Source organism: Nicotiana tabacum, chromosome 2 (genome assembly GCF_000715075.1).
Source record: "Nicotiana tabacum cultivar K326 chromosome 2, ASM71507v2, whole genome shotgun sequence".
Taxonomy (NCBI): domain Eukaryota; kingdom Viridiplantae; phylum Streptophyta; class Magnoliopsida; order Solanales; family Solanaceae; genus Nicotiana; species Nicotiana tabacum.
The window spans coordinates 70316954-70389042 of NC_134081.1; the positions used below are offsets into that span (position 1 = coordinate 70316954).

A 72089-nucleotide genomic window follows, 5' to 3' on the forward strand; every position below is an offset into this window, starting at 1 on the left:
CTGGGTAGCCTTAGATTTATAAAAGCTCTGTTTATGTACTATTCAAACAGACTATGTATTTATTTCATTCCATTTTGTAAAGTCTATTCTTAGAAGCTCATGATTTGTACTACTAGTTCTTGGGGAAAAGTATTGGTTTTATATATTTTCCTTTAATTAATTGCCTCGTTAATTTCATTGAAATCAGATAGTTGGTAATTGGCTTACCTAACGGGTTGGGTTAGGTGCCATCACGACTAGTTGGATTTTGGGTCGTGATATCAGCGGCCCTGAAATTTCGGGCATTTTTTAGATGGAATTTTAATGGCCATTGGATCATGAGATTTGAATGGTGGAGATAAAATCTCTGAGTGTTTTGAAAATTAAAGGGGAAAGTAGAGTAAAATCATGGGCCATTGATAAAAAATGAACGACCTAGATGTCTTAGTGTTTCTTTTGTGAGTGATAGAGATGGATGATGTGGCGTGCTCTGATTGGTTCTCATGGAGTGTCAAGGATTACCACAGTGGAAAGAGGGGAGTGTTTAGGCTAGATGTATTTCAGACTAGGTTGTGTATTTGGGCTAAAATAATTTCAGAAATGACCATCTTGTGTTTAATTAAGAAATTGCAATTGCAGCCTTTTAGTTTTTAACCCTTTTAAAATTAATTTAAATAAACTTAATAATTTCAATAAAATATGGTAAAATTATAATTACTATATATGCTACTAATTATTTTGATTAATTATGTAATAACAATTTCAATAACTATATATGGTAAAACTATTTCAGTAACTATATATGGTAAAACTATATAACAATTTCAATAAAATATGGTAAAACTATATATGCTACTAAATATGCTAATAATAATTTTAATAACGCATATTTCGAGTTATAGAACTAATTTTAAAATATTAGCATAGTAACCTAATTCACTAGGAATTAAGGAGTAAATTTGTCAAATTAATTATAAAACCTATGTAATGTATATACAAAAATTATTATAATAAGATTAAGATTGTAAATACATTTATAATTACATAATATTAATACTACCTGATTAATTTTAAGACTAGTACTTAATTAATTTGTAAAAAATAGATATTCATTAATAGAAAATACTTTTAAAGTACTTATTGTAAATTATTAAGTATGAATAAATTAGTTTTAAAAGGGAGGGTCAAAATTAGTCATCAACATCCATTGAATTTCCCACCTAGATTATGTATTTTTAAGGTGAAAGTTGGGAAAGTTTGGACTAGGGATTGGAGAGTAAGATTTGGGGATTTGGGTGACGATTTGATGTCGGAATTGGATAATTTTGATATGGTTGGACTTGTTATTAAATGGGTGTTCGTATTTTATTAATTTTGTTGGATTCCGAGACATGAGCCCAGAGTTGACTTTTGGGATTAACTTTTTGACTTTTGTTGAAGAACCTAGCTTTATCATATGGAATTGATTCCTATAGCTTGTGTTGATTGTATTAAGTTGCTTGTGGCTAGATTTGAGTCGTTTGGAGGCCGATTCACGAGGCAAGGTCTTGTTGGAGTAGGGATTTGCGTGGTGTAAGGTAAGTAACACTTCTAAAATTGATTCTGAGGGTATGAATCCCCGAAATATGTGTTATGTAATTGGTGTTGAGGTGATGCATATGCTAGGTGATGGGCGTGTGGGCGTGCATCGTGATAATTATGACTCGGTTAATTCCGTAGTACTGTGTGGTTATCAAACCTGGTTGCTATTCATGAAACTCCTACTTGTTAGAGTAATTGGGCTACAATCCATGTTAGAAATCATTCTTAGTCTATTTGCTTGTTCTATTGGGACCCACAAAGGTCACCTCTACTGTTGAATTATTTGCTTAAATTACAATTATGTATTCAGCCACAACTATCATTTGCATATCATACCTTAGTCTATGTTTCTATTTATTGTTACATCATATTATCATTGTTTGGGTTGATTTTTATGAGATTTCTGAACCCGAGAGATTGGAGAGATTGATGACTGAGTGAGGCCGAGGTCCTGATTATGAGTGTTGTTTATGGGATCGGGATACACGCCGCAACATACTTTATTGATTCATGCTATGATTGGATTATATTAATGCCTGGGCAGTATCCGCCCCTCTGGAGTCTAACATACCAGTAGTGAGCGCATGTACCTAATAAGTGCGAGTGCCGAGTGATTAAGAGTGTTGAGTGATTAGGAGAACTGAGTGAATGAGAGTACTGAGTGAATGTGAGTACTGAGTGACTGGAAGTACTGAGTGACTGAAAGTACTGAGTAATTGAGCGTGCTGAGTGAGACTGAATACTTCGAGAGCATGCGTATGACTTTTTCATTGTGTTGTATTATAGTTGGCATGCATAATTGACATGTTGATATAGAGATGTAACATTCCTCATATCAGTCACACTTGACATATTTTATCTGTGTTGAACTTAAATTGTTGAACGTGAAAGCATGTCTACATTTATGTACTGTTAAAATCTACATCATGACCGTTCATGTATGAGCTCGTCACTACTTTCAGCCCAAGGTTAGTCTTGTTACTTATTGAGTACATTGGGTCGGTTGTACTCATACTACACTCTTCACGTCGTGTGCAGATACAGGTACTTCTGGGCACGACGATTGTTAGATTTGGAGCTTTATCCTTTTGGCGACTATTGAGGTAGCTGCGTTGGTGTTCGCAGGCCTCGACTCTCCTTCTTTTATGTTTATTAGCATTGTTTTATCTTTCTAGACAATTTTTTTAGTAGTTATACTATATTGTCATTTAGATGCTCATGTACTCATTGACACCTGAATTTTGGGAATATTATATTTGAGTTGCAGTGTTTCTTATCGACTATTTATGAAAATTACTGTTAAACTTGTTTCATCTTATTTTTCAATATACAAATATTGTAGTTATTTGTGGATGTCGACTTGTCTCGTACCATGATAGGCGCCATCACGGCATGTTGAGTTTTGGGTTGTGACAAGTTGGTATAAGAGCCTGGGTTACATAGGTCTCACGAGTCATGAGTCGGTTTAGTAGAGTCTTGCAGAACGGTACAGAGACGTCTGCACTTATCTTCGAGAGGCTGCCAAACCCTTAGGAAAACTTCACTTTATTGTATTCTTATCATGCAAATTTGTTGATTCCGAAAACTAAACTTCTGCTATTCTATTCTCTCACAGATGATGAGGACACGTGCTACCGGATCAGGCGGATGGCTACCAATACCACCAGCTAAGGTCACTAGAGGTCGGGGTCACGGTAGATACCGAGATGAAGCTCGTACAATAGATAGAGCAGCACATGTAGACCCACTTATTGCTCCAGCTCATAAGCAGTCCAGATGTGATTGAGCCGGTGGGCCCTAACTCCAGAGCAGGTGGTGCAGGGACTTCAGACACCAGGGGTACTACCAGCCCAGCAAGTTGCAGCTGCTCAAGCCCAGATGGGTCCCCCGATGAGTGACGCGGGGTAGTAGAGGCTAGAGCACTTTGGGAGGCTCAAGCCTCCATCATTTAATGGGTCTGAGTTAGAGGATTCTCGGGACTTCTTGGATATGTGCCAACGGATTATTCGCACGGCGGTATTCTAGATACTAGTGAAGTCTCATTTTCTACTTTTTAGGTATCGGGGCAGTCTACAGATGGTGGGAGGCTTATGCGTTGAGCAGGCTAATCGGCGCTGCACCATTTACGTGGCACGAGTTCTCCGTTCTCTTCTTGGAGAAATTTGTCCCACTGACCACCAGGGAGGAGTTGCATAGGCAATTTGAGCAGCTATGCTAGGAGGGTATGTCCGTGACCCAGTATGAGATGATATTTTCAGAGTTAGCTCGTCACGAGATATGGTTGGTTCCCATAGAGAGGGAGAGGATTAGAAGGTTCATTGATGGCCTCAACTATGGACTGTGCTTTGTTATGACTCAAGAGATTGCATCAGGTTCTAGGTTCGATGAGGTGGTCGATATTGCGAGATGGCTAGTAGGTCCGTAGTTAGGAGAATGAGGAGAGTATGGCCAAGAGGCCTCATGGTATATGTGGTTCCAGCGGTGTTTATTCTAGAGAGCAGTTCCACTATGGTAGGGGTCATCCTTAGAGGCCTGCTTAGATGACTCCTTTGGTTCATCGTGGTGCATCAGCTAGCCATGGTTCATACAGTGCTTGTCCGGGTCAGTCATCTCTCTGTGCCCTCCCAGCTCAGAGTTCATCTCAAGTTCCATCTGTTCAGGGTTCATATGTGTCAGGATTTTCTAGTAGTTATTCCGATTCTCGGGGTCCGATTCAGTCCCCATAACCATCAGGGAGTTGCTTTGAGTGTGGGGAGTTTGGACATGTGTGGAGGCAGTGTCCCCGTCGCTTTGGAGGTCCAATTCAGCAGAGGGGTCAGGTTATGACTTCCGCACCAGTTACTTCCCTATCCGCCCAGCCAACTTGGGGTGGGGCTCAGGCAGCTAGAGGTCAACCTAGAGAGGGAGGTCGATCATGTGGCAGTCAGGCTCGGTGCTATGCTTTGCCTTCCAGGCCAGAGGCCGTTGCTTCAGACACAGTGATCACATGTATTGTCTTAGTATGCCACAAGGATGCTTCTATATTATTTGAACCTATTTCCACTTATTCGTATGTATTATCATATTTTGCTCGTTATCTGGATATGCCTCGTGAGTCCTTAGTTTCACGTGTTCATGTATCTACGCCGATGGGCAATTCTATTATTGTGGACCATGTGTATCGGTCGTGTGTGGTGACTATTAGGGGATTTGAGACTAGAGTTGATCTCTTATTGCTTAGTATGGTTGATTTCTACGTGATTCTGGGAATGGATTGGTTCTCCCCATATCATGCTATTTTGGATTATCACGCTAAGATTGTGACGTTAGTTATGCCGGGGTTACCTAGGATCGAGTGGAGAGGTTCTTTGGACTATGTCCCTAGTAAGGTGATTTCATATCTGAAAGCCCAACAGATGGTTGGGAAGGGGTGTTTGTCATATTTGGCTTTTGTAAGGGATGTTGGTGCTGATACTCATACTATTGATTCTGTTCTGGTAGGGCAAGACTTTCTGGATGTGTTTCCTGCAGACCTGCCGGTATGCCACCCAACATGGATATTGATTTTGGTATTGAGTTGGTGTCAGGCACACGACCCATTTCTATTCCTCCGTACGTATGGCACCAGCAGAGTTGAAGGAATTGAAAGAACAACTTCAGGAGCTTCTTGATAAGGGGTTCATTAGACCTAGTGTGTCACTTTGGGGTGCACCGGTTCTATTTGTGAAGAAGAAGGATGGAACTATGCGGATGTGCATCGACTATAGGCATTTGAACAAAGTTACAATTAAGAATAAGTATCTTTTGTCACGCATTGATGACTTATTTGACCAGCTTCAAGGATCTAGGGTGTTTTCTAAGATTGATTTGAGGTCGGGGTATCACCAGTTGAAGATTCGGGACTCGGATATTCTGAAGACGACATTCAGGACCCGCTATGGTCACTATGAGTACCTTGTGATGTATTTTGGGATGACCAATGCCTCATAAATATTCATACATCTGATGAACAATATGTTCCAGACATATCTTGATTTGTTTGTCATAGTATTTATTGATGATATCCTGGTGTACTCACGTAGCCAGGAGGAACATGCACAATATCTGAGGATTGAACTATAGCGGTTGAGGGAGGAGAAGCTTTATGACAAGTTCTCTAACTGTTAGTTTTGGCTCAGTTTGGTGGCGTTCTTGGGGAACGTGGTGTCCAGTGTGGAGATTAAGGTGGATCCAAAGTAGATAGCGGTAGTTCAGAGTTGTCCCATACCGTCATCAGCTACTGAGATCCAGAGTTTTCTCGGCTTGGCAGGATTTTATCGTCACTTCGTGGAGGATTTCTCGTCCATTGCAGCGCCTTTGACCAGGTTGACCCAGAAGGGTGCTTCATTCAGATGGCTGGATGAGTGTGAGGAGAGCTTTAAGAAGCTCAAGACTATCTTGACCACAGCTCATGTTCTAGTTTTGCCTTTAGCATCGAGTTCTTATACAGTATATTATGGTGCTTCTTGGGTTAGTATTGGGTGTCTATTGATGCAGGAGGGTAGAGTGTTTGCTTATGCTTCAAGCCAATTGAAGCCCCATGAGAAGAACTACCCCGTTCATCATTTAGAGTTGGTAGTCATCATTCATGCATTGAACATTTGGAGGCATTATCTCTACGGCGTGTCTTGTGAGGTATTTATGGATCATCGAAGTCTTCGGCACTTGTGCAAACAAAAGGACCTAAATTTGAGGCAGCAGAGATGGTTGGAGCTGCTAAAGGACTATGATATTATCATTTTGTATCATCCCCGGGAAGGCCAATGTGGTGGCCGATGCCTTGAGTAGAAATGTGATGAGTATGGGTAGCCTTGCATTTATTCTTATTGGTAAGAGACCGCTTGCATCAAATGTTCAGGCCTAGGCCAATCAGTTCGTGAGGTTAGATATTTCGAAGCCTAGTCGGGTTCTAGCTCGTGTGGTTTCTCAATCTTTCTTATATGATCGCATTAGAGACCGTCAGTATGACGACCCCCTTTGCTTGTCCTTAAGGACACGATCAGTACGGTGATGCCAAAGAGGTTTCTATTGGATATGATGGGGTGTTGTGGATGCATGGACGAATTTGTGTGCCCAATATGGATGAGATGCGTGGGTTGATTATTTATTCCATTCATCCGGATGCCGCAAAGATATACCAGGACTTGAGGCAGCACTATTGGTGGAGGAGAATGAAGAAAGACATAGTGGAGTTTGTAGCTCGGTACTGGAATTGTCAGCAGGTGAAGTACGAGCATCAGAGACCGGGCGGTTTGCTTCAAAGGCTTGAGATTCCTAAATTGAAATGGGAGGGTATCACCATGGACTTCGTAGTTGTGCTCCCATGGACTTTGAAGAAATTTGATGCTATTTAGGTGATTGTGGACCGGCTGACTAAGTTCGCGCATTTAATTCTAGTTGGGACTACCTATTCTTCAGAACGGTTGGCTGAGATCTATATTCGCTAGATTGTTCGCCTTCACGGAGTGCCGGTGTCCATCATCTCAGATCGGGACACACAATTTATATCACAGTTTTGGAGAGCAATACAACACGAGTTAGGGACACAATGAGTTTACTATGAGAGTTGGGCACACGGGTTAAGTTGAGTACAACATTCCACCCTCAGACGGAAGGACAGTCTTAGCACACCATTTAGATATTGGAGGATATGTTATGCACTTGTGTCATGGATTTCGGGGGTTCTTAGGATCAGTTCCTGCCGCTTGCAGTGTTTGCCTACAATAACAACTACCAATCGAGTATTCAGATGGATCCGTATAAGGCCTTGTATGGGAGGAGGTGTCGGTCTCCGGTTGGTTTGTTTGAGACGGGTGAGGCTAGGCTATTGGGTACTGAATTGGTTCAGGATGCACTACTAAAAAATGGTTCTATTGGAACGGTTATTTTGTAACGGTTAGAGAACGGTTAGAATAGATTATGTATTGGAACGGTTTTAAGCGTCTCGAGAACGGTTAGAATAGATTATGTATTGGAACGGTTTTAAGCGTCTCGATAGAGTCAAAAGGCTTTTAAGACACTTCTTAAGTAAAACCATTCCAATATTATAGTAACCGTCACCATAATAAATCTATGAAAACGATTTATAAAGGCGATACAATAGGGTTATTTATGGGAACGATTTGGTAAAATAAAATATATATTGGGACAATTTATTTTTCCCTCCCTACTTTCCCTTCTACATATTTATTAAAAAAATAAAAAATAATAGATGACCCCACCAAATTTTAATATTAACTCTTTAATTTAGTTTGTAAACTTAGAAAACGCATTTCATCTCTCTCGTCTCATCATCAGAATCCCTTTCGTCTCTCTCTCTGCTCATCAGTCTTAAACCTAGAAAAACTCGCCATCGATGAACTGTGGGGGCCGCTCTGACGAAGGAAGATCCATTCTGGCGAAGGACAACCATTTCGGCTAATATAAGGGGATCTCAGATGTAGGTTATCGGTATTTTCCCATGTTCGATATTGTTGTTTGATGTTCGCTATCGTTTCGCCGGAAACTTATTTCACTGCTTCTTCTTTTTTCTTTCTCTGGTAAAATTTCTGATAAACCCGTTAATTTACTTTGCCTTTTGTTTGTAGTATATGTTAAATTTTGTGGTTTCTAGTTTGTAAAATTGGGGCTTTAGTTGGTGAATTTTGATAGATGAAAGGGCTGTTGAAAATAGATCAATTTAATGTTTAAATCTTTTTAAAGATAATGATTCGGGAAATTAAACCATTGTTAAGACAACTAGTTCATACAGATAAGTTGATTCGGGTTTAGTTGGAGGTTTAGAGGGTGTTTGGCTAAGCTTATAAGCTGGTCAAACTAGCTTATAAGCACTTTTCGGCTTATCTACGCATTTGGTAAAGTTAAAAGTGCTTATAAGTCATGTGCTTATAAGTCAAAAATAAGCCAAAAGCCATAAGTTGGTCACCCCCAACTTATGAATTTTTAGCTTATAAGCACTTTAAGTTTGACCAAGATTTTTTACTATTTTATCCTTAAAATATTCTTCTTTAGAAAAAAAAATACTTGCATCGATACTCACTGCCTCAAGTATTGTTTCAACCTAAACCCCGCCTCTTAAAGTATTGAATTCTCATTGACTATTTAAGATAAGCAAATTCTCTATTCCTTTGCATATTTGTATCTTTGTGATTGTGTATTAATCTTTGAATTGTATGTAATAAATGAGGACATATTAAAATTTTTGGTGTATTGCATTCTAAGTGTTGTGGTGATGAAGACAATGTTTGTTACTCTTCAAATATTTTGTCCTATTTAGATTTATTTTTTACTGAGAAACTTTTGTCAATGTATTTAACTATTATAACTTATAATTATATGCTTATCATAAAATAAATTATATTTATCATAAAAATTATCTTATCTAAGCATATTTGTATTTAAAATAAAATGACAAATAGAATATCTAAGCATATTTGTAAGTCATTTTAACAGAAAAAGATCTTATCAGCATTTTTTTTATCAAATACTACAATAACTTATTATTAATTTCAGCACTTGTATCCAAACACGTAACTGCTTATTTATTAAATCAGTTTCAGCACTTAAAAAGTGCTTTTCAGCACCTAATGCTTATCAGCTGCTTCAAATCAGCTAATCCAAACAGGCTCTTAGTATGGACTTTTATAAGTGGCTTTTATTCTATCTGTCTTATTATCTGATTTTTTTTATTAAGAGTATATAAACCAATTTATACTGGTTGTTTTGTTGTTGCTGCATATATTCTGCTTGCTGCTATTGTTATTTTATCTTCTTTCACTGCTTTTTCTTTGTCGTCACTGCTACTTTTGTTTTAAATTTTCTGTTCTTGCATATGACCTTGCCAGGTGAATAAGAAAAGAGAAAACTCATAGGAAGAGGCTTATTGTGGAGGTAATAGTCTGGTCCTTTGTTTTCACTTTTTCCTTTGGCTTTTCCTTGTCTTGCAATCTGAAACCATTACTTGGAAACCATCATATATGCATCCTTTCCAACTTACCATGTGAGGTCATAGTTTATTCTGAAACTATCATATGCAGCGCATTGCCATAGTTTACTCTGAAACTATCATATGCATATCCTTAACTTATCATATGAAGCTGCACTTTATTTGTCATTCTATTGTTATCATTTATATAATACCTATTAAAGCTATTTTTATTTGTATTCTTCATTTATCTTGGCCATTGCTGTTGTCTTTCCCATCTTTCTCTGCTTCATTGCTGCTGTCTTTTTTTTTCTTTTCGTTTTTCACTTTGTTGCTACTGCATGTATACTCTGCTCGATGTTGCTGCCATTTTTAAAGACTAGCCAAAGGTCTTGCAATCTGAAATTTCCTAAAACTACTAAACAAAATACAATCATACTTGGACAAGGTGTACAACATCAAAAGATAATTAAGCTATAAGCAGAAACGATTAAATTGTAGAATGCAAAAATCGAAGATGTCTTGGCTTCATCAGAAGTGTCAAATTGCTAGTCACTGAGTACTATTGTGGAGATATTATTGCAGTTGCTCCACACTCATGATTGAAGCAAGAAAACGACTAGTTTGGACCAAATGCCATAGCGCATAGGGTTTAACTTTATTGTTGCTTCTAATTTGTGAATTACTCATCCAATATAGCTATATTATCTAATTTAATAGGCTTAAGGGTGCTTTACTGTTTTCCTTTTCTGATTTCTTCCTATTGTATGTGAATTTCCTACTTGTCTTAGAAGAAAAGTAGATTATCGTCTACTGTAAAGAATATCAGTTGTTTTTAACAGTAATCTAATTTTCTAAATATGCATTGAATACATTATGAGTTGAACCAAAGTATTTTTGCCAGGGCTTAATGCTTCTTAGGTGCTTCATGTAGCCTTGTATTTATAGGAAGTTATGACCACATCTTTATTTTCCTTTTCAAAGTTTAGCTGAGAAAACTTGTCCAGTTGTTGTTTGATGTTTCTTTCTGTTGGCAGAAAGTTATTACCAAATCTTCTTTTTCCTTTTCGAAGTTTAGCTGAAAAAACTCGTCCAGTTATTGTTTGATGTTTCTTTCTGTTGGGATAGTCGTATTTACAAAGGAAACTCTACCGAAAATTTTAAAAATTTAGATGTTTCTTTCTGTTGGTCATTCAGTTACTTTGTGATTCAATTATCTTAAATTTTTCTTTGTTTAATTCTGATTGAATTTCGTAGGTGTAGCTATTGCGGATGAAAGCAGTGATGAAGACCTTACTTGAGTGTTGTTGATCGTTGTTAAACTTTCTATCATCATGTTCAAGGATTGTTGGACTCATCGATCAATTTTGACTTTTGAATTGTTGATTAAACAATGTATTTATAATTTGTTTTTGTATATGGATAATGCGAGTTGGTAATTTAATTTTATTTCGTGGTTTATATAAGTTATGGTGTATAAAATTTCATTGCATAGGAAAATATTCGTCATTTTGGTTCCATAAATATTAGAAATTACAATAGTGAATTGTTGCAATAGACAATATAACTGTTCCAATAGACCTAGCAAACAACAATAGCAACCCTTTAATAACCGTTGCAATATCCGTTGTAATAGGCTACAGATAATTGTTCCATTATATAACAAAACTATTGCAATATATCATGAAAACCATCGCAATAGACTTAATAAATCGTTAGTATAATTATAACACAACGGTTTATAACCGTCCCAACAAAATAGAAAATTGTCCCCATAGATTGATCAATGGTAGCAGTTTCATATCCAAAAACGTAATCTGTCGTGATGTCGCCTATCGTGGAACTAGACAAACCGACTCATTTCCAAACAAATCGATATTTTTCATTTCAAAGATAATTTCAATATTATTTAACATAAAACCTTCATTTAAGGAGTTCAAATCAAAGAAAACAAAAGTGCAGAAAAGAAAAGCCCGACATCGGAGTGTCACTAGTCATGAGCATCTACTACAAACTGTCTAACAATATCAAGGCTAACTCAGCCTAGAAAGTAACTAAATACAACTAGAGGAAGATAAGAGGTAGAAGAGCAGGGGCTGCGATCGGCAAACAGCTACCTTGCTATCTCCAAGAAAATCTGCAACAAGAACACTCAATAACCGCTACCATGTCCAGCTACACCTAAATCTGCACATAAGGTGCAGGGAGTAACGTGAGCACACCAACTCAGTAGGTAACAACAATAAATAAAGATTGAGCAGTAGTGACGAGCAATAAAGCATATAACGTCCATATCGTGAAATCTCAGTAAAGTACAACATGCTTTAAAAATCAGTGTTTGAATAAAATCATCTCGTTTAAACCCGGTTCCAGTTAAAAAATCATTTAAAGATATTTTTCGAATAATTTTTCAAACAAAGGCTCAATGCAAAGGTGAGCAAAAATGATGAAATCATAAACAGCCCCTCGGGCAAAACATCACTTATATACAGCCCCTCGGGCAAATCTCACAGTCACTCGTGCCACTCGGGCATACTTCACAATCACTCTTGCCACTCGGGCATACCACACAATCACTCATGCCTCCCAGTCACTCGGCACTCGCACTCAGTAGGTACCTGCGCTCACTGGGGGTGTGTACAGACTCCGGAGGGGGTCCTTCAACCCAAGCGCTATAATCTGCACGGAAAACTCACGTGCCATAATAATAAAGTATGTTGCAGGCGGACAGCCCCGATCCACACTCATCCTCATAATTCAGGCCCTCGGCTTCACTCAGTCATAAACCTCTCGAGCCACTCGGGCATTTCAGTAAAACAGGGCATTCGGATTTACAATCATTACTTACCTCAAACCGGTCAAATCTCTAACCCGCAATGCTCTTGCCTCTAGAATCGGCCTCCAGATGCTCCGAATCTATTCACAATCAGTACAATACCATCACTACGCGCTAATAGAATGAATTCCACAAGAAAAACTATAAAATTAGACCAAAACCCGAAATTGGCTCAAACCTGGCCCCCGGGCCCACATCTCGAAATCCGACAAAATTTATAAAACTAGAAAGTTCATTCACTCACGAGTCTAACCATACCAAATTCATCAAAATTTGACATCGTTTGGTCATTCAAATCCTTAAATTACTCTCTAAAAACTCCAAGCTCTAACCCCTCATTTTCACTAATTACCATATGATTAAACAATGAAAAATCATAATATATACAAGAATTAGGGCTCAAGTAACTTACCTCAACGAAATCCCCTTGATTCCTTCTTCAATTCTCTCCCAAAAGCTCCAAAAACCGAATAGAAATGGTGGAAATGAACCAAATTCGTGAAGGATTCTATTTATGGTTTTTGCCTAAGTTTTTCGCTCCTGCGGCCATTTTCCTTGCACCTGCGGACTCGCATTTGCTGTCCCAGGTGCGCATCTGCGAAACAAGCCCAAACTCCACATCTCCGCATCTGCGCTCAAGGCCTCGCACCTGCGGGCTCGCAGATGCGGCCAATTCTTCACACCTGCGTTCCCAGCCTTGGCCCAGCGTCGCTCGAACCTGCGCACTCCCACGCGCACCTGCGACCCTTTCTTCCGCAAGTGCGGAAATAGTAGAAGCAGCAGCTCCAGCTGCAAAGTCCAACTTCGACAAATCCGTTAACCACCCGGAATCACCCCTAGGCCCTCGGAAACTCAACCAAAAATACCAACAAGTCATATATCAACATACAAACTTAGTCGAACCTTCGAAACACTCAAAAAAATATCCAAACACCAAATTACCCTCGGATTCAAGCCTAAAAACTTCTAAATTTCCAAATTCGACAACCGATGCCGAAACTAACCAAACCACGTCCGAATAACCTCACATTTTGCACACACGTCATAAATGACACTACGAACCTACTCCAACTTCCGGAATTCCATTCCAATCCCGATATCAAATTTTTCCACTGCCGACCAAAATCGCCAAATTTTCAATTTCACCAATTCAAGCCTAATTATACCACGGACCTCTAAATCATATTTCGGATGCACTTCTAAGTCCAAAATCACCTAACGGAGCTAACGGACCCATCAGAATTTAAATCCGAGATCATTTATACATAGGTTAATATCCGGTTGACTTTTTTAACTTAAGTTTCTACTTAAGAGACTAAGTGTCTCAATTCACTCTGAAACCACTCCGGTCCCGAACCAACTGACCTGATATAACATAATATAGCTGAATAATACAAAAAAAAGTAGAAATAGGGAAAATGGGGTTATAACTCTCGAAATGACTGGTCAGGTCGTTACAGGTAGGAGTTTCATAACCGTTACAGTATCCATATATGGAGACAGTTTTGAAACCGTTACAATTAACAGTTCCAGTTAACCTATTGTAATGCTGGATCTTAGAACACATCCCAAATCGTCCCATTAGCCCTACAGGGATTGTTACACCAATCAGAAGGTTCGTGATGTTACTTACATGGTGGGAGAGAAGGTATTGCTCAGAGTTTCACCCATGAAGGGTGTTATGAGGTTTGGAAAGAGGGGCAAGTTGATCCCCCGGTTCATTGGGCCTTTTGAGGTGCTTCAGAGGATAGGAGATGTGGCTTATAAGCTTGCCTTGCCACCTAGCTTGTCGAGTGTGCATCCAGTGTTTCATGTTTCCATGCTCCGGAAGTATATTGGAGATCCGTCCCATGTTTTGGATTTCAGCACGGTTCAGTTGGAGGGTGATATGACTTATGATGTGGAGCCGGTGGCTATTTTGGATTGGCAGGTTCGAAAGTTGAGGTCAAAGGATATATCTTTAGTGAAGGTGCAATGGAGAGGTCAGTCTGTGGAGGAGGCCACCTGGGAGACTAAGCAGGAGATGCGGAGCAGATATTCACGCCTATTTGAGACTCTATGTATGATTCTAGACCCGTTCGAGGACGAACATTTATTTAGGAGGGCGAGAATGTAACGACCCGACTAGTCATTTTGAGTATTATAGCCCTATTCTCCCATTTATTGCTTATTCTATGATCAATTTTTGTTATGTGACTTTTCAGGGTGTTTGGTTTGGTTCCGGGGATGTTTCGGAATGAGTCAGGACACTTAGTCCCAAGGTTGAAAGCCTAAGTTGAAAGAGTTGACTGAATGTTGACTAATGTGTTAATGACTCCAAAACAGAGTTTTGATGATTCTGATAGCTCCATATGGTGATTTTGGACTTAGGAGTGTGTCTGAATATTGATTGAGAGGTCCATAGGTGATTTGGCTTGAATTGGCGAAAGAGAGAAAAGTTGAAGTTTGGAGAGTTGAGAAGTTTGACTGAGAGTCGACTTTGTGGTTACCGGGCTTGGATTTTTGTTCCAGAAGTTGGAATAGGTCCGTTGTGTCATGTGTGGAAACTTTGAGGTCAATCGAAGTTGGTTTCATAGGTTTCGGCATCGATTGTAGAAGTTGGAAATTCATTAGTTTCATTAAGCTTGAATTGGGGTGTGATTCATATTTTGATGTTGTTTGATGTGATGTAAAGCCTCGACTAAGTTCTTATGATATTTTAGGACTTGTTGGTATGTTTGGTTGAGGTTCCGAGGGCCTCGAATGGATTTCGGATAGTTAACAGATTGAAATTGGACTTAAAAAAAAAATTCTGATGCAGCTGATGACTGGTGCTATCGCACGTGTGGAGGATTGGTCGCAGATGTGCGACTGCAGAAGCGAACATGTGTCGCAGGTGCGGTTTTGTGGGAGTTGGGAAGTAGTCGCAGGTGCGAGGGATGTTTCTGCATCTGCGAGCCCGCAGATGTGACAAGTCTCCGCAGATGTTGATTTTGGTTGAGGTGGCTGGCGATCGCATAAGCGGAGAGGAATGCGCAGAAGCAGACGCGCTGAAGCGAATAGAAGACCGCAGAAGCGGTTTCGCATAAGCTAGGGTTGGGCCGCAGGTGCTACTGGTCGAGTCCTTAAGTGGATTTCGCAGAAGCGGCCCTTTTTCTGCAAAAGCGGAGCCGCAGGTGCGGTTGGGGAGTCCGCAGGTGTGAAAATGCCTAGGCAGATTATAAAATCGAGGGCTTGAGTTATTTTCTCATTTTTGGACTTTGCAAGCTCGGTTGGAGGCGATGTTTGAGAGGGGTTTCACGAGATTTCAAGAGGTAAGCCACTTTTGGTCATTTTTATCTATTAATATTGAATGCCCATTGAATTTTCCACGTAGACTATGTGTTTTAGGGTGAAATTTAGGGAATTTTGGACTAGAGATTAGAGAGTAAGATTTGGGGATTTGGGTGACGATTTGATATCGAAATTGGGTAATTTTGGTATGATTGTCTCATTATTGAATCAGTGTTCGGATTTTGTTAATTTTATCGAATTTTGAGACGTGGGCCCAGAGTTGACTTTTTGATTTTTGCTAAAGAACCTAGCTTTATCATATGGAATTGATTCCTATAGCTTGTGTTGATTGTATTAAGGGTCAGTTTGGAAAGCCACCATGTAATTAGAATTGGTGTAATTACTAGGGTAGTAATTACACAATTGTGTAATTACGGCGACCTGTTTGTTTGTCACATTGTCATTACAGTTTAATTACAAGTTTACTATTTGGTTGCACAAGTGTAATTACACAGTTAGATTAAATTTTAAATAAAGTAATTATCAAAACTTAAAAGTTAATATAATAAATATATGCCTATAAATTTTTATAAGTATAAGTGATATTATATTTGGTATTTAAGATGTATATTTTTTTGTGAATATACATTAATTAGTAATCATATATTTATAACTAATATCGTAAAAATAAATTATATATATATTTCAAATTATTAAAATTTAGTTTAGATACTTACAAAAACTAAAAATATATATTTTGTAAGAACATCATGGAATTCATGTTTGATAAAATAAATTAATATTTATAAATATAATGTTATAACATTATTCAAATGTTTGACAAAACTAATCTATCAATTCTAACTAAATTATGAACAACGTGCAATGTGAGCTAACGCTACTAAAATAAGTAAATTGGAACCATGAATATAACATAATTTCAAAATTAAAAAAATAAAATAATTTAACATATGTCAAATTCCAACATAATAATAGTAAGTTCGACTACAACTTAAGATTAGGAAACATAATAAGTTTATAACCACATTCAACAACGAAATTTCACTTTAATTGCATCACTCATTATATGCCAATTTTGTTAATGACTCATTATTTCTAATATTAGGAGGTGTAGTTTTAAAAAATAGAATAATAAAATATAAGAAATTACATGAAATCACAATAAGTAAAGGTATAGAAATAAAAGATAAATAATGTACAAAGAAAAATATATTTTAAAATTTCAAAAGAAATTAAAAGGTAAAAATAAAATTAAAATAATAGAAAAAAAAGTTATAAAAAAATAAATTAAAATAAAAACAAAAATGAAAGAAACTAAAAAGCAACCTTGTAATTACACAATGTAATTACCACCAATTCTCACCTCCCTCTTGAGAATTGGAGAGTGTAATTACACCCAATTTTATGCTGACCAAGTAATTACATGGCCAAACAAACATGCCAAGCTGTGTAATTACACCCAATTACACCAAAATCCATTTCCAAGGTGGTTTTCCAAACAGGCTCAAAGTTGTTTGTGGCTAGATTCGAGTCATTCGGAGGCCGATTCGCGAGGCAAGGGCCTGTTGGAGTAAGGATTTGCGCGGTGTGAGGTAAGTGACATTTCTAAACTTGATTTTGAGGGTATGAATCCCCGAAATATGTGTTATGTGGTTGGTGTTGAGGTGACACACATGCTAGGTGACGGGCGTGTGGGCATGCACCATGATAATTGTGACTCGGTCGATTTTGTGGTACTGTGTGGTTATCAAACCTGGTTGTTATTCATGAAGCTGCTACTTGTTAGAGTAATTGTGATACAATCCATGTTAGAAATCATGCCTAGACTACACGTTTATTCTGTTGGGACCCACTAATGTCACCTCTACTATTGAATTATTTGCTTAAATTGTAATTATGTACTCAGGCACAACTATCATTTGCATATCATATCTCAGTCTCTGCTGCCATTTATTGGTACATCATATTATCATTGTTTGGGCTAATTTTCATTAGACTTGTGAGCCCGAGAGACTGGAGAGATTGATGACTGAGTGAGGCTGAGGGCCTGATTGTGAATGTTGTTTATGGGATCGGGCTGCATGTCGCAGCAACTTTATTGATTCATGCCATGATTGGTTTATATTAGTGCTTGGGCAGGATCCGCCCCTCTAGAGTCTGACATACCAGCAGTGAGCGCAGGTACCAATTGAGTGCGAGTGCCAAGTGATTGAGAGTGCTGAGTGACTGGAGTACTGAATGAATAGGATTACTGAGTGAATGGGAGTACAGAATGACTAGGGTACAGAGTGATTGAGCGTGCTGGGTGAGATTGAATACTCCGAGAGCATGTGTATGACTTTATCACTGTGTTGCATTACAGTTGGCATGCATAATTGATATGTAGATATAGAGATGTAACATTACACATATCAGTCACACTTGTCATATTTTATCCGTATTGAGCTTAAACTATTAAACGTGAAAGCATGTCTACATTTCTGTACTGTTAAAATCTACACTTGGATTGTACCTGTCTGAGCTCGTCACTACTTTCAGTCCAAGGTTAGTCTTGTTAGTGTAACGACCCGACCGGTCGTTTTTAGTATTATAACCCCGTTTTCCCATTTACTGCTCAGTTTATGCTTTATAGTTGTTTTATGACTTGCCGGGTTAATTAGTTCGGGTTTGGTGAAGTTTTGGAATGAGTTGGAACACTTAGTTTCAAGGTTTAACGCTTAAGTTAAAATAGTGACCGAATGTCGACTTATGTGTAAATGACCCCAAAATGGAGTTTTGATGATTCCAATAGCTACGTATGGTGATTTTGGACTTAGTAGCGTGTCCGAAAAATTATTTGAAAGTCCGTAGTGAAATTTGGCTTGAAATGACAAAAATTAAATTTTTCGAGAAGTTTGACCGGGGAGTTGAATTTTTGATATCGGGGTCGGAATCCAGTTCTGAAAATTTCATAGCTCTGTTATGTCATTTATGACTTTTTTGAAAAATTTGAAGTCATTCTGGATTGAATTGATGTGTTTCGGCACAAGATATAGAATTTGAAAGCTCAAAGTTCATAGATTTTGATTTGAGGTGCGATTCGACGTTTTGATATTTTTTGATGTGATTTAAGGCCTCGAGTAGGTCCGTGTTATGTTATGAAACTTGTTGGTATATTTGAACGGGATCCCGAGTGGCTCGGTGAGTTTCGGGGTGAGTTTTGAGCGATGTCCGGGCATTTCGGCACTCAAATGTTGTTCTCGAACTTCTGAAAAAGTGCGGACCGCACAATTTTGAGTGTGGCCGCACTTCAGAGGAAAAGTGCTGACCATAGAGGACAAGTGTGGTCGCACTCCAGAGGAAGAGTGCAGACCGCACAATTTTGTGTGCGGCCGCACAATTTTGTGTGCGGCCGCACTTTAAGGGTTCTGCAGGTTCGATGGTCCGACTTCGGAGGCTTATATCCTTTAATCCACTATGAATTTGGAGATGATTCAACAACAAAAGTTGTAGCCTTTTAAATCTAGTTTCCAGAAAGGTATAGCACGAATCATTTGGACATTTGTACAGAAGGTTATGGGCATTTTACTAAAGCCTAGTAAGTTGTCACATTGAAATGCGGCCGCACTCAAAATTGTGCGGCCGCAGAACTTGAAAATGTGCGGTAGCACTTAAAAATGTACGGACCGCACATTGGGAGATCAGACGTGGTACTATATAATCGAGGGTTGGGGTATTATTTCACATTTGGACTCTGGGAGCTCGGTTTGTGGCGATATTTTGTGAGATTTTCAAGAAATTCATCGGGATAAGTGATTCTAACCCGGATTTGGATAACATACATGAATATATCATTGTTTTCATCATTTAATCATTATTTTGAGATGAAAATTTGGGGGAAATTGTAGAAATTCATAAAACAAATTTTTGGTATTTGAATACCGATTCAGAGTCGGATTTAAGTAAAATTTGTATGGTTGAACTTGTAATTGGATGGGTTGTCGGATTTTTTGAGTTTCGTCGGATTCCGAGATGTGGCCCTCATAGGCAATTTTTGAGTGTAATTTCGGATTTTGTGGAAAAATATTAGTATTTTGATATAGAATTAATTCCTATAATTTGTATGGACTGAATCAAATTAATTATGACTAGATTTGAGCCGTTCAGAAGTTGATACGCAAAGAATGGAATTTCTGGAGCATTGTTTAGTTTGCTCGACATTGGATTCGTCTTGTTCGAGGTAAGTAACTCTTCTTATCTTGGAGTTGAGGGTAAGAACCCCGATTATATGTGTTATGTATCTGGTGTTGAGGTGACGTACATGCTAGGTGACGGGCGTGTGGACGTGCACCGCGTGAACTGTGACTCCGTTATTTTTGTGTTACTGTGTAGTTACCTGAACTTATCTGTAATTATGAAATATCTACGTACTAGAGTTATCGAATTGTGATTCGTATTAGAAACCATGTCTAGGTTACATGCTTATTTTGTTGGGATCCGCTGAGGTCATTACTGCTGTTGAATTATTTGCTTACATTGCAATTTCATACTTAGTCATGTTCATTCATTGCATATCATATCTCAGTCTCTGTTGTTATTTAATGATACATCATATCTTCATTTTGGGCTAGTTTCATGACATTGTAAGCTCGAGAGACTGGAGAGATTGATGACTGAGTGAGGCCGAGGGCCTGATTGTGAGGATGATTATGGGATCGGGCTGCACGCCGTAGTAGGCCATATTGGCTTTATATATATTATTATTTATGGGATCGGGCTGCACAGCACAGCATGGTTGACTGTTTATGCCATGAATAACTTGTTATAGTGCTTGGGCTGAAGGAGCTCATTCGGAGTTTGTACACACCCCCACTGAGCGCAGGTACCTACCGAGTGCGAGTGCCGAGCGATTGGGAGGACTGAGTGACTGGGAGGACCGAATGAAATGATATTTTAAGAGTATGCATATGGTTTTATCACTAAGTGCATCGCATTGACATGCACACTTGACATACATGCATAGAGATGCATTTTTCTCATGTTGTACAGTACCACGTCATTCATGATTTCTCACACATATTGGCATAAGGTCATATTGATGCATTTTACACTGGCTATCTGGAAAGAAAATGAAACATCTTATTTATTATGGAAAGGATGTTTGGGAAAATTACTATTTTCAATCTTACTCATATTTGTTCTTTTGCAACTTCGGTAAAAGACTTGAGTTTTCACTGATACACTTGAGAGGCAGAACTATTTTCAGAAATCATGATTAAGCTGAGCATTTTATCTCAGGGTTATTTTTTTTATTACTTGTTTTATGTTGTTATGAATTGTTGTTGCTTATGGGAGTTGGACTCTAACCTTGGTACAAGCTCATCACTACTTTCAATCTAAGGTTAGGTTTGTTACTTATTGAGTACATGGGGTCGGTTGTACTCATACTACACTTCTGCACCTTGCGTGAAGATATTGGATGTTGATGTTGCTGTGCTAGATGAGAGACGGAATTGAAGACGTACCTCTGTTCCGGTGGTAGCTGCCTCTTGTTCATGGTAGCCTTAGCTTCATAAAACTCTGTTTATGTACTTTTCAAACATATGATGTATTTACTTCATACCAGCTTTGTAAACTCTGTTCTTAGAAGCTCATGATTTGTACTATAAGTCCTTGGGAAAGTTTGTATAAAAGCGGTGTATTATCATTTCTTATCTTAATAAATCTCATTAAGTTGGATAGTGGTTAATTGGCTTCCCTGATGGGTTGGGTTAGGTGCCATCACGACTAGGTGGATTTTGGGTCGTGACAAGTTGGTATCAGAGTTCTAGGTTCATAGGTTCTACAAGTCATGAGCAAGTGTCTAGTAGAGTCTTGCGAATCGGTTTGATGGCGTCCATATTTATTTTTGAGAGGCTACAGGGCATTTAGGATTATTTCCCATCTTTCTTTCTTTATCGTGCGTAATTGATTCAGCTTGAAATATAACTCTTTGAATTCCTTCCACGTGTGCGCATGTGAGCGCTCGGTATCAGCTATGTATCGCCGGCTTGTGATTTTAGAGATGGCGTGCAGGATGTGTATTCCGTGTATTAGTGATGGGCCAGTTTGGAGGACTTGAGGCCATGTTTGGACTGTAGCTTAGGCTCGGTAGCTTCAGTTGTAACTTGTACATTTGGACTCATATGTCTGGTAGTATCCCTATGAGTGGAAAATTTGTAGCTTGATGAACGGTCTAATGGCTATATGATAAGGATGATGCGATTGCGGGATGTGTTAAAATGGATTGAATGTGACGAGAAGTGTTTCCTTGGAATGTAAAGAGGGCCATTGAGTGCTTGATTTTCATTTTGATGTAATGTACAGTCTCGAGTATGAATGTTTTGAATGATTAAATTTAGGGACAGATTAAATTCTCATGTCTGGTTAATAAGTTTGGATTCGGATAGACTAAGTGATTGCATAATAATTGTGACGGCGAAAGGGTATAACAAGATTACAATTTGAGGCTAAGCAAGTGGATTATCCCCTGCGGAGTAATCTACGTAGGTGTGTTCCTTATAATGTGAGTGGAGAGTTTTTTTTCTGCCAGCGGGGCATATGTGTGAAGATTTGAATTTGAAGCTGGTTGAGAAAGTTGACTTGACTGTCAAAAGAATAAAAGTGAGTTTAGAGGATGATTGAGGTATTTTATGGTTGGCATTGTATGATCTTGAGAAGAATTTTCGTTGAACTGACTGTAGTATTATGGCAGTAATAAAGTATGGGTATTGTGAGTTATGGAGTGTTTTAATCTATGGCTATGAGCCAAGTGGGGGAGCCTGCTATTGACAATTCAATTGATGGCTAAATGTAAAATGTTAGTTTGGTCTGAGGCATACTTGTGGATTAGTTATGGCTTGCAGAGGTTGAGATCGAGGATGACTCGAGTACTGAAATTTCTAAATACGGAATATATTGCGCTTTATGGGTATATGAAAATTATGGGGTGAGTAAGTTGTTATTTGTGAATAGTGTAGTGCGCACAGAGTTTGAAATTGATCAGTGGTGTTAAGGCAGGATTACCTATTTGAGTGTTGCTGTGCTAATGGGGCATGCGTCTTTCATTCCATTTGAGCGGTGCAATTTAGATTTGAGCAAAGTGGGTGACTCTCGAGAAGGTGCTATTGGATTCAAAAATGTATAAGTGGCAATTGAAAAGTTTTCGGATTGGTATATCGCTAGAATCAGATAGTTGCATTGGATGGTGTCGGGACTTGCAGTAATTCTATATGACTATGGTATCTACATTTTAGTATAAGAAAAGGGAAGAGGAACAATTTAAATTCACATAAGGTATTTTCATAGTGGGTGTTTCGATTGTGGTATTTATAGGGGTAATTATGATGTGGTGAGACTCTACAGATGTTTTGGTGGTAATATTCTTGGGTTTTGGTGACTTATGTGATTTGGTCGAGTAAGAGGAATTTAGTTCTAATAGCTTGGTTATGTGCAGATGGATTTCAAAGTGTTCTTAATAGTTTCTACCATGGTTTGAACCGGATATTTTCTACTGGTGTGGGAAACGTATTGTGTATTGTGATTTCCTCCTGGAAGGAAGCAAGAGGAAAGTTTCTAATTAACTGGGTATGTATTTTGCTTGTGACTCAGAGTGTTAATGAGGTTCTCATGTTTTCATTAGATGGCCTAATAGAGGATGTGTGTAGAGTGAGATTGGGATTTGCGTGTGCAAGTATACAATTCAGTTTCAAAAGGAAGGTCATGAGTTTATAGAGCACAGTCGGTTTCAGATATTGACACTAGTGGTATTACCTGAGAAGAGTGTACATTCAGAAGGGGACACTGTGTTTTGACTTACAGATGTTTCGTTGGTATTGCAGTATTCGTCTGGTTGATTGACTGCTGGTATTCAGATTTTTTCTATGTGGCACGAGAGATATAGAAGTATTCCTCGTGGGATGATCGTGCACGAAATATGTGTTAGTCATTCTAGTGATGGAGTTGGGATCAGTTACGGTGATTCATGTGCTCGATGAATTTGGAGACTGGGAGTTCTCTGAAGCATATTATTTCGGGTTGCGGCCTGCTTGAGGTGAGTATTTTATTTAAACTCATTGGAGGCACTAGTTGCGTTAATTACTTATGATAGCTACGCGCTATAAGTGTGCATATATGTGAGGTTTGAGCCAATATGCGGGCATCGGGGCAAGTATTTATACTCGAAAGAATGCTTAGGCTATGATATTCCTAGAGTTGATTGTTAAGCGTAAAGTTATAGCATTTCTCGTGTTCTTTCCTTTGTTGAGAAATATTTGGGCTACATTTGAGGTTACAAAGAGGCTAATTCCCTGAATAAACGGGGTAATTACTATTTCTGTGTTAAATTGCCGATTTGAAGTGTGATAGCAGACTTTGCACATGCTTACACTATGGCGTATTATTTATACCAGTCCAGGAGCATGAGAATCTTATTTCATTATCATATACAAGTGTACTTGTTTAATTTCTCCTGTATGATATGCTAGGACTGGAGGCCTATGATCATTCCATGCGATTCATATTATTGGTATGTGAGTTGTCCGTGTCGTGTGTGGGAATTTTATTTTTATGATAATTTATCTGATTCATTAATTTCCTTCCTCTACAATTTTGCAGATGCGCCTACGGTTATCTTCTTCATGAAATTTGAGGAGTTCGTTGTAATATTGTGGTTGTGGCGGTGCTTGTTAAACTTGCAATACGGTTCTCTTCCTTGAGACATCTCCCATATTTAGGTATACTAATTGCGCAATTGTGACTGGAGTTATATTGATGTGGCATGTCTGTGGGATTGTTGTATTTAATAATATAAGGTCATTGAACCTAGAATGGGTACTATCATATTTTATTACAGTATATTCAGAAGGATAATATTGAAAGTCGGCTTAGCAAGTGATTATGGTTCTGGTTGGGGCGAAAGAGCTCCATGATTTGTTGATCTAATAAGAGGTCATGAGATTCCGCGTGTTTCTTTCATTATTAGCAATGTACGAAAGTTTTGGAACAAGGTTTTGTTTGTTACGGGGTTTTATACTAGTACTTGATTGGTTTTTGAGTAGTTACTGTGATCGGGACTGGTGCTGCGAGTATGCAAGTTGTGTGGTATGTTATGTGATTATATATGGGGTTATGGTTATGGCTTGATACAACATGTTCAAACTTATACAGTGTGTAGATGTGAGACTCGGGTCTTGTAAGAAATTTTGGATGTTGGAAATTGGGCTCTAAGTTTTACGGAATAAGGTTAAAGTAATGATCTTCAATGTTATCAGGCCTATATGGAATAGGGTGGCATGGGATCACTCTGGGTATGTGCGTGTTAAGATGTAATAGTGATGTGATGGCTTGCAAACAACTCTTGGCACGTTAGAGGGCGAACGTATGTTTACGCGGGGGAGAATTTAATGACCCGACCGGTTGTTTTCAGTATTACAACCCCGTTTCCCCATTTACTGCTCAACTTATCCTTTACAGTTGTTTTATGACTTACCGAGTCAATTGGTTCGGGTCCGGTGAGGTTTTGGAATGAATTGGAACACTTAGTTCCAAGGTTAAAAGCTTAAGTTAAAATAGTGACCGGATATCGACTTATGTGTAAACGACCCCGAAATGGAGTTTTGATGATTCCAATAGCTACGTATAGTGATTTTGAACTTAGGAGCATGTCCGAAAAATTATTTGGAAGTCCGTAGTGGAATTTGGCTTGAAATGGCGAAAATTAAATTTTTCGGAAAGTTTGACCGGGGAGTTGACTTTTTGGTATCGGGGTCGAAATCCAGTTTTGAAACTTTTCATAGCTCTGTTATGTCATTTATGACTTGTGTGCAAAATTTGAAGTCATTCCGGATTGATTTGATGTGTTTCAGCACAAGATATAAAATTTGAAAGTTCAAAGTTCATAGATTATGATTTGAGATGCGATTCGACGTTTTGATATTGTTTGATGTGATTTGAGGCCTCGAGTAGGTCCATGTTATGTTATGGAACTTGTTGGTATATTTGAACGGGATCCCGAGTGGCTCGGTGAGTTTCGAGGTGAGTTTTGAGCGATATCCGGGCATTTCGGCACTCAAATATTGTTCTCGAAATTTTGAAAAAGTGTGGACCGCACAATTTTCAGTGCGGCTGCACTTCAGAGAAAAAGTGCGGACTGTAGAGGACAAGTGCGGACTGCATAGGACAAGTGCGGACCGCACAATTTTGTGTACGGCCGCACTCTAGAGGAAAAGTGCGGACAACACAGTTTTGTGTGCGGCCGCACTTCAGGGGTTCTGCAGGTTCGATGGTCCAATTTCGGAGGCTTATATCTTTTAATCCACAACGAATTTGGAGATGATTAAAAAATAAAAGTTGTAATTCTTTGAATTTAGTTTTCAGAAAGGTATAGAACGAATCATTTGAATATTTGTAATAAAAGTTATGGGCATTTTATTGAAGCCTGGTAAGCTGTCACAGTGATGTGCGGCAACACTTATAAATGTGCGGACCATAGATTGGGAGGTCAGACGTGGTACTATAAAACCAAGTGTTAGGGTATTATTTTACATTTGGACTTTCGAAGCTCGGTTTGTGGCGATTGTTCGTGGGATTTACAAGAAATTCATCGGGGTAAGTGATTCTAACCCGAGTTTGGTTAACATACATGAATATACCATTGCTTTCATCATTTAATCAGTATTTTGAGATGGAAATTTGGGAAAAATTGTAGAAATTCATAAAACATTTTTTTGGTATTTGAATACCGATTCGGAGTCGGATTTGAGTGAAATTAGTAGGTTGAACTTGTAATTGGATGGGTTGTCGGATTTTATAAGTTTCGTCGGGTTCCGAGACGTGGGCCCCATGAGTGATTTCTGAGTGTAATTTCGGATTATGTGGGAAAATATTAGTATTTTGATATAGAATTAATTTTTATAATTTGTGTGGACTTAATCAAATTAATTGTGACTAGATTCGAGCCGTTCAGAAGTTGATACGCACAGAATGGAATTTCATGAGTATTGTTTAGCTTGCTCGATATTGAATTTGTCTTGTTCGAGATAAGTAACTCTTCTAATCTTGGAGTTGAGGGTATGAACCCTGAGTTTACGTGTTATGTATCTGGTATTGAGGTGACACACATGCTAGGTGACGGGCGTGCACCGCGTGAACTGTGACTCCGTTATTTTTGTGTTACTGTGTAGTTACATGAACTTATCTGTAATCATGAAATCTCTATGTACTAGAGTTATCGATATATTTACTTCATACCAGCTTTGTAAACTCTGTTCTTAGAAGCTCATGATTTGTAATACCAGTTCTTGGAAATATTTTGTATAAAAGCGGTATGTTATCATTTCTTATCTTAATAAATCTCATTAAGTTGGATAGTGGTTAATTGGCTTACCTGACGGGTTGGGTTAGGTGTCATCACGACTAGGTGGATTTTGGGTCGTGATATTTACTTATTGAGTACATTAGGTCGGGTGTACTCATACTATACTTTGCACTTCGTGTGCAGATTCAAGTACTTCTGGGGATGGCGGTTGCTAGATTTGGAGCTTCATCCTTTTGGATACTATTGAGGTAGTTGCATTGGCGTCCGAAGGCGTCGACTCTCCTTCTTTTCAGTTTATTAGCATTGTTCTATCTTTCTAGACAGTTGTTTTAGCAGTTAGACTGTATTGTCATTTAGATGCTCATGTACTCAGTGATATCCGAATTTTGGGGATGTTGTATTTGAGTCGCAGTGTTTCTTATCGACTATTCATGAAAGTTATTATTGTTAAACATGTTTCATCTTGTTTATCAATATAAAAATGTGTAGTTATTTATGGATGTCGGCTTGCCTAGTACCATGATAGGCGCCAACACGACATGTTCAGTTTTGGGTCGTGACAATAAGTGAAGTTGAGGAATATATCCTTAACTTCTAATTTTGTTTTAAAAGGAAAAAAACCAAGTATATTTGGTGTAATGATCAACAAATACCACATACAAATGAAAATTATCAAAGAAAGAGATAGGGAAAGGAAAACATTAGAGTAAACAAACAACAACTGGTTTAAAACTAGAAATAGTGTTTGCACCAATAGGTAAATAATGACTTTTATTACATAGACATGAATTAAAAAAAGTAAATGATTCATTATTCGCTACTAGGATTAAAGGATGACACACAAACTCTGCTGATACGAGATTGAGGATGACCAAGTCGAGTATGCCAAAGATGAATGGATGGTGATATTTGTGTAGTGAAATGGACTCTTGGAGAACAACGTGATAAACTGCTTGTTGTGGATGGCCATCTGTTGAGATTGCCATTTCTCTGACATTACAGAAGACATGTTTCATATGTTCAAATCTTTCGCAAGGAAAGAATAAAGAGAAGCACGATGCACAAGGCATCCCGTATTCTCCCAGGGTCCGGGGTAAGGCTGCACCCTAAGGGTTGTGATGTAGAATAAGAAAACATTTCAATAGAGATTAGATTTTGGCGATAAAATTAAGTAACATAAATTAATATTTTCTTAATCTGATGAGATCACAAAACATTGTGTAGTTTAAAAGAATTTGAAGGTGAGGAGGGAGTAGTATGGCCTATGTGAGTGATAGGAATGGTTTTATCATCTTCTAACTATGATTTTATCCGTGCCTAGAAATTCAGTTGAGACTTGTAAAGATTGAGAACTACTGAAAATTTGATATGATGCTCTAGAGTCGACAACTCAGTTATTGGTAGGACTGAAGAATAAGACATACGATTGGCAAAGTTGCCTTGAGCTTCAAGCGCATTGTGAGATCCAGAATGATAGAATTTGGCTATGTGACAAAATTTATCACATAATTGATATTAGACATGTTAATGTATACTGTGATCGGTGGAAGAGGAGTTGAAGGAGGTAGTGTTTGAAATATTGTTGCTACGATAGTAGTTGAGGTTGGCTTGTGATGGATTCCTGCGATTGAATATAGTTGGGTTTTTGTTCTTGGAATTAGGATTATGAGATTTTTTATGGAATTGGGCAGTAGCGATTGCAATGTCAATCTATGGTTCTGAATGTCTGTTAAATATTTTATGTTCTAGTAGTTTGTTGTAAAGTTCTTCAAGGTAATGCTCTCTGGCTCTAAGAGAAACTCAGAGTTCTTTGCAATTAGAACCTAGTCCACTTATAACTTTGATGACAAGTTCTTCATTTAAAAACATAGAGCCACTGGATGCTAGATTATTAGAGATTGATTTGATTTCTTTCATGTAGTCACCAATTGAACATGAATATTTCTTGAAGTAAGAAAAGGTGTTTCTGAGACTGAAAATGCGAGAGGGGGATCTGTTGGCATATGTGATTTCAAGTATGTCCCAAGCATGTTTGGTAGTAGATGCATGGGTTATTAGCGGTTCTATTGTGACATCAATCGACGCCATGATGGCATTGCAAACTAGGATGTCTTGCCTTAGCCAAAGAAAACAATCGTTGTGATCAAGTTCTTGTTGGACTCATCTTGAATAGAGTGAGCAGAGAAGAGCATGAACATCATTTTAGCCAAGAAGATTATAGCCTAAGATTAGAGTAGTGACTTGGGATTTCCAAGTGGAGTAGTTCGAATTTCCTAACAACTGCAAGGAGATTTGAGAGGCAGGATTGAAGGAAATGAGTTAAGAGGGTAGGAAAATGTTGCTTTGAGTGGCTAAAACAATGGGTAAGGAGGATGATATTGAGGAATATTGTGGAGTTTTGTCACCCATTCTGGAAAACAAAAGGCAACTCCTGTTAGTTTATTTAGAGGCTCCTGATACCATATAACAGTTCAAGAGAATGGTGATCGATTGATGTATATTGAATGTACGATAGACATTTATATACAACTACAATAGGGAGAAGGGATAAGGTTAACTATACACAGGACAGTTGTAGAGATAGGGAAAATCTGATATGAATCTAATATGATACAATTAACCAGGAATCATGGATAGAGTTAGGGTCTTTATCCTTATCACACAAGCAATATGTTGACTATGACACACTGTATAATCTCTGAGAAGCACCAGGGACTTCGATATGCCCAAGAAAGTACAGTTAAATGAGGTTCACTATTTCTTGGAACTAGTATAATAGTAGAACTAGAAGAGGAGGATTAATATAGCTCGTGTCCAAGAGACCAAATGGGTAGGGATGAAGGCATGAGATGTAAACGGGTTTAAGTTGTGGTACTCAGGAGGTTTGAGAAATAGGAATGGTGTAAGTATTTTAGTTGATAGGAAACTCAGAGTGCAGGTGGTATAGGTTAGGAGGGTGAACGACATGATGATGGTAATTAAGCTAGTCGGGGGGATTTACTTTGAACATATTAATACCTACGCATCTCAAGCGAACTTGGAAGAGGAGGTTAAGAAGAATTTTTGGGAGGACTTGGATGAGGTTGTGAGAGGTATACCATTCACCGAGAAGCTATTAACATGAGGAGATTTCAACGGCCACATCAGGACTACTTCATGGGGATACGACAATGTGCATGGAGGGTTTGGTTATGGGGATAGAAACGAAGGAGAAGTTTTGCTTTAGGATTTTGCAAAGACTTTTGAGTTGGTGATAGCTAATTCGAGTTTTCCTAAGAAGGAAGAGCAGCCCGTGACCTTCTATAGTATAGTGGCAAAGAATCAGATAGATTACTTGCTCCTTAGGAAGGGTGATATAATTCTTTGTAAAGACTGTAGAGTTATCCCCAGTGAAAATCTTACTACCCAACATAAGCTCTTCGTGATAGATTTGGAAATTAAGAAGGAGAGAAAGAATAGGTCATTTTGCGACGAGCCAAAGATCAAATGGGGTGGCCTCACTATAGACAGAGCTCAAGAGTTGGGGCAGAAGTCATTGGCAATAGGGGCTTGGAGGAGTAGTAAGGATGCAAGCAGCATGTGGGATAGGACAGCTAGTTATATTAGGGAAGCAGCTCGAGAGGTACTGCGGGTCTCAAGGGGTTACGTTCGTGGGCGTTGAGGGGATTGATAGTGGAACAGGGAGGTCCAACAGAATGTGAAAGCCAAAGAGGTTGCTTATGAAAAGTTAATGGAGAGCATAGATGGGGAGGATAAGAGAACGCTTAGAGAGAGGTATAAGGCGGCGAAGAAGGAGGCGAAATTAGCGGTTAGGGCGGCCAAGACAACAGTGCTTGAACGCTTATATAACGAACTTGAATTCAAAGGTGGGGATTGTTGATACCCAATTTTGCCCTCATATTTTCTCAAAAATATATATACTTTCAAAACATCAATTTTTACATCATCATTTAGTTTACAAATCTATACAATCATTTTTAGAGCTTTAAAATTAATTATTCTGTAATTAAATTGCTTGAATATTTATTAATTACTCCTTCAAATTATTTTATGATGACTTAATTACTTAAAGTTATTATTTGTGCACCTATAATACATGTTTCAAATATTTTACTTCATTTTATGTAATTACATTAATATTTTTAAGTTATTTGAGCAATTTTGCAGTAATAGCCTATATTTATACAGAAATGCTCTTTATTTATATTATTTGTGTCAAAATGGTATTTTATATTTTTATAATACAAAGTTTTTTTTTAAGCATTTCAGTGTATAAATAATATTTTTATTTATTTGTCAAGTATTTTTATAAATTATTTTCATGTATTTAAATAATAGCCTAGCTTTAAACTAATTTTTGAACCAAATTGGCCCAATAGACCCCAAGCCCAAACCAGGCGACCCTTGTATAATACTCGATCGGTACTCATTTTTATGACCCGCCCCGTTCGTTTTTGAATCCCACCCGTTGATCTCTCAAGATTAACGGCCTTCGTTCGCTCTCCTTCTTTAATTAACCAAACCCGCCCAAACCCTATTATTTTCTCTTAACCCGCCGCTCCTAAATCCTCTCTACTCTCTCTTCTACTCTGAGAAACCCTAGCCGCTGTATCACTCAACTTCTCCAAATCCGGCTCTAAAATGGAATCAATCACTGATTCACTTACCTTATTGGTCTCCTCTCACTACCGGTTGTCCGTTTGTGGTGTTACCTAAGTGCTTGCCTAAATATGGCAAGCAATAATCTCTGAAATCGAATAAAAAGGGGTTCAAATCTTTCATTTTGAGCATTGTTTTGTCTACATATGTTCAACACTGTATTATGTGAGTCCGATTTCGTTTGAATTTCTGTGATTTACACTTTCCCTAAAAAAACTAGGATTTACCTGATTTCTCTCCTAAATTGATTTTGAACTGATTTTGCATGCCTTCTTTCCTTATTCTATGATTGATTTATTTTGTTTCCTTGTTTGTTCGTTTGATTTTTACTGATATATAAACCCCTCCCCATTCCCCTTTTAGGACAGACTTGAATCGACATATTTTCACTAAATAATTGAGGCTTTATTATGCTTTTCTCTCATTCTGTATTCTGTTTTTTGCCGGCTGAAAGCCAAGGCCACTAAAACTCTGTTATTCAACCTTCTCTTGGTGCGAACATTCCCGGAGTTCTTTCGAAGCTCCTGGGAACTTTGACGTATTGAGATTCTGGGTTCTTGTGGAATTTTTGCTCTTTACTTTTATTCGTTTCGCTTGTAAGTTATTGGACTTTTGCAATTTCATTCTTATGTATCTGTGATTCACATACATTCTCACTTCTGAAATTCATAGGTTAATATGTTTTCGGACTGCCCTTGTGTGCAATTCTGCTAGCTTTACCTCAGTTTTAGGTCTCTTTAACATTTAATTTCACATAATGTGGCTATGCCTAATTTGAGCAATTTAGATTCCCTTAAATTCGATTAGCCAATATGTTCTGAACTACTGTTGTATGTGACCTTTGCACTTGTTAGCATCTCTTTAGTGTTTAGTTCTGCTTAAAATGTCAATTCTGTTATTTGAATATGCTTCATCTGCATAATTTGTACTTTCTTTAGTTAATTAGTCTATTGTGTCCAAAACCTGAATGTTTACATTTACTATCTGACAAGAGCTTGTTTTCCCATTCTGTTCTGAATCTCTGTAATGGTAATCTTGCTATGTAGTATGTTTTAAGTTTGTGTTAAGATCCTTCTCTACCAACCATGACTAGTTCCTTGTTAATATATCCCTCAGCATATTTTTGGCTCACTTGATCCACCAGTAATTGTCATAGTCTGTGTTGCCCCATCACGTCTAATGCAGTTCTGCTGTCTGATGTGAAATTAACATGGCTATTTTATGATACTAGGATATATACTTAGCATAATGTGTACCTTTAGGTTTTCACCTGTTTGGTATTGGGCATCTGTGCATGACAATTTTTGTCAATCCTGCAAACTTGTTCTTTCCTTAACTCTGCCAATATGTGACTGCCTATGTGCTAAGTGTCGAACCTGCTTCTAAATCTTTACTAAACTTGCTTTTAAATCCTGTGACCTGTTCGATTATCTGCTCTATATGCTCAACTTGGCCATGTCTATTTTAAGTTATAATTGTATCCCTCAATTCCTATCTCTCAACCTTGGTTTACTCTCCTTCACTTGTTACCTATGCTCTCTTAAATTTCTCATTCTTAGTCTGCTGAAAGCCAAGGCTACCTAGGCTTTACTGCTGACCTCCCTAGTGTGAGCACTGCTCAGGGTCCATTTGAGGCCCTTGTGAACTCTGACACACTAGAATTTGGGTCCTTAGTCATTCCCTGAAACTTAAACTACCCCCATTCAACCCTTTTTTTTCCTATTATCTGTTGTACATCTAATCGGTTGGTTTAAATGATGCAATGCTTGGCAATATAGTTATATGAATTGACTTTGGGCTCCTCTATGGATTCTAGGGTTGTGTTGATGAATACGGCTCCTTGTTAGAAATCTGGGTATGCTGTGTGAGAATTGCTGAAGGCCGAGACAGTGCTAGGTATTTCATTTGGGCTGACTGTGGGCCTATTGTTATTATTTGTATAACATTTGTATCTTACTCATTAATGGGCCTGTAATAACTTTGTATAAATGATTGGGGTGTTAGTAAAGTGGGCAAATGGTAGATTTCTAATATTTGCATACCAAATAGGTAGATAATATGCCTATAGGACTCAGTGATTTAATTGTTATATATATTCTATTTCATCATTATGTGCACTATAGAAATCATGCCATTGGGGGAAACACACACACACAGTCTGCTAGCAAACATGAATTCAAAGTGCTGCAAATTATGCTTACTACTACGTGCTACTAGAAAACCTGCCTATAAGAATAAATGTCATTGATTTCAATTCGCATTAGCATTCACTAGAAATCATGCCTACAGTATTCTGACTATTCCGTTTGCCACTGTCACCTAGAAAATATGCCTATAGGATTAAGGTATGACGATAAAATCAGCTCTAAGTGCTGAACGTTAGAGATCCTGCCTATAGGATATAATTACTCGCCATAATTTGTTAAATCGCTCAAACACTGTTTCACGTATGCTATTGTTAGAAAGCATGAAAAAATCTGGGCTTTCCTCCAATAGATTTCATTGTCACTTAGTGATTCACACCTAGACACAGCATCTATAGGTTAAATAACTGGAAATCTGCAATCTCAAATCAGCATGCAACAATCGTATAATTATTTGGAGATAAGCAGCGTCTAGCCGTTGAAACCTCTTGTATATTTTAATGCATAGTCACATAGAAATCATGTCTATAGGGCTTAAGGTTCTTAATTCTGAAACGGCCTAACATGAAAACCCGTTTGTATGCATTTATTGCTTAAGTGTGGAGGCTAACTTGAGCCCTTAACTGCCATATTTGAAGTCCAATATGTATTTTGTTTATCGCCTAGTTTTGCATTTTTGAGCAGCCTAGATGAGGTCTAGAACCATCCAAATAGAGATCCAAAACCTCCTTGACCATAGGTATGGGACGGCTAGTGTACGCGTAGGGTACGACTTAGAATTGAATTAGAGTGCTCTTAGGTAAACAACTTTAACATAGTAATTGGATAGCAAGAGATGATAGTATGTACCCGCTGGATAATATGAGTAACACCCTACCTCAAGGGTGTTACGAAATATTATTTATGTTGCATGGGGTGATCCTTTAGGCTAAAAAACTTAGGACCCTCCCCCCTCCCCTTTTTTTTCTTTCTTTTATATTAGAATGAAAAAATAGTTGCACCTCCCTATTCAAGATCTCTTTGTGATAAAATTCTTAAATTTTGTACTCTCTTTGCTTACTTGATCACATAGACTAATCCATATAATTTAAGTTCGGTCGAGACCCACAGTTGTGGACCTTGAGGAGTGCCTAACACCTTTTCTTTGAGGTAACTTGAGCCCTTACCCGATCTTTGGTGGTGTTGACCAGTTAAACCGGAGTCATTTGCAAATAGGTGCCCTAACGCACCTTAAAAATTATTAGGTGGCAACTCTCCTCTTTTAATACCTCCTTAAAAGAGTTGTCACATGTCGAGGCCTGCTTTCACGAGAAAAAGGGGTGCGACAGCATGGCGACTCTGCTATTTTAATACCTCCTTTAAAAGAGTTGTCACACGTCGAGGCCCGCTTTCGCGAGAAAAAAGGGGCGCGACAGGGATAAGAAATTGTACATGATAGCTAAAACGAGAGAAATGAAGGCCCGGGACCTAGATCAAGTGAAGTGCATTAAAGACGAAGATGGTAGAATTGGTGAAAGAGGAACATATTATACGTAGATAGCAGTCATACTTCCATAGACTCTTAAATGAAGAAAGAGATACGAACATTGTGCTGGGTGATTTAGAGCACTCAGAAAGTCATCGTGATTATAGGTATTGTTAGCGTATAGAATTGCAGGATGTTGAGGGCTATGCGTAAGATGAGTATGGGTAGAGCGACTGGGCTAGACAAGATCCCAATGGAATTTTGGAAGAGTGCGGGGATGGAAGGTCCGGAGTGGCTTATGAAGTTGTTTAATTTCATTTTTAGGACGGCAAGAATGCCCGAGGAGTGGAGGTAGAGTACAATGATCCCACTATACAAAAAAGGATAATATTCAAAATTGCAGCAACTATAGGGGCATCAAGATACTAAGTCATACTATAAAAGTATAAGAGAGAGTGGTGGAGATGGGGGTAAGGAAGGGTGTGTTTATTTCAGAGAACCATTTCGTGTTCATATCGGGACGTTCGACGACAGAAATTATTTATCTTGTTAGGAGGTTGGTAGAACAATATAGGGAGAGGAAGAAGGACTTATATATGGTGTTCATCGATCTAGAAAAGGGATATGACAAAGTCCCTAGGGAAGTTCTATAGAGATGCTTGGAGTCTAGAGGTATACATATCGCATACACTAGGACGATTGAGTACATGCATAATAAAGCCAAGACCCGGGTGAGAACGGTGGAAGGGGACTCGGACACCTTCCAGTAGAGGTGGTGTTGCATCAGGGATCAGCGCTTACCCCGTTCCTATTTGCCTTGGTGATGGATGAGTTGACACGACCCATTCAAGGGGAGGTACCTTGGTGTATGTTATGTGAAGATGACATAGTACTGATTTACGAGACACAAGGCAGTGTTAATGCTAGGCCGGAGGTTTGGAAGTAGACCCTGGAGTCTAAAGGTTCCAAGTTGAGAAGCACTAAGACAGAATACTTGGAGTGCAAGTTTACTGACGTGAATCAGGAGGCTGATATTGAAATGAGGCTGGATACATAGGTCATACCCAAGAGAGAGATTTTTCAGTATCTTAGGTCCATAATCTACGAAAATGTGGAGATTGACGAGGATGTCGCACATCGTTTTGGAGCGGGATGGATGAAGTGGAGGTTCACATTCCGGCGTCTTGTGCGACAAGAATATGCCACCAGGACTTAAAGGGAAGTTTTACAGAGTAGTGGTTAGACCGACCATGTTGTATGGGGCAAAATCTTGGCCAGTCAAGACTTCTCATGTTCAGAAGTTAAAGTTGTAGATGAACGATGCTGAGATGGATATGTGGTCATAATAGACGAGATAGGATTAGGGATGAAGATATTCGAGATAAGGTGAGAGTGGCCTGTGTGGTGGATAAGATGTGAGAAGCTAGGCTGAGATGGTTAGGGCACATAAAGAGGAGAAGTACAAATGCCTCAGTGAGGAAGTGTGAGGTTGGCTATGGCAGGTCCAAGGAGAGGGAGAGGTAGGCTGAAGAAATACTAGAGAGAGGTGATCAGACAGGACATGACATATCTTCAGCTTACCGAGGACATGACCTTTGATAGGAGGGTGTGGAGGTTGAAAATTAGGGTTGTAGGTTAACAAGTAGTCGAGTGTATTTCTTTTCCAAACCGATACTTCCTTCCCTAGTTATAGTACTAGTGTTATCCTCGTGTTCCCTATTTCTAGATCGATATGATTTATCTGATGTTTCCTTTGCTTGATTTTTCTTAAACTGTTGTTACTATTTCGTTTTTCGTAGTTCTTCGTCATAACTGCTGTGATTTTGCTTTATTGAGCCGAGGGTCTTCCGGAAACAATATTTGTACTTTCACAATGTAGGGATAAAGACTGCGTACACACTATTTTTTCCAGAATCCACTTGTGAAAATACACTAAATATGTTGTTGTTATTATTCTATAATAGTGGAATGAACTACTACTACTTTTGCTCTTTGTTTCTTGTTCCGCTGTTTTATTGTTTGCAAAAAATGAAGGAAAACAAAGAAAACCCGGTGGCTGCCCGGGACTAGTACAATAAATAACTTAACCATTAAAGCTGATCTCTGCACATCACTTCAGCTGTTCAGCATTTGAATGCTTTCTCCATTTATTATACGTGATGTTGCACAATGCTCCAGTCCTTCGGTCAATTCTCGATGCCATTTTCCCAACAAAATGAAAAGAATCTGAACAAAAATAGAAGATAAATGAATGCTACTTATAATGTAAGAGTAGTAGTATCAAACTGTTTTAAAATTTATTCCTATTATTTGCACAAATAAATGAATACAAAATATTGGTCTTGCATATAAACTTTTAGTACTTAATCTGTATGTATATTTACTTTAATTTATGACTTTTATGATTTAATTATTGAAAAGATGGAATCGAAAATAATGATCCATCTATATTATTGTTACTCCTTCAGTTTTCAAGTAATGTAATGCACTTTTCTTATTAGTGCATTTCAAAAATAATGACATATTTATATATTTATAAATGATTTAATTTTAAATTTTTTATTTTATCGTTAATGAGAAGCTTTTATAGTCACAAAAATTGAAAGCCCTAAAAAAACTTTTACTCCTTAAGGTTTAAGACCACAAGTTCTAAAATTTTACTTTTTTTTTCTTAAATGGCATGCCGAATCAAACTACATCACATAAATTGAAACGAGAGATTACTAGTATGTTTTATCATTTAAGTCCCCCTCCCCCAATTATTATTATTATTATTATTATTATTATTATTATCCTCACTTCTTGTTTTTCACCTCGCTGAATTTGAGTGAGCTTAAATGATTGTAAGTATGCCTGTCAGAGGGGGTAAAGAGTTATTGATGTCACCATGGTGTTAAAATTGCTGGAATGAGTAGGGAATAGACTGAATATAGCCTAGGTCTTTTCCTTTTTCCAAAAAAAAAAACTTGTCGTAAAATTCTAAACTGATCAAATACAGAACTTGTAGTTTCCCCTTCATTTTTTACTTTAAGAAATATGGCCCCTACTTAAACACCATACTACCTCTTACCAAAATGGATAATCTGTTCAATCTCCTTTATTTCTTTCTCTCTGTGTTTCTGACAATTTAATGAAAGAAAGAGCCAGAAAGATTAATGAAAAAGAATGGCACATAAAAAGAAACAAAAATAGACCAACAAGATGATCTATGCTTTTCTCCATTTATAGCTTGATGATGACCTTAAAAAGATACAACCATTAAATCATCTTATGGATTTAACTTATAAGCAAACTTTTAGTCACCCGATTAGTTTTAGCAGTTAACCTCCTTATTATATAAAATTTAAAATTCTTATCCTATTTAGCCACCTACACTTTAGGTGTGTGTATATATTAGTGTGGCGACCTTTCTCAAAACCCACCGCCATAACACCACTGCAATAAATTTATATTTTATGATGATCAATGGAATATGGCATGAATACCTTAATAGGGTTACCCGATCGACTAAGAGGTGGTTGAGCAACTCAAGCGAACCGCCCCACTTTATTTCAACATAAAGACGTAGAGTAGAAGGATATGATCATGTGAAGGTGGGCTCGTTATCCATATTTTGAATTGGATTTTTTCTTTCCTATACACTATATGAAACCTTATTATCAAAATTGTCCCAGTTTTGAAAATTATCCCTGAATAAGGTTTGCTTACAATTTATATACAATCCATTATAAATGTCTTAAATTAGGGATTAAGTTACACCATTTTTCTTTTTTTCTCTCCTCTTCTCTTTTAATAAGATTCCTTCTAATTGTGGATTACTTATTTTAAGATACACACACACTCGTCCAAATATATATATGAAACTTGCTCCAGTCACAACTTCTTAGCTGTGTATGTTCTTCTTTATCTATTTAGCACACCGTTTTCTTGGTTCACTGTAGCACAGCAATTCTGTTGCGATTTGGAAACCAAAAAAAAACTTTCAAATTCAAGTATGTACTATACCTTTTTCATTATATAAATCGATTAGCAATTGATTTCCATCGTTCAACTTCTGTGTTCTAGTCAGATATGCTATTCGATAGTTTATTAATCAATTGATTGTCAGAAAAAAATTATGTATGGTACAACATACAAATTAAAAATAAATTTCGTACAAATTTGATATAAATTTGATACATCTATTGTAAACTAAAAATAAATTTCATACAACTAATTATATATTATACACTTATTTACAACTTATCTACCGCTTTCATACATTATTTTTACCTGTTAAAATATATCTACAACATCATGCAACTTAAATACAAATTTTATATAATATGTCTTTTATATATTTTGTATCTGACACTACATGAAAAAAGACCATTAACGAAGAGAAATATGGTCCTTAAAAGTATGTTTCTGGTCTCTAAATGTCAATAGAGACCGGAGAAATCTGGTCGTGACCCGTCGTGTGCTTCTTCCTCTCTAAAATTCTAATCTAAACTTTCTCTCTTAATACAATTTTGATAAATATCAACAACTTTATGTAAAAAGATAGTATTGATAACTTAAATACAAATTTTATACAACAATTCATACATTATACAACTATTTTTTAACTTTCATACAACATTCAAATAAAAAAATATATATGATTATAACATAATACAATTATAATATAATTTTACTACAATTTCATAAGTATATTGTATGTCATGTTCTTCTTCTTCTTCTTCTTCTTCTTCTTCTTCTTCTTCTTCTTCTTCTTCTTCTTCTTCTTCGAGTTTCAATTTGAAATTCAGCCAAAATCAAGTCTGATCTTCACCAAACACCCTCAAAATTGAGATATAAACTCCAAACAATATTCTCAATTGTTTGTAACAACATCTAATCCAAACAAATAATGATTTTTGAAAATCCAAATTCGAATTCAAAGCTTCAAAGCTTTTTAATGGCTGTCAACGGTAGAGAGTCAAACACCTTCAAAATTTATTAATTGACAATTTCAATTTGAACACCAATTATGCAACATGAAAGAAAATTGCTAAGTTACAACTCTATAGTAAAACGATTGAAATTTATTGATGAATTCCATTAAAAATATATAAAACATGAATGGATAAAAGTAGAGAACATCAGAGGAAGTAAAATTGGGAAAAGAATAGAGAATGATAGATAGATAGATAGATAGATAGATAGAGAGAGAGAGAGAGAGAGAGAGAGAGAGAGAGAGAGAGAATATGGATGAGAAATAACTGATTCCTTATTTAATTTTTAATATAAAGGGATACTCATTTAAAACTAATTTGTATATAATTGGTAAATTGTATATGGCCAGTAATTAAATTAAAATTTGATTAGGGAAGATAATAAAGTTTCAAATGTAATATAGCAAAGTAAAAATCAATTTCGAATTTCTATGATCCTTGGAAAGAAACCCTAGCTAGGACACAGAAGATACTTTCAGGGCACCTAAAAAATAAAAAAATTATGAAATTTCATACAAAGTAATGAAAAACATACAAAGCTTTGAAATATTATTTTCAAAGCACGTGAGAGAAATCCATTCGTGATAACTAGAAGCTTATAATAATATAGGATTAACTTGTCATTACGTGGGAGTGGAGCTCGTATTAGTTGGCTGGTAATTTAGGATCTGTAAAAAATTGTCATTCTTGAAATTTATTCCTCATATAAGTAAGCTTGCGTTTACACAAAGTTGGATACACACAATGGGTGGTAATTAAGGGCAGAATATGGTTTGAGAGGAATGAAGCCTGGTCCGATGCCTTCACCCTTCCCAGTTATAATTAGAATGGGTGGTTGCGTCGAGCCAGCCAACATTCCCCTCAAACTCACCATATCTATCTTTTTCTTCACCATGTGTTACTCTTCTGGCTAACTGTAAAACCTAAACCTATTCTCCTCCCTCCTCCCAATCTCACCTAGAGAGAGAGAGAGAGAGAGGGGTTTTAGCAGCCATAAAAGGCTTAGAGGAAGGTGATATATCATTGGCTGCCGATCTATATAAAGGGAGAGACAGCAACTTTGAGGTTGACACCTAATGCTAATAATTGGTTGCTCGTGTGGGAAACGCTTAACAAATAATTCCATATAGTGTCTCTTAAAAACTATGGCAAGCAGAGGCGGACCGACGTTGCGTGTTGAGGGGTCACGGGACCGGTTAGACTCGACAAATACTCTGTATATATATGTCATATATATATACATATATAGATGGAACCCTTAAATAATTTGCTCGTGCCCCCAAACACAAAAGGCCTGACTGACGAAGTGGTTTGCTTGGGCTCTAGCCTTTCCTCCTCCTTCCTATCTTAGTTCTTGCTTTTTCTTCTCCTTTCTATCTTATACTTAATAGCAAATTGCTTTATTTTTATATTTATTTATTTTTTAATTCAATTATAGTTTAACACATAATAGGCAACTTCATTAATTTTTCTTTTTCAAACCCCTCCCTTAAAATTAAAAGCCTCAAATTGCAACTTATCGCTCCACAAATAGAAAAATGTGAATTCTTTTGCCACAACTTTCTATAACAATTACTTTGACTCCAACTCCACAATGACAATTAAGAGTTTGAGACTCTTCTTCAGCTCTTTGACTATTAACATACCCTTAATCTTAATTTTTTAAGTAAGTTTTTGATAATTTAAAGTCTGAACGCTCTTTTGATCACTGACCCCCTTTTTTTAATTAATAAACTAGAAATTTTAAAGTGTGAAAGATACTTAATCAAAACCTTCTATTCCCATAACATTGATTTTGCGAAGAAATCTCTCTCTGTTCGGTGCTTTCTTTTTCTTTAAATCTTCTTTTTGTTTATATATACTTAGATGATAAGTCATCATAATCATTAAGTTTTCAAAAAATTACACGCCGAATTTTATCGCTTGTGATTAGTATACAATGGTTCCCCCGTCGTACTCAGATCCTGGGTCCACCTCTGATGACAAGTGGGTTGCTCCCTCCACTTCCAACTAAGAGATTGTGAGTTCGAGTCATCCCAAGAGCAAGGTGGGGAGTTCTTGGAGGGAGGGAGTCGAGGGATCTATCGGAAATAGTTTCTCTACCCCAGGGTAGGGGTAAGATCTGCGTACACACTATCCTCCTCATACCCCACTAGTGGGATTATACTGGGCTATTAATATCTAATTTGATAGAATTTTATTCTGGCATGGCAAAAAATGAAAAGGCCATCACATAAAGTAGACCAGACAACAGATTTATATTACAGATGATACACATCGTGACGGAAATAATAGCTTCTCACAAGCATATAAATGAAGCAAACTTGACGGGCAATTTAGTAATAGTATTAATATTTTTCTTTTCTTTTTTTCTCTCATAAAGGAGAACTATTTTGAATCGATCTTCTCGTAAGTAATCCAGGCAACAAATATAGACCTACTGTTGCATATATATTTTACATAACTATCGGAGTCGAATTATAAGATAATTCAATGACTCCATGTAAGCCATAATTGAAGATATATCAGTCTCATGTACTTAATTAGATCATATATTTTTTTAATTCTTAGGGAGGAGAAGTGGACGATTTTACATAACTGTCAAAATAAGATAATTTTATAACTCCACATAAGCCATATTTGGAGATATACCAGTCTTATGTACTCCACTTAATTAGATTTGAAAACTTTATTCTTAGGGAGGAGAAGTGGAAGAAGGAGAGGGACTATTTGTTTTATAGTGAGATTTGATCCGTCGCCAATTATTCCTGAATTTACTTTGTTATATGCATTATGCTTGTGCCATTATATCTAATGAATTAACTAGCTAATTTCATTTCATTAATGAAAAAAGGTGCAATCATTTGTTTCAAAAGCCATGACTCTCCATTTATACATTGGAGACTCAATTCCTCCTCAAGTTATTTATCATTAAAAAGCTCGAATAATAATAAAATCTTGATGTCGTTTCATAAAAAACTAAAGATTCAAAAACTTGAGAGGAATTTTTTAAACTAATTTAAAAAGCCACAATTATTCGTTTACCTTTCAATCTTGAATTTACTAATTTGTATGCATTATATTTTTACCATTATTTCTGATAAATTAACTAGCTAAGTTCATTGCATTAAAGAAGGATTAGGTGTAAATATTTCTTTCGAAAGGCACAACTTTCCATCTAAAAATTCAAGACTCAATCTTCCTCAAGTTATTTGTGATTAAAAAGTTTGAATAATAATAAAATCTTGATGACTATTCATAAATAAGTTTGAGCCAGCCGTAATTTGCTTGAGAGTAGAAGTCTAAATAGATCTTTTCTCGTTGAATAATGTACTCGTTTTGGACTTTCTTAATGTATTGATGATCAACATAATGCATTTAACACTTGACAAATGTTTTTTCAATTAGTTGTGCGTTCTTGTTGGATACAAGTTTGTTTCGTGTTTTGCTAAGCTTTTATTGTCATAAACAAACCGTTGAATTTCTGAAAACTTATACTAGTGTATAGTGTGGATATGACGAAGTAAAACTCATGACTGAAGTCAGAACAATAGCATTTCCTACCAATCTTGAATATGAGTGACGAAATGATGATTCTACAGTAAAAATTTAAAACTCCTCCCCGTTATCTTAGGACTCGTATTAGAAGGCCAAGCTTCTAAAACTTATTTTAAAAAGTAATTTTTTGAGGAGTGCTTTCCAAAAAAGTACTTTTGATAAGTGATAGTAGTTTATATTTTGCTAATTAACTTGAAAAGCACTTTTGAGCAATAATCAATATTTGACCAAACTTTTAAAAAGTGCTTATAACTCAAATGTACTTTCAAAAAAGTACTTTAAGAAGAAGCTATTTTTTTTTTTGGCTTCTCAAAAACTGCTTCTGCTTCTTCTCAAAAAATACTTTTTTCGTTTTAAAGGCTTATTAGTCAAACACCTTAACTTTGAAAAAGCACTTTTAGCCAAAAAGAGCTTGGCCAAACAAGCGATTATAAGGACCCGTCTTCTCGGTCATCTGATAGTGTATCATGTAGTTCATTATAAAAATGACAATTTTGTATCAAATTTATTTATGTTTAGGACTATGGTTTGCGATAATATAAAAAATATTATTGATAATGGTATTGTTGGGTATTTGTGAAGTTTTTAGAACTTGTGGGTATATGTCATATTTCATGTTTTTCCAAACTAAACTTCACCCAAAACAGATGTCCAAACACATTTTCATCTTTAAACCAAACCATTTGGAACAGCTGACCTCTCTCATTTCTTTCCTCATCGTCGCCTTATAGTGCTTTTTGCGAGTTTTCACTAACAAGACTCTCTCATTTTAATTTCTCTGCTTACCATCGTCTTACGGTGCCCGTGAGGGTTTTCACCAATAAGACCCTCTCATTTTATTTCTCTTATTTGATTGCACCAGATCCAAGTAGTTGTATCCTCCTATTTTGAACCTCTTTGCCCATTGATCGGAAGGACTTGAACAGGATTTGGGGTAAAAAGAATTTGGATTGAATTACAACTTTGGAACCTTTCACACGAAACCATCGCCGAACCATTATAACATCTACCCCAATTTCACTTTGGGGGAAATTTGAATTTTTATTTTGGTGTGACTAAACCCAGAGACAGGCTGCCTACGTATTCTTTCGGAATCAAGTCGAACGTAGTTCAAGGCATGAACTTGTTTGGATTTTTGTTTTGTTTTCTTTTCCTTCTTTCTCTTTTTCCCCTTTTTTGTTTATTTTTTCTTTTTTCTTTCTTGTTTCTTCTTTTTTTTTTAAATAACATTTTCAGGTTCCAAAGAGGGTGATCAAAGAAAGGTAACCGGCTCAAAAGGGTTAGCAAAGGGTTGATGGTGTTTGGATAGCGAGAATGAAAGCCTTTGTCATCCCAATCAGAGAACATTAATGCTACATAGAGGGTCAAACAAAGTATTTTTTGACTACATCCGCGTTGACAGTTGTTTCAGGGACATTTTCTTCAATGCTTCCCAGGTACAACGCTCTCTTTTGTAGTACTCTCATTACAATGTATGGACCTTTCTAATTTGGAGTCAATTTTTCCTTAGCTTCTTCATGAGGTGGGAGGATACGCCTCAGAATGAGTTGTCCTATTCCAAATTTCCTAGGCCGCACTTTCTTGTTGTAGATACGAGCCATTCTTTATTGGTACAACTACCCCTGGCAAAACTGCGGCCATCCGTTTTTCATTAATCATAGTCAATTATTCCAACCGGGTCTTGAGCGATTCATTATCCTCGATCTCGGCTTCAACAATGATCCGAAGAGAGAGAATCTCAACTTTGTTCCAATTTTCTATTTATTTTCTTACAAGCCTTGTCTTCAAAATATTCTACTTCTTGATTCATTATTTAGAGGTCTAACAGCGTTTTAGGATATGGGCATGAAATCCGCAAGCATGTCATGTTATTAAAATCTGCATTAACAGAGCTGAAAAAAGAATAAGAAAGGTGACAAGATTAAGAAAAGAGACATTCCTAGACAATGAAATATTAATTTTATTTGATTTTTTTAAAAAAAAATTAAAGATAGAAGGGTTTACATGAGAAAGTAAGACAATAATGTAAAACATCCGGATTATATCCTGAAATAATCCGGAAGTAGAAAAGACAGCAAGACCGGCTACCGAGACTCCCGTCTAACAAAGAACTTTTTAGGTTTTGCGAACTTTTTTTTTGGGTCTCGGCAATGGTTACCATGGCCTTCAGTGCCAGATCAAATTCCTCATCATCACAGATCATTACAACGACTAACCCAGTGTTGTGAGTAGGCAACGGATTGTTCGTCACATCAAAAGCCTCTTCGTCCCGAAGAACGATTCTTTCGTCTTCAATCAAGTCTTCAACTACCCTCTTGAGGGTCCAAACAGTCCTCTGTATCGTGTCCCACTGCTCCAGAGTGGTATTCACATCTAGCATCAGCTTGGTGCGAGAGGGACTCGGGGTTTGACCGATTCGGTGCCACTGGCTGCAGCAGACCTAGTCCGATTACCTTTTGAAACAAACTTGAATATGATTCATTTTGAGGGACTCTCTTGGGCGAGAATTGTATTGGAGAACATTTGGTTGGGGATTATATGGAGCTTGGTAGGGACGGGCATTTCTGGGATGTGGAGCTTGATTTTGTGTATAATGCTCTAATCGCGTGTAAGGTTGCGCGTTCATCACCGCATAGGGAGGCGGTGCCACGACATAGTGTTGTGGGACCTTAGAAAGCATATATGATTGGTTGAATGACCTGTGGGCCCCCCTCGAGCTCGAAGCCATCATGGCTCCCTCTTCCCTCCTTCTGTTTATCAAACCCCCCGAACCATTCTGAATCGTCTGTGATGTGGCCTTGAAGGCAGTATGACTCAAGATTCGGCCCGTTTTTAAACTATTTTCGATCATCTCCCCAATTTTGATAGCCTCCAGCGAACGGCTTACTCATAGCGGACATCATGTTCTAGAAGTAGTCCATCTCTTGGGCCTGTAGAACGACTAAAATCATTTCTGCTTCGTTTAATGGAGGCTTTACCCTACCGGCTTGCTCGTGCCATTTGACAGCATACCCACAGAAGTTTTCCGTGGTTTTCTTTTTCAAATTGGACGAAGAGTTCTCTTTTTTGATTTTTCACTTTTGTTTTTTTTTCTTCTTTTTCACTCTTTGTTTTTCTTTGTTATTTTTTTCTCACTCCTTTTTTTTCTTTTCCTTTTCTCTCTTTTTTTCTACTCAGTTTATTAATGGTTATGATCGGATCCGATGGGGATTGCCTACATATCATGATGCCACATGAATCAGATCATTGCGTAGTTCAGGAAAGATTAGGAATAAAGTAAATAAAGTAACTTTTTTTTTAGGTTTTGAATATTTTTTTATTTCCATAAGAAAGACTTATTATAAAGAAGTAAGAAAATATTTTTGGTTTTCGATTTTTTTTTTTCTTTTGAGGATTTTTGAAAAGAGAATTGTTTTTTTATATTATTTATTTTGCATTTCGATTTTTGTTTCGAAGAAAGACTTTAAAAAATATATATTTTGGCTTTTAATTTGATTTTCTTTTCGAATGAAAGACTTATAAAAAGAAAAAAAAATTTTGGGAGATTTTATAAGGTAAGACTTCTAAAGAAGGAAATAAGGACAATATTTTTTTGGATTTTTGAAAATTAGGGTCGGAACCGTTGAGAGTTGCCTACGTATCTCATATCCGGTGAGAATCAGACCCGCGTACTTCGATAAAATCAGAAATAAAATAAATAAACTAACTCTTTTTTTTACTTATATACAAATAATCCCATAAAAACTCCTAACAATGAAAACATTTTGGATTTTTTTTTTGAAATTTTTTTTTGTTGAAAGAAAACTTCTAAAGAAAGAATTTTTTTTTTTTTTTTTGGAATCTTCGAAAGAAAGACTTTTAAAAAAGAAAGAAAATATTTGAATTTTGATTTTTTTATTTTTGTGGTAAATTTAAAATGATAGAAAATATTTGTTTGGATTTTGATTTTTTTATTTTTATTTTTATTTTGGGAAAAAGACTTTTTTTTTTTAAAATGAAAGAAATATTTTTTGGATTTGACATTGCAAAGAAAGACTCTTAAAGAAGGAATTAATGGAAAATATTATTTTTTGGATTTTTGAAAATTGGGGGCCAGAACCGATGAGGTTTGTCTACGTGTCTCACATCCGGTGAGAATCAGACCCGCATAGTTCGGTGGGTGTTGACATAACAGAAAAACATGATTTTTGTTTTGTGTTTTTGTTTTGTTTTTGTTTTTGAAAATATTTGGCTTATTTTTTAAATGACTCTTCTTCTTCTTTTTCACAATTTCGGCAGAGTTTTAGGATTTTTCAAATACCTTAATTTTTCAGAACCGGGTAAGTTTCTCTCTCCTCACTCTTGGTTTTTCTTGATTTTCTTTCCCTATTCTAGAAGATGGTCAACATGCAAGCCGAAACAAATAACTGCATAAGTAGCACGTTAAATGTATCAGGATGGTCTTTTAAATTGGGTACACCTGCCCTAGACGGACCCAACTCCTATGTTGAGTCCCCATAGTCAAATGCACATGATGCAAACCAATGTACATACTAGGGATCCGGTATGAGGTTTGTGCTTCTGGGTTTAAATCTTGGCGGAGAAGGTATCTAAACTGGCTTACTCGAGCGGACAACTCGAGCCGAGGAAGGTCAGCATACCGGTAGCATTACTTTCCGGCTTAGCTAGTGGTGCTCCCCGCCTAAAATATGTGTGACTAAAATCTTTCACCAGGTGACAAGCACCTCGATTATCTCAAAGAAAGCGGGCTATGTCAAGCAAATGCCCAATTTAAATTCAAGAAGACTCGGAGGGGTGCGAAAGAAGACAGTTTATATGTACAGTTCAATAATATCAAAGTGGTAAAAAGCGGACAAATAGCACATTAGGCCCAAATAAATCACAGTATATACAAAACTTAATAAAGCCAAATAAAGTCAATGTACAAGCTCGAATTCTTGAGAATCCCCATCAGAGTCGCTAGAGTTGTCACGCCCCTTTTTACCCCCCTCAAATGATATGTGATTTATGGATTGTGGGTTAAAGAGTTTCTCCAATTAAAGTGACAAACTTGAATAGGGATTATTTTATTTACAAAGTCGCCACTTGGAATTAATTTTTTGGGTGTTCCAAATCACCTTTTATTTGAATCCCCAGTCAAAGGAAGATTTGACTCTATTATTATTGATCTGCGAAAATAAAGTTCGGATAAGGAATTCAGTTGACCGGGGAAAAGGTGTAAGGCATTCCCCGAGTCCTGTGGTTCTAGCATGGTCACTTTATTAAACTTGGCTTAAATTAATTTTGGACAAAAATATATTTTATATGATTTTTATGTTTTACCTATCCGATTTTATTTTTTGATTATTAAAATTATAAAAAAAAAAGATTGGGATAACATTATGTTGTCATAACCACGCTATGCAAGCGAGTGCGTGATCGAATAACAAAATTTATTAACGTATCATAATTGCGCCTCGCAAGCGAATCCGAAATCATGACAATCAATTATTTGTAGTACTTTCGAAAAATTACTACATTTGTGATTAAGAAAATTAGTTTTAGGAAATTATTAAATGTCACTATCGCGCTACGCAAGCGAATCCGCGATTAGAATAAGAGATTAATTAAATTAGGAAATAATTAAGCTATGAAAATTATAGAATTGATTTACTAAATATTAAACACCACGCTACGCAAGCGAGTCCGTGAATAAAAAAAATAAAATTGCGCCTACTAGTTGCCTAGAGATATTATTAATTATTTTTCCTAAACTAATTTTGAGATTATTGCAAGGTCATAAATTATGAAAATTATTGTGGAACAAATAAAGTGAATTAGTTATGGAAAAGTGGGTTAGCTTCACGTGTTTGAGAAAAATTAGGTCGGCATGAATAAGTAGGGATGCTCTTGTTTCTCTTTTTTGGCTTATGGCAGAACATATCTTACTTGGTCCAAACTCACAAACTATATTATTGTACCTCCGATCTAGTTTCTGATTTTCACAAGACAAACAAATGGCCAAACTGGCATAACTAATGGATAATGGTTCCAAGGAAAAATAATGCATCACTGCTTCTTATTTTCAGCTATCAAACAAAACTAAAAGATTATTAGACTTGGATCTCATGCTCATGAAATAAAAGTGGAAATATGAGATTCAACCAAACAGGATACCAAACTAAACAAACCGAAACAAAATCAAAACAGTAAATCATTTTCACGAAAAATGCAAAATAAACAAACAAACAACAAAGGGAGATGGATATTCAAATAACAGGAACCAGAAATACTTAACATCAACCTCGTCGGAAAGAAACTTGCACCTCGCCGAATTCGATCGGAACTTGGACGAAGCTCAGGGATGGTGTTTGGACTGATTTTTGAAGCTGTTTTTCGAGCTGTTCGGCAGTATTTTTGCTGCAATTTGGGTGAGATTTAAGCTAATTTTATGGAGGTTTTGAGGCTGATTTTCTTTTTTGTTGGAATGTCACTGGGTTTAAGGAGTTGTTTTCGTGGTGAAATGAAACGAGGAAGATCCCTTTTTTGTGAGGAGTTGCTGCTCTTTTAAGAATGAGGGGATGTAGGGTTTTTAGGGTGGAGGGATTTGGGCTTGGATTTAGAAAAATTGGGTTGGGTCCATATCTTGTTGGGTTTAAATTTGGGCTAAGAAGACTAAAATAATATAAAATATAAAAATCACTCTTAATTAATAGACTACTAAAATAAAATTAAATATTAAAAGTGAAACTATTTTTTGTATTTTCAGATGTTATAATAAAGTAAAAAGTAGAGAAAATAGGCTAAAGTCATGGTAAAATTAAAATACTATAAACATAAATATACTAATTGACTCTTAAACTAAAAATAAAAATATTTTTGTGCTTTTAAATTGTAATTTGAAGTAAAAATTGACTAAAACTCCATAAAAACTAAAGTTAAGTTAAATAAATATTTTAAACACTAAAAATAGCTCAAAAACGTGACAGGTCAAAAATTACGTGCTTACACATCTTTGTGTCACCGGGAAGTTGGTGAAGATTCCTTTCTTGGCGCAAAATTTTCTGAGCCCTTCTGAAAAGTTTCTGACTCTTGATAAAACGCACGTCTTCCCGTATTTAATATCCTGAACACGTGTTACTCCACGATTTACCAATATTTTTGCATGTTCTCGAGGTAATCATGGCCATGATTTTAGCCGCCCATTCCTTTACTTATACGCCTCATTCTTCTTCTTCTTCTTCCACTTCTACCAATTTCATAAGCTCTTTCAACTTCTTTGCTTTTAACTTCCTTCTGCTTTCATCTCTCTTTGATATTCATCTAAAAAACCCTTATCGCCTCATTAACATTATGGCTTCTTATGCTAACTCTTCTAAGAACTTCAGTCTTCTCTTTGGTGGAGGCAAGAAGAGGAGCAACGATAAAGAGGTTGATGTTGATGCTGATCCTCCCACGGTGAGCACCATCATTCCCAAACATCTTAACACATCTAAGGACTTCGAAGAGAAGTTTCCTACTTTAAACCCTCGCTCTTAGGTTGTTGGCAAATACCCTTCTTCTATTTGTCCTTCTAGTATTTCTGCTGTGAAGGAGGACTGTGATTGCCATGCCTTAAACATCATTGCTCCCGATCTGATGGAGCGAGTGACCTTTACTAAGAAGGGTTTTACGTATGTTTATATGTATCCCTTCACTTTGGGTCTGTTTTCTTTGAGCGGGGGGACTTGACCTTGTGATTTTGGAACTATGCCACTGGTACCAACTTTGTTTGGCACAGGTGGGCCCTTCGGTGTGGCGAATGATGGCCTGTCTGCGAAGACTGTGCCGGGAAATGAATGAGCCCCTCACCTTGGCTCATATGATGAACCTCTACTCCCCCAAGATTTTTCGTCCGGGAGTAATAAATTTCAGTAAGCGTGGCCACCATGTTTTGCTTACCATCATGGATGACGATAATGACCATGGATGGATGGAGCGGTTTGTCGTCATTGCTACCAGGGATATCATCCCGGTTACAACTCCATCCTTCCCCGAGTCCTGGACTCGTTCACGTAAGTTCACAGTTTATCCTATTCTCTAAAAATAAGCTGATTTATGTCTTTGTTAACCCTTCTTCATTCATTATTTCAGCAACTCGGTGGACACCTACAAGGGTTGAAGGCCTTGACCGGTGGGTTCAGAAGATTCTGAACATCACTACGCCTGAAACCCGTCGGTGGAAGAAATTTGCCCCCAAATATGGATGGAGGGCCAAGAATAATGGTAAACTGACTCTGCCTTTATTTCGTCTTTATACATAAGAAAATTGGCTAACCCTACCTTTTTGTTTGATTCAAGGTTCTGTCTCCATCCTTGAGGAGGATGTTCTGGTCGATCCTGCAGAGGCTACAAGGTTGTTGTAGGAGGGTCTCACCCTAACTGGTACCCTCGGGTCTGCTTCCGGTGTTGGTGCTTCTTCTCGGAGTCCCCAACCAGAGAACAAGCAACCAAAAAGGCGGTGTTCTTCCACGGCCGAGGGTAAAAATAAAAAAGTGAAGAAAGTCACGCTCAATCCAACCACAATCACTGTGTTATTGGTGATGATAGGGAAGCCAGTGATGAAGAAGCTTCCCTTCAAAGGAGATAACGATCTTCATCAGCTCAACAGAGTGCTCAATCTAGAGAGCTTAGAACCCCAACCGAGGCCAATGTTCGAGCGCTATGGAGTTTGACTAAGTGGAGATTGTTGATTCTCGTTTTCCAGTCCCAGTTTCTACTTTCGGTACTATGAGGCCGAGTACTGGGCCTCTTTTGCCTTCTATTGGTGAGCAACCAATAACCAGCGCTGCCTTTGCCGTAGCTGCTTCTCAACCTATAACACCATCAGCTTCATCTCCTTCCACGCTAGTTATACCTTTATCACCAGCAACTGCTACATCCCCCCCACCGGCCGCAAATGCCCAAGAGGAGGATGTCCCTCCTCCCCGGTCCCTGACCACGAGAATTTGGAACACAACTACTCGTCCCCTTCTGCAGATCCTCAGGGGAGGAGGAATGTCTCCCTCTCCATATCCATGGAACGCCATCTACTATCTCAACCGGTGAAACTCACCAATTATTTGAAGTCGCTAGCTTCAGAGAAAGATGAGAAGAAAATACACTCTCTTTTGGGGAAGTGTATGATAAATAACGGCGTGCTCAATGCAACATCGATATTGTACTTGTTCTCTCTACTGCTTGTTTCTTCTTGACTTGCTATGACGGGGTTTCTAAATTGGGTATTTGCTTTGCAGTCTAACTTTCTTACTTCCGAAGGCCTTCATAAATTGATCCTCGATAAAGAGGGACTTAAGTCCGAGCAGAATCAATTGTTAGTCGAAAGGCCGCTGAAGCAAGTAATCTCGAGGCCCGGCTGCAGCTTAGCGAGCAGGAGGTAGTGGCCCTTAGTCAAGAAGCTTCTCAATTAAATGTTCAATTCCAAGAAGCTAAGGCTAAGTGGTCTGAAGTTCAAGGTGTCATGCTTGCTGCTGTCGAGGGTGAGACTGCCTCCATTGAGCGAGTGAATAACTTAGAGGCAACCTTGAATTCCAAGGCTGAAGAGGTTGTTGCTACCAAAGAGAAGTGTGCCCGGATGGAGGATAGATATAAGAATATCATGAAACATAATAAGGTTCATATAACCACTATCCGTGATCTTGATCTTAGCCTTAGTTCCATGAGATCCGAGAGGGATGGCTTTTTGACCGAGGTTGATCGGCTTAAATCAGAACTTCAGAGCCGAGGGGATTCCCCCATCATCAAACAAACACACTCTATGTATCATATGAGGAGAAAAACCTTGGAAGAGGCCAAGGCGGGCGTCATTGATATTGATGATGAGATCACTAAGGCCCGAGCACTGGAGTTAACTTCTCGAGGATGTCTTCCAGCTCAGCCTGATGCAACTGACTCTTCTAGTTCCGGTTTTGAGTTCTCAGGAATCGAGGAGGAACTTAAAGAGAATAACGATGAAGGCCAAGATCCTGAGTCGGCGGCAGATCTGCCCACTTTTCGGGGGGCGCTGATGCTTCTCTTCCCCTGAGTTCTAGTGGCGACGTAGTTTAGCTTTTTTCTTTCTTTTCCTTTGTTGTTTTTCTTTTGTACTTGTGTTGCTTGGCACGTTTGATAAATAAAAGTGCTTTTTGTTTAAGCATTGCGCAATGTTTATTCTTTTTACTTCGAATTAGGCAAGGCTTCGGGTGTATTTTTCCCCGATAGTATTTGGGTTCCGGGCATAAAATCTTCTGGAACCAACCCTTAACTGTAAGGGTTTCATAAGAGAAGGCTCTCTTATATTTACGGTGCTCTTAAAGAGGACGTCTTCTGTTCATTCTGGCAGTAGCATTTGAAGTACTTAGTTAACTTTCAAATGATAAAATCAATTCATCGTTTGGACAAGAAACAAGATAAAAATAAAAGAACTTTATTTTATTCCTTCTATCTTCAAAAGTACATAAGCATTTGAAAGAAAAGAAATTGCCATTTCATGTGGCTAATTTGTATAACTTGTTTCTACGGGGCTGGCTATGCAGTCCCCGGTCCCGATGAGACATTTGTTTTCTCGGATCTCGTAGACCCGATTTTCATGGCAATCAGGTTGCCGTATTCGCATACTATTCCCCATTTGTGTTAGAATGCGAGAATGCGACTTGGAACACTGGAAGTTTTGCTCCTTTGAGGAAAAACACTAGTGAATGATTGGATAATCTTTGGTTCGATAGCCAGCTTCATTTCCTGTTAGGAACTTTGCTATCGAGCCAAAGATTATCTAACCACCCCCTAGTATTTTGTACGGAAAACACTTGTGAACGGTTGAAAATCCTTTAGTTCGATGGCAAGTTTTGCTTCCCATTAGGAATTTTCCACCGAGCCAAACACTATTTAACTATCCCGTAGTGCTTTGTTGCTTCAATTCCTTGTCATTTAAAGGTCCTATCTTTATTGATGACATTTTCTTCGTAGTATTCTTGCTTTTGATGCCTCATTAAAAACCTTGCTAGAAAAACCCATGTGAGACAAAAACTGGGCGAAGGAAAAAAGAGTGCAGCACATACCTTTAGTATAAGTGGTGCCCATCAGCAGTAATGCCTTTTGAGGTGAGTCACGTTCTAGTTTTTCGGCAATTTGACTCCATCTCAATTTTCTAGTTCGTATGATCCCTTTCTGGTGACAGCTGAAACTCAGTAGGGGCCTTACCATATTAGACCCAGGTTTCATGCATTGAGCTCCCGGGTGTTTTGAGTCACTTTCCTCAAAATCAAGTCTCCCACTTTAAAATAACGGAGATTGACCCTTCAGTTATAGTACCTTTCCATTCTTTGTTTCTGGGCCACCATCCTTATGTGTGCCAAGTCCATGCATTCGTCAAGAAGCTCCAATATGATCAACAATGCTTCGTTGTTTGTTTCTTCGTCCACCCGGAAGTACCGCGAGGTTGGTTCTCCTACTTCTACCGGGATCAGAGCTTCTGCACCGTATACGAGAGAGAAAGGTATCTCTCCCATGATTGACTTGGATATCATCAGGTATGCCCACAACACTCCCGATAACTCTTCGGGCCACTTGCCTTTGGCCGTTTCCCACCTCTTTTTGAGGTTTTGAATAATCACCTATTAGTTGATTCTACTTGCCCATTTGCGCTCGGATGGTATGGCGAAGATGTGATTCTTTTGATTTTTAGGTCTTCAAGGAATTTTGTGACCTTTGAGCCTATGAACTATGGCCCGTTGTCGCAGGCAATTCTCCTTCGATATTCCGAACAGGAAAATTATATTTTTCCATAGGAAATTGACCACTTCGCGCTTGAAGATTTTTTGGTAAGGATCTACTTCAACCCACTTAGTGAAGTGATCAGTTAAAATTAAAAGAAATCTTACCTTCCTGGGAGCTGGTGGCAGCGGCCCGACTATGTCCATCCGCCATTTCATGAATTGCCTTGGGGAGAGTACCGAATGTATCAGTTTTGTCAGCTGGTGCACTAATGGTGCATGGCGTTGACACTTGTCACATTTCTGAACGAATGCCTTTGTGTCTTATTCTATTCGGGGCCAATATTATCCTGCCCTAACTAATTTTAGCACCAACGAATCTACACCTGAACGATACCCGCAAATTCCTTCGTAAACCTCTCTCATGACGTAGTTTGCCTCCGAGGCTCCCAGACATCGGGCCAATGGGCCATGGGACGACCTTCTATATAATTGTCCTCCCTAGAAGCTATAACGAGTTGCTTTCGTGCGGAGTGCCCGGGATGCCTTCGAGTCTTCGGGAAGCTTGTCCTGCTTGAGGTAATCGATGATCTCATTCCTCCAGTCCCAAACTAGGTTGGTTGTATTTACTTCATAATAGTCATTCACATCCAGCACCGAATGCATGAACTGAATGACGGTACCAGAATCTCATCCCTTCATTTCTGTGGACGATCCCAAATTGGACAATAAATCCGCTTCTGCATTTTCTTTTCTCGGAATATGTGTGATCGACCATTCCCTAAACCGCGCAAGCAAAGATTAAATGTTAATCACATATTGCTGCATGCGCTCCTCTTTGGTGTCGAATATTCCATATACTTGATTTACCACTAGTTGGGAATCACACTTGATTTCAATGACCTCGGAGTCTAGCCTCCGGGCCAGTTCAAGTCCTGCAATCAAAGCCTCACACTCGGCTTCATTGTCAGTCAAGGGAATAGTTTTTATGGCCTGTCTCAGGACTTCTCCCGAGGCATGATTAAGACCACCCCGAGTCCGGACCATTTCACATTGGAAGCATCATCTGTGAACAAGGTGTAAACTCCTGATGTCATTTTTGACACCATCACCGCTTCTTTTGTGGAAAAAGGTAGTAGCCCGGGACTAAAATTGGCCATGAAGTCGAGTAAAACTTGTGATTTGATCGCAGTCCTGGGCTTATATTCAATATCAAATTCACTAATTTTAACTGCCCATTTGGCCAGCCGACCTGACAACTCAGGTTTGTGAAGGACATTCCGCGGGGGAAAAGTTCTCTCCACGACTATCGGGTGGTACTGAAAATAAAGCCTAAGCTTTCGAGCGGTGACTACGAGAGGTAAGGCCAGTTTTTTGAGGTGCGGATAACGAGTTTCCACTCCCGATAAAATTTTTCTTACATAATAGATAGGAAATTGCGTACCTTCGTCCTCCCGAACTAGAACGGCACTTACCGCTACTTCCGAGACCGCTAAGTTTATTAGCAACAGTTGGCCTTCCTCCGGTTTTGATAGTAACTAAGGGACTGATAGATACCGTTTCAGGTCTTTCAGAGCCTATTGACATCTGGAGTCCATTCAAAGTTGTTGTTTTTCTTCAGAAGTGAGAAGAAGTGACGATATTTTTTTGAAGATCGAGAAATGAACCTGCTTAGAGCTGCCAGTCTTCTGGTTAGCCTTTGGACTTCTTTCACACTTGTCAGCTGGGCTGGAATATCCTTGATGGATTTATCATTTAATCTTATCGAGATTGAGATCGATCCCCCTTTGTGACACCAGGAAACCCAAAAATTTACCAGAGCTAACTCCGAACACACACTTTTTGGGGTTGAGTTTCATGTTGTGCTTCCTTAGGATGTCGAAGGTTTTCTGAAGATGTTTTAGATGGTCACTTGCATTCAAAGACTTGACCAGGTTATCATCTATACACACTTCCATTTTTCTCCCTATTTGCTTTTCAGACATTTTGTTCACGAGCCTTTGATAAGTGGCTCCGGCATTTTTAAGCCCGAAGGTCATCATATTGTAGCAATATGTGCCAAAGTTTGTTATGAAAGAAATTTTTCTTGATACTCCAGGTTCATCTGAATTTGGTTGTATCCGGAGTAGGCATCACGGAAACTCATCAACTCGTATCCGGCCGTTGCATCAATCATTTGATCAATGTTGGGCAGTGGGAATGAGTCTTTTGGGCATGCCTTATTCAAATTTTTATAATCTATGCACATATGGAATTTTTTATTCTTTTTCGGAACTACAACTACATTAGCTAGCCAGTCGGGATACTTCATCTCCCGGATTGAACCGTTGTCAAGTAGTCGGGTTACATTTTCTTTGAAAAATATGTTTCTGACCTCGGCTATCGGGTTGCTTTTTTTGCCTTACCGAGGGGGTCCAGGCTTAGCTTGTGCAAGACCACCTATAGTAGGATACCTGTCATATCCGCGTGTGACCATACAAAACAAACAATGTTAGTTTTAAGAAATTCAATAAATTCTGACCTGAGCTCGGGGTTTAGTCTTGTCCCCAAGTGGAATTTCTTCTCTAGAAAATTTTCGAACAACGCCACTTATTCGAGTTTTTCCGCCGTGGACTTGGTCGCATTCGTTTCTTCCGGTACCTGAAAATATCTTGGTACCTGGTGAGATTCTCGCGGCTCCTCCCCTTTGTCCTCTTTGTTAGGCTCGGGAGAAGGCGTCAGTTCTTGTAATTACTATGCCTCATATTCCTTTCCTTTACTGCTGGAAACCGAGACCGCTTTCATCTCCCTTGCTGCCGGATGATCCTCTCTTATTTGTTTGATTCCCTCTGGGGTAGGGAATTTCATCATTTGGTGATACGTTGATGGCATGACTTTCATCTCATATAACCATGGTCTACCGAGAATTATGTTATAGCCCCTGTCATCGTCCACCACTTTGAATAAGGTAGTATTCATGACCCCTTCGATGTTCGTGGGCAACAAGATCTCCTCTCGGGTTGTCACACTTGCTAAGTTGAACCCGGCGAGGAGTTTTGTTGCCGGAATGATGCTTCCGGTTATCTTGGCTTGGTCCAGTACTCTCCATTGAATGATGTTGGTTGAACTTCCTAGGTCAACCAAAACACGTTTAATCTTGAAATCTAAAATGTTAAGAGAAATTACCAGGGCATCGTTGTGTGGCAGTAGAAGTCCATCGGTGTCTTCTTTTGTGAATGTAATGTCATCCTCGGTGACTTCCCTATGTCTCTTTCTATGAGTCACTGATACCTTTGTATTTTTTTGCTCCCGAGAAGGTTATACCATTGATCTCGTTCCCCCGAAAATCATGTTGATTGTTAATTGAGGAGGGTCTTCCCCTATCTTTGAAGGCTCTGCATTATCTCGACTGTGGTCGAAGTTGTACTTAGCCCGGTCGCTTAATAATTCCCCGAGATGACTATTCTTTAACAGCGTTTCCACCTCATCGTGCAGATGTCTGCAGTCCCCAGTTCGGTGGCCATTAGTCCCATGGTATTCACACCATAAATTAGGATCCCTTTGGATGGGATTGAATCTCATCGGCCTCGGGAACCATGCTTCCTTGATGTTCCTCATCGCTGATACCAGCTCCACTATGCTGACATTGAAATTGTACTCAGACAGCCTGGGATAAGCGAAATCTCGGGAACTCGACATCTCTTTGTCCTGCAATGACCTATTATTCTGGTCGCGGTCAACCCTTCTATCGAGGGCGAACCTATCCACTGACCAAAAAATCCCTTGTTGTTGCGTCCTTCGGCCCTCTCGTACGGCAAGAAACGACCCTTAGAAGACTATCGATCTGCATCAAAGTCTTCTTTTGATTTATCCATGTTCTTTTCTCGATCCTGACCTTTGGTTGATACCGAGAACCCGAGTTGATCATCTCCTATCCTTATCTTTGATTCATAACAGTTATGGACATCCGCACATGTAGTTTCCTGGAACTCGAGCAGGCTTTCTTTCAATTTTCGGGAGGCGTCGGAGCTCCTCGGGCTCAAACCTTTAGTAAATACCTCAGCTTCCCATTCATCTGGCATGACCGGTAACAACATCCTCTCTTTCTGGAACCTGATCACGAACTCGTGCAATAATTCAGACTCTCCTTGCGAAATTCTGAATATGTCCGCCTCTCGGGCTGTACCTTCCTGGCCCCAGTGTGGGCCTTGATAAAAGAATATGAGAGTATCTCAAAGGAATCTATTGAGTGTTTGGGGGTAAGGGTAAATACCATGTTAAGGCCCCCTTCGTGAGGGTTTCTCCGAACTTCTTCAGCAGGACCGACTCAATCTCATGTTAAGCTAAGTCATTTCCTTTCATCGCCGTTGTATAGGTGGTGATGTGCTCCTGAGGGTCCGAAGTCCCATTATATTTCGGTATGTCACCGCTTCGGAATCAACTCTGGTGCTACGCTCGGTTTGAACGGTAATTGGGTGTACTTCTTTGAGTCTGGGCTCTTCAGCACCGGTGGTGCACCGGGAATTTGGTCCATTCGAGCGTGGAATTCTTTCGCGTTGTGATCCATCCGCTCGTTCATTTCCCTCATAAATCTCATGAGTTCGGTTTGTAAGGGATCATTGTCGTTGTTGTTACCGGATCCGTTGTCGATCCCCCCCCCCTCCCCAGTTCCGTTGAAGCCAACTTCTCCCCTTGGGGTATTGTTATCAACCCTTTGAGTTGTTTGATTTGCGGGAGCGCGGGGAGGAACATGGCCTCTTCCATTCACATTGTTGGCCACCTGACAATGCATGCTTCAGTTCCGTCATGGCCTGGTCTTGCCTTGAGAGATGGCCCATGATGGCCTTTTGTTGCTCCCTCAAGATCCTTATTGTTTCCGCAACGTGCTCGTCCTCAGCGTCATCAAGTGTTGTCTCCCGCACATGTCGGGGATATCGCCCACCATGGACCGTCGTTGCTACGTCCTCCTCGTTCCGGGTGTCACTGATCGAATCCTCGTGTTGAGGCAGATTTTCTTGTGCCTCAACGTTGTGTGCGATATTGACATCGTTAGCTGCCATTTTTTACGATTTTTGCTAAGAAACAAAGAATCAAACACGTTAGTAACAGATGCAAGGATCAACTCAGTTACGCAGCTGTCTAAGCCCCACGGTGGGCGCCAAACTATTTACCCGTAAAATGGTACAGTTGAATTTATATCGTGATTTATAGACAAGCGAATCAATTTGATTCCAAAATGATAAATAAACTAAATAAAATATAAAACTTAGCATTGAAATCGAGATAAATAGCAGATAGCTTGGTTCCGGGAGCAAGGCTTCCAAAGGCAGTAATAAGAATAACATTAGATAGAAAATAAAGTATTATTTAGCTTGGAACAGAATGTAGCATAAGTTTGTCAGAATTTTCGTCCTTTACAATGGTAGTTGAAGCGACTATTTATAGTTGTACCTAGGGAGCAAGATCCTAGGATCAAGCCCCTCTTAAATAATAATAATAGGGGTCATTGATGAATATGTAACGGCAGGTCATGAATGCCAAAATCCTCTGTAACGATTGCGTATTTAATACTAAGGAATATTCTTCATTGAATGTCATCTGGTGACAAACATTCGTTTGCTCCCGTTGATAATGTTCCCTTCGGGATCTACCCGGTACTAACCGAAGCCATTGTCCTCGGTCTTGGTTTTCACTTGCTTCATCTTCCATCTACCTATGGTTCCACGTGTCACGCTATGATACAAATATTTAATATAAACCGATTTTACCCTCTACAAAAATAAATTAGTCAAGCGTAGTAATGATGCTTTCTATACAGGAAATATGTATGTGTTATAGGAGTATATATTTACATTGTAAATATATTTCAACTGGTTTATAGTTTACTACTATTTTATTCTCACGGCCTGAACTTGCAAATGTTTATAAAAGCTTTGCCAAGTGTAATGTTTATCCATTGGAAGCTAATTATAGATTTGCGGACCTCCTAATGGTATAAAAGTTTATAAAAGCTTTGCCAAGTGTATAGTTTATCCATTGGAAGTTAATTATGGAAACACCATTGATACCATTAGACTATATTAAAGTCTCAATAGTTTCAAGTTGTGTAATTAATCTTGTGAATAAGATTATTTTGTCAAGACGAACTCGAAGAGATACCCTCCGTTTATTAATCTTTCCTCGCCTCAATTGCCTATCTCGATAACATCATTTTCATACACTTGCTTGTTACTTAATCATGGTCAAGTGATAGTACTTTATCATTTTATTATTTAATTGCTAAGGTTAAACTGATGATTTATTATAAATATCCGATACGGGTAAGTATATACTCAGGAGCGGATTTATATAGATAACTTGGGCGGCATGCCACCTGGTCACTTGGCTAAAATATATTATATGTATAAATACTTTTTCTGGAAATTGTTATATACTAAAAGATGGCACTAGTAGACAGAAAAGGTCCGCGGGTGGTTTGGTGAAATGCTAGAATTTTAGGCCCTATGACCAGAGTTTGAATCTCTTTGAAGTCATTAGGCTTTATTACTTCACAATTCGGTTGTATTATGCCTTCTTCCTTTTTTCCCCATAGTACTTTGTTTCCCCTTTTTGCTCTATTCTTAATTGCTTTTACTTTTTTCATCTTTGTTTTCCCTCTCTTTGTCTCATACAACTCTTTTTTGCATTTATTTAAAATAATATGACCTTGAATTTTTCTTCTTTCCCAATGTACGTATTTAAAAATGGTTTTAACACTTTTTCTTCTTATGTTGTGTTTTTTGTTTGGTTTCCAACATTCTTTAGAGTAATGGCGTCAATGAGATAGAGTATTCTAGCTAAATATAAGCAAATTTAATTATTGGACATATATTGTCATGGGTTTTATTTTTTATTTTTTATTTTTTTTACTTTTAAGTTTAAACTGTGAGAATAAAGTTACATAAAAATTAAGATCGTCATTAAATATTTATATTAGTTATATCAAATTATGAAGATAAAAATTTCAGATTAGTGATACTTATTCCCGTTCAGTATTAATTAAACATGGTTTATTTATGAAACCAGAAAATTGTAAATTGAATCGAATCATATGGATTGAACCGACTAAACATACACCTCTATTCAATCTCTGTACTAGCGGTAGATTTGCATTATAGTGGCATACCTAATTTTTTAAATCCTAGATTCGCCTATTTGTATACTTCAAATCCTAATAAGTACACATGTATTTTGTTAATTTTTCATGCATGTGTCTCGCTCTAAGGGCATAGAACAGAGTTTACGATATATCATCATTGGTCAATCTTCTTTCTAATTTCTAGGATATACCATGTTTCTTCTTCTTATATTTACTTCTCCAAATTGTAAAAAAGAAAATGTTCAAATGGCAATTGGCATGCGGCTTACACTAGAAAAGATATATGACAATGTTTATTTAACTCACTGCTCTCTGTAATTTTGAATGTAATCATCTCTTGTTCTTCGAGAGCTGACCTTTTTTTGCCAACAAAACTTGTATCCACCACATCTGTAAACATATTTGAATAGCTAAAAAGATTCAGCTGATAATTAGATGCCTTAACTTTCATCTGACTTTAATTTCTCAGTGAAGAACAAATCCTTTCTTAGTTAAGTCTAAGTTTGGAGAGAGAATTAGTTATGATCAGTACATGCTTTGGTTATTTTTCAAACACCAAGAGACTAAAAGAATCATTGAAAATTTGAAATGTAAGCAAAGGAAATTTACAGTTAATTATGGCTATGTTATATCTGAGGAAGCTTAGGGTTTGATTTAGGAAAGTGTCGGAGAATGAAAAACACCTTCCTATTTGTAGACTATTTGTAGACTATTCGAGAAGGACTATTGGGCTTGTAGTATATTGGGCTTTAGAAATAAAAGGGGAACGGGCCAAAATAAGAGAAGAGGGCATAGGCCCACATAATCAGCATCATTAGCCCACTTAAGTAGTTGTCAATAAATAGAAGGATCTAGAGTGAAGAACGCATGCAAAATCTGGTAAAATTCCGTTACAATTCTTAACCACTTTTTCTCCCATCTCTCTTCTCTCTCTAAGGACCATTCTAACCCCCATCTCTTCTTCTTCTTTCAACTTATCTTCAAAAAGTAGCTTGATCCATTACTGTAATTCGATTCTATTAGCCATTGATTAATAAAAGATCCTTGATTCTTACTTGATTTTCTTAATTCAATTCTGTCAAATTCTAGTACATTACAAATTGATATCAGAGCTCATTCCTGGCACCATGACAATCACAAAAACTAGGGCTAAGACGACTGAAGAAAGTGTAAGAAAACTGGAGAATCAATTGCAAAATTACATGTCTGAAACGAATAAAAAATTTGAGTCCAACGACTCTAAAATGGATGAGCTGAATCTCAAGTTCGATGTAATGATGGAGAAGATCTTCGCAAATAAAGATGGAATTCTGGGCAGTGCTCCAAGTGAATCTCGCCATGGGAATGGATCTAGCATCAGGATGAGAATGGTGGAGCCTCATGAACAATCTGCTGGAAGACCTCAGGTGACCCATTTTGCTTCTAGTTAATTTTTATTACTTTGAAGAAGGAGATCCCATGTCTTGGTTGCGAAAATATGAAAGATATTTTCATTATAATCACATAGTTGACCCACAACAGAAATTAAAATCAGTTGTCCTCCACTTGAATGGGAGAGTTTAATCTTGGTACTTCTCTTATCAGTTAAGTAAGGGAATTGTTAGGTGGTCTGACTTTGTTGAAGAAATTTGTAGAAAATGACAATAGCAATCTCAAGTTGTTGGGAGAATTTAAGAGGGTAGAGCAAAAAGGAACTGTTATTGAGTATTTTGGAAAGATTTGAAGATCTAAAGGTTTGGGTATTGATAAAGTATCCAACTATTCCTGAGGAATTTTTCTTGAGATGTTTCATTGAGGGCCTTAAGGAAGAGATCATGCATACTGTCAAAATGTTTGACGCATATTCCTTGAGCCGTGATGGGGAGAAGGCCAGACACAAGGAGAATCTGATTGATACTATGGCTAGAAAGAGTAGGATGAGTGATGTAAGAAGTATTTGACAGTACCAAGGAGTCACTTCTAATGTAGGGGTCAAGGTTCCTATTAATGGGCAGAAGGATGGAAACTCTAATGCCTCAATTTAAGAAACCAAATTATTTGAGGACAGGAAGGCAAGAAGAATGTTACATGCAACTCAACACCTTATCTGGGGTTACTGAACAAGAGGAGCAGGAGTAGCCTAGCTTGGAAAGTGAAGGAATGCCAGTTAATGATGAAGAAGAGGTGATTAATGAAGCAATCAACATCAATGCATTATCTAGGACTATTACATCTACAACCATTAAGTTGAAGGGGTTGTATGGGAAGAAGGTGTTGATCATCCTAGTTGACAGTGGCAGGACTAACAGTTTTATAGCAACTGAAATTGCCAAACAACTAGGTTGTGTAATTCAGGAGGATGCCCCTATGAGAGTGGTAGTTTCAAATAGAGGGTACTTGATGAGCTACCATTCATGTCCTCAATTTAAATGGAAGACTCGTGGAATTGAGTTTGAACACAAGTTAAGACTGCTAGATATTGGGGGTGTGATGTGGTCCTTTGGGTGGATTGGATGAGAAAACATAATCCAATCTTATTTGACTTCATTGAGTATAGATTACAAGTGAGTGTGAAGGGTAAAAGAGTTTATCTAAAGGGGTATTCTGAGGAAGGAAGGTTGCAGAGTATGACAGCTAGTGGGATTAAGAATCTAGTTAAAAAGGACAAGTTTTTTCGGCACATTTGTTCACAATAATTGCCAAATCAATAGAAGGTCAAGAAGGAATCAAAATCCAAGAGGTACTAGAAGAGTTTCTAGGGATATTTGCTAAGCCAAAATTACTGCCACCAAGGAGAAGTCATGATCACTTCATTCGCCTGAAACCAGATGTAGCACCTATCAACATAAGATCATACATGTACAACTATTTTTAAAAGTATGAAATAGAAAAGCAAGTAAATAAAATGCTTAATAATGGCACAATCTAACCCAGTCATTCCCCATTTTCTTCCCATGTGTTGCTAGTTAAAAAGAAGGATGAGAGTTGGAGGTTTTGTATTAATTACAGGGAGCTAAATGAGATGACATTCAAGGATAAATTTCCAATTACTTTGGTTGATGATCTGATGGATGAACTTAATGGGTCTTGCATATATTCAAAGATTGATTCAAGGGATGGTTATTATCAAATTAAAATGGGGATGCTGACATCTACAAAACTGCATTTGGGACTCATTTGGGTCACTATGAATTTATGGTCATACCCTTTGGGCTCACAAATGCACCAGCTACTTTTTAAAGCTTAATGAATCATGTTTTCAAACCCTTCTTGAAGAAATTTGTGCTTTTTTCTTTGATGACATACTCGTCTATAGTTCATCAATAGACAGTCATGTTGACCATATCATACATGTATTAAGTGTGCTACAGAAAGAGCAGTTTTATACCAACTTGTCACAACCCAAAATTCCACCACAGGCGTCGTGATGGCACTTAGTCTCTAAGACTAAGTAAGCCGATTTTAATTACATTTCAAGCCATTTTTTTTATAAAGAAACTAACAGCGGAAATAATAAAACAACCTCCCAAGACTGATAGTACTGAGTCACGAACTCTAAATGAATACATGCAATGATCTCAAGGATCGAATAAACAACATTGTTCGAATAAGAGTTGACAGTACAATAAAATGGAAAGACTCCAAGGGACTACGACGACCAAGTAGCTCTACCTTGAATCCTTCCGATCACACTTTAGCTCTGTCCGAGTCCGATATCTCCAACACCTGACTCTGCACAAAAATATGCAGAAGTGTAGTATGAGTACACCACGGTCGGTACCCACTAAGTATCAAGACTAACCTCAGTGGAGTGGAGACGAGGTATAGTCAAGACACTCACTTATTTAATAACATGTGCAATATAATATACAAAATAATGGGAAACAAATAACAATAAGGGCAACATAAATCAAACAGTGATATGCACAACAAGACAACAAGAACACCATTAATATTGCTCATCAAATAATAAATACAAGTACACCCAATTAAATCAAGTCCTTCAAATAAATATCTTTCAACTATAATTTCCTCAAATAAATATCTTTCAAATGCAAATTCTTTCATATAATACTTTTTGAATAAAAATCCTTCCAAATAAATATTTTGAATATAATTCTTTCAATTAAAAGTCACCATGTGACACCACATTTCATAATCATAAAAATACGGGTCTCAGCCCTTTTTCATATTTTTTGCAAATACGGGTCTCAGCCCACTTTCATATTTCAACGGCACTTCGTGCCCAAAATTAAATCATCATATTTTTCTTGCACCTCGTGCCCATGTTTCATATCCCAATTGCACGGATGATTCACGTGCCAATATCATCATTATTTACTCACGGCACCTCGTGCCCATATTTCATTTCATAATCCACCTGGCAATAACCACAGGCTCCCATTTTTAACATAGATTAGACTATTATCAAGTTTACCGAAACAATAAGACAAATTTCACAAGATAAAAAAAAAATACAAGAAAGATCACAACATCACATAGAAATTACCAACACAATAACTCCACATCGTCATATATCATCCCTGACAATAGCCACCCTTATCTCTCCTATAGCCACCTTTATCACTCTTATAATAGCCTCAATTATCCCTCTGCCCTGACTATATCAATAGCCACCCTTATCGCTCATATAGCCACCATATCACTCCAATGGCCATCCTTATCGCTCCTATAGCCACCCTTATCGCTCCGCCCAGACAATATCCCAACACACATAACAACAGTGAAATGCCTCCCTTTTACCCACATAATATCAACAGTAAAACACCACCCTTATATCCTCAAAATGATAACTCAATTAACACAATAATTTACACGAAATATTATCACGACAACGTACCAAAATCAATTCATATCACAATTTGCCTGATGGCCACAACCAATTCCAAGGATATAACAAAATTAATTAATTTTACAACAATCAGCCCAATGCTCCACACAAAAACTCAAAAACAATCAACAGAGATAGAAAACAATCAACATAGGGCACACCTTCATTAATCCAAATTTAGATAATTATATTAACACTTCTTCTTAAGCTTGCTTAATTAATTATTTGCATAGAAAAAATTCATAATGAAATTAAACTCCAAGAAATATCAAACCATCAAACTCACGGAATTCACATAAGTATACAAGTAATAATTACATCGAATTGTCATATAAAAACAACTTCAATAATTGTAATTTATGGCATGGCAATTAGATGATTAAATATTACATAATGTGCCAACAATTATACAATTTATTACATAATATGCCCAAGACTTTAACTCAATAAATTTTTCACATATAAGCCCGAGTACGTACTCATCACCTCGCGTACACGGCTTTTCACATTTCACAAATGGCACATATAACTCGATGCCTAAGGGGTATTTCCCCCACTCGAGGTTAGGCAATACACTTACCTTTTTGAAATAATGCCGATATTCCAAAATCGCCTTCTTGCTTGAATTAACCTCCGGACAACTCAAATCTATCCAAATTAATTGTACAACTTCATTAAAATTCATCGAAAATAAATTCCGGATAATAAAACGTCGACTTGAAAATTTATTCTAAAAAGTCAACAAACGTCAACGCGGGGCCCGCCCCTCGAAAGCCGACATAAGTTTTACGAAATACGAACACCCATTCCGATACGAGTCCAACCATACCAATTTTATCGAATTCCAATAACAACTCGACCTCCAAATCTTAAATTTTCATTTTTAGAAGATTTTGCAAAAATCTTGATTTCCTCCATTAAAATCCGAATTAAATGATGAATATAACCATAGATTCATGAAATATAATCACTTTAGGATGTAGAAAACTTACCCCAGTCGAAGTCATGAAGCAACCCTCAAAATCGCCCAAGAACTGAGCTCAAAAATCAATTTTTGTGTTATGAACTCAAACCCTCGATTTGGAACTTAACACTATCTACTCAGATTTCCTTATTCGCGAACGTGACCGTCCTCTCGCGTTTGTATAGACCAACTTGACTTCCTCTCCACTTTACTCTTCGCGAACGCGACACATGACTCGCGAACGTGATACTTTACTAGATCAGACCTTCGGGAATGCGACCACAACCTCGCGAACGCGTAGAACAAGGACATGGGGTCCCCAACTGCCTCACTCCTCTTCGCGAACGCGACACTGCCCTTCGCGAACGCGAACGCGTCCTCCCCTTCGCGAACGTGAAGAACAAAATCTCACCACTCAGAAAACACTCTCTGCGAATGCGAGGGCCCACTCGCGAACGTGAAAGAGGAAACCAAAAGAATGCAGCACCAGATATCAGCAATCTCACCAAGGTTAAATATGATCTGTTAACCACCTGAAACTCACTCGAGGCCCTCGGGACCTCAACCAAATATACCAACGCGTCTCATAACATCATACGAACTTAGTCGAACCTTCAAATCACCTTCAACAACACCAAAAATACGAATTACACACGGATTCAAGCCTAATGAACTTAGAAATTTCTGAATTCCACAAACCACGTCCGAATTACCTCAAATTTTGCACAAAAGTCAGAAATGACACAACGAAGCTATTCAAATTTCCAGAATTGGATTCTGACCCTGATATCAAAAAGTCAACCCCTCAGTCAAACCTCCCAAAAAATTCATCTTTCGTCATTTCAAGCCTAATTCCACTACATACCTCCATAAAATTTTCCGGACATGCTCCTAAGTTCATAATCACCATACGGAGCTATTGACATCATCAAAATTCCATTGTGGAGTCGTTTGCTCAAAAGTCAACTCTCCGATCAACTCTTTCCATTTAAGCTTCTAAATAAGGATTGTTCTTTTAATTTAATTCTGAATCTTCAATAATTCAAACTCGACCACACCCGCGGGTCATAATACATATTGCAAAGCTGCTCGAGACCTTAAGTCACTGAACGAGGCATAATTCTTAAAATGACAAGTCGGGTCGTTATATTCTCCACCTCTTAAACAAATGTTCGTCCTCGAACGTGCTATGAATTATTCTGAGGTTACCAAATTGATGATTTTTCTTTTACACATATACTCGCGGTTGATCCCACATTACCGCATTTGAGATAAGCCCGACAACACCATCTCATTTGAGATTATTTTATTTTATCCATATTTGTAAACTTTAAGACCAATTTCTTACACTCCAAACATTTTCAAAAGGCCTGATTTTTACATCAACGTATGGTGTTAGTCTCAACTGGCTATAGAAACTCGTGCCTACGCACACATCAACTTTCTTGATAGTGTTGAAGTACTTTAAAAAAAATTTGGGGTGTTACATTATCCCCCGCTTAGGATCACTCGCCCTCAAACACATAACATAACTTATCTCTTCTTTTGCATGTCTCAATCCCCCAAATTTTACTAACTCCCAAATTTTTCAAAAATTTCGGCAGAGTCTCCCTTGTAATTGGACATATCCACCTGGCAGAGTAACACCAAAACAACTCCTAACAGCACATTCACAACCCAAAAAAGCATCACAGTGTATATATCGATAACACTAATCTCAGCGTTACAAGCATTGCGTTATCATAATGATATCAGGACATGAAGCACATCATATGTATGCCTATCACCACATCTCTGGTCTTAAAAGCTGTTCATAATTAATTCCAGCATCATCAATTAATCTCATATTAACCAACACCTCGTTTCGAATTTTTACAACACTGACAATAGAATGTGAGGCATGAAGACCTCATAACTATTTACCCGACTTAACGAGTCACATTTAACGCCACCTAGGCACTCGCCTCGTAGGCTAAAACTCAATAATTACAGCACAATTATGGCACAGAAACACATAAAAGAATTATCACATAAGCCTATCAGGCATAACTCCCTATTAGTACTATAGTACAAATTAAACTTCACAAAGGGAGAATTTAAACTCATAAATATTTCACCACAAGGACCTCATTCTTATATAACTTCCACCGTGGCTTGTAGCCCGATTTAAATATTTCACATCATATATAAAAAGAAAATGCGAGGATCTCGTCCTCAACTCTGAATCGCTAGTATTATGCACATTGTGCCAACTAAAATTTTAATTTCCTTTCTTTCTTATTTTCAATAAATTTCGTAAATATTTTTCATAACACATAATGAACCCTCATACCACTAGGGCATATAATTCATAAAATTGGAATCAATTATTTCGAAACACATCAAACCCACTGTAATGAATAATAAAAATTACTTTTGGACTTATAACCCTCAATGGTGCCCAAAAATAAAAATGACAGACACGGGCTCACCTTTTCAAATCTCCCAATAGGGATAAACATATAAGTAGGTCACAAGACTACGAAGCTCACCCATAAGCGGAGCATAATAGGAGGACTCACCTCAATATTCAGAACCGAATCAAATTAAGAATAATGCTCTCTTTTTTTATTGTAAATAGATCCATACTTGTAACGACACTATCTGGTGTATCGGTCTCAGCCAAATCATAGAAATTATATCAACGGGTCGGGCCTCCACCTCTTAGGCGCCCTCTACCCGCCTGTCCTCCACCCCTAATTGGTTGTGCCCGTGGAGTATTAGCTGCACTGGGTCCATAGTCTGAGTGTTCTGATAAAATCCACTCCTTCCAAGTCTGGGGCAATCTCTCATAATGTGCCTAGTATCACCACACTCATAAAAACCCCTCTGAGGTCGCGATTGCTCGTACTGAGTCTGTGCCGGATAACTGGAATAACCATTATAGGAATCTCGTGCCGGTGGTGCATCGTAAGAAGAGCACTCCAAGAAATCTTATGTGCGGACTGAGCTGGCCGACTGCTCGAGCCTCCGCTATAATGGGTCTTAGCTGAGGAGTAAAATCCACTGAATCCTCTAGAGCCTCGAGATCGTTTGGCCTCCTTAGACTCCATTTCCTCGCCTAGAACACTCTCAATCTTCCTCGCAATCTCCATTACTTGTTGAAATGGGGTATCAGTTTGCAACTCCCGAGTCATGTATATTTTAATATTATAATCGAGCCCCTCAATGAATCTGCGGACCCGCTCTCTGACTGTAGGAACCAAGATAGGTGCATGACGGGCTAACTCACTGAACCTGATGGCATATTCTGACACTGTCATAATGCCCTGATGCAATCGTTCAAACTCTGTGCACCACGCATCTCAGAAAGTCTGGGAACAAACTCTTTCAAAAATATTTCCGAAAATTGAGCCCAAGTTGGTGGTATTGCATCGGCTGGTCTACCTTCTTCATAGATTTTCCACCACTGAAACGTTACGCCTGACAGTTGAAATGTAGTAGAGGCAACTCCGCTCACTTCCACAATACCCATGGTGCGAAGAATACAGTGACAATTTTCTAGAAATCCTTGGGCATCCTCTGTAGTTGTGTAACTGAAGGTAAGTGGACTATACCTTCTAAACCTCTCAAGTCTCTTTTGTTCTTCTTCTGATGCCTCTGGCCTAACCTCATGCTGAACCAGAATAACAAGTTGTACTGGTACTACACCCGGAACCTGACCAACATGAACTTGCTGCTC

The 72089-nt window shown here is 37.9% G+C and overlaps 1 protein-coding gene and 1 long non-coding RNA gene across 2 annotated transcripts; both read left to right on the plus strand.

The window, feature by feature from the left end:
• Nucleotides 1-7839: 7839 nt before the first annotated feature.
• LOC107761231 (uncharacterized) lies at nt 7840-10968 on the plus strand. The gene is made up of 3 exons (XR_001642546.1): nt 7840-8017; nt 9423-9468; nt 10760-10968. It is a non-coding gene; the product is annotated as an uncharacterized LOC107761231 (long non-coding RNA).
• An 18943-nt stretch (nt 10969-29911) lies between these two features.
• Nucleotides 29912-30826, plus strand: LOC142166890 (uncharacterized). The gene is made up of 3 exons (XM_075226599.1): nt 29912-30038; nt 30204-30568; nt 30620-30826. The coding sequence occupies exons 1-3, from the start codon at nt 29912-29914 to the stop codon at nt 30824-30826; spliced, it is 699 nt and encodes a 232-aa protein (XP_075082700.1).
• Nucleotides 30827-72089: the final 41263 nt, after the last annotated feature.

Bases quoted from the DNA above. Each gene is read 5' to 3' on its own strand.
- LOC142166890 (XM_075226599.1), top strand. From the start codon at position 29,912: ATGATGATGGTAATTAAGCTAGTCGGGGGGATTTACTTTGAACATATT. The intron at 30,039-30,203 runs GTATACCATTCA...AGTTGGTGATAG, and splicing joins CTTGGATGAGGTTGTGAGAG to CTAATTCGAGTTTTCCTAAG. The intron at 30,569-30,619 runs GTACTGCGGGTC...GGGGATTGATAG, and splicing joins TTAGGGAAGCAGCTCGAGAG to TGGAACAGGGAGGTCCAACA.